Here is a 72,089-nt window from a genome sequence, read left to right as displayed (position 1 = left end):
ATTTGAGTCGAATTCTTTTTTGGTTTGAACATGACATATCTTTTTTATTGCTTAAATCGATTCAGCTTAGAATGCCCACCAAGAAAAGGTATGGTTATGGGGGTCTCTATGTGCAAAATGTTGTATTTATTTTCGCTCAAATTTGTCGCTTTTACATTGAAACATAGAAGGAAACTATTTAGTATATTTTGACCTAAACATTTACTTCAGCAGCATCTTCCCGAATCTTGCAACTATGCTTTCAACACCATCGGCGCTCTCGTTTGTTTCTTTTAGAATATTCGAATTAAGTTGAGTAAAATTCGGATCTCCGACAAGAATGGTTCGACACATATTTGCTTCTCACGGACTTACAGGTCAAGCAAATCTTCATCTTAGTACCGGTACGTCTCATAACGAACAAACCGATGGGTTATCACCCGTTATAACACTAGAAACGTTATGAATAAAGTACTTCACCGCGCTTTGATAATGTCTTACAGTATAGTCACTTGTTTTCACATCTATCTACGTAAAAAGACAAACATTTATTTTCAGTTCACTGCTACCGGGTACTTGAAATTATTTCATTGAAATGCAGATCGTGTGCATATACCGTATAGTAATGTAATATTTTGTTCATAAATAATATTTTTAATATTCATAGAAGTAGTAGTAGAAGAAGTAGTAGTAGTAGTAGTAGTAGTAGTAGTAGGTAGTCGTAGTTAGAGTCGTAGTAGTCATATCAGTCGTAGTAGTAGTAGAAGTATTAGTAGTAGACGTAGTAGTAGAGTATTAGTAGGTAGTTAGTGTCTAGTAGTTGTAATAATAATAGAAGTAGTAGTATGTATGGAAGTTGGTAGTAGTATTAGTAGAGTAAGTAGTAGTAGTGTAGTAGTAGTAGTAGTTAGTAGTTAGTTTTTTTCCCTCCTTCTTCTTTTCCCACAGGAGTAGTAGTAGTAGTAGTTAGTAGAAGTAGTAGTAGAGAGTAGAGTTCGTATTAGTTGTTGTAGTATTAGTAGTAGTTGTAGTAGTAGTGTTGTAGTAGTAGTAAGTAGTAGTTAATAGTCGTAGTAGTAGTAGTATTAGTAGTAGTAGTGTTGAAGTAGTTGTTAGTAGTAGTAGTAGAGTAGTAGTAGTAGTAGTAGTAGTATTGTAGTAGTAGTATAGTAGTAGTAGTAGTAGTAGTAGTAGTAGAAGTAGTAGTAGTAGTAGTAGTATTAGTAGTGGTAGTAGTAGGTAGTCGTAGTAGTAGTAGTAGTAGTAGTAGTAGTCTAGCAGCAGCAGCAGCAGTAAGAGCAGCAGTAGTAATAGTAGTTGTGTGTTGTAGAAGTAGTAGTAGTAGTAGTAGTAGTAGTAGTAGTAGTTGTAGTAGTAGTAGTAGTAGTAGTAGTAGTAGTAGTAGTAGTAGTAGTAGTTGTAGTAGTAGTAGTTGTAGTAGTAGTAGTAGTAGTAGTAGTAGTAGTAGTAGTGTAGTAGTAGTAGTAGTAGTAGTAGTAGAAGTAGTAGTAGTTAGTAGTAGTAGTAGTAGTAGTAGTAGTATAGTAGTAGTAGTAGTAGTAGTAGTAGTAGTAGTAGTAGTAGTAGTAGTAGTAGTAGTAGTAGTATAGTAGTAGTTGTAGTATAGTAGTAGTGTAGTATTAGTAGTAGTAGTAGTAGTAGTAGTAGTAGTAGTAGTAGTAGTAGTAGTAGTAGTAGTAGTAGTAGTAGTAGTAGTAGTAGCCGTCGTCGTCGTTGTCGTCGTCGTAGTAGAAGTAGTAGTAGTAGTAGCAATAGCAGCAGCAAGAGCAGCAGCAGTAGCAGCAGTAGTAGTAGTAGAAGTAGTAGTAGTAGTAGTAGAGTAGTAGTAGTAGTAGTAGTAGTAGTAGTAGTAGTAGTAGTAGTAGTAGTAGTAGTAATAGTTCTACTAGAAGTAGTAGTAGTAGTAGTAGTAGTAGTAGTAGTAGTAGTAGAAGTAGTAGTAGTAGTAGTAGTAGTAGTGGTAGTAGTAGTAGTAGTAGTAGTAGTAGTAGTAGTAGTAGTAGTAGTAGTAGTAGTAGTAGTAGTAGTAGTAGTAGTAGTAGTATTGGTAGCCGTCGTCGCCATTGTCGTCGTCGTCGTCAAGCATTACCAATAGCAGTAGAAGTACCAGAAGCAGTAGTAGTAGTTGTAGTAGTATTGACCTTGTTTTTGAATATTTGTATGCTTTAAAACTTGTATTTCATTCATTTTACGGCATCGCAACTTGATTAATTTGACCGATACATCTAGAAGACCGATCGGCCTTGACTTTCATATTTGCGGCTTTCACAAGACAATTTTTTGTTCGAATTTTACAAGAAATAAGAAAATTAAATCACTTTCAGTAGCCTATTGTTAGTAAATTCTTAACGTTTATGCTTTATTTGCAGATAAATGGGTATTGCAAAGTTTAATCGATGGGTATCGGTGAGGTATCCTTGCCTCTCCGAGGTTGTCAAAGAATTCCAGGTAAATCCACAGGCAGCATTATCATAAATTTGCCCCCCCCCCCCCGGGACCCTCCCCCCCTCCCCCCGAGTTTACCCCAGGGGTTCCAGATTGTTTAATGTACACCTATTGTGTATGGTTTTACATTTCAACATCGAATATTGACAAAAATACATTGTTTAGTTTAAACATATTTATTTCTTTTTGGCAAGTACAATATATCAAAATACACAATACAATAGTTATCAGAAAAGGATTGAAACGGAAGAAATAATTCTTATAGAGTTTCTCTCCTTGCGATTATATTTACACATAATTGGCAGTGTATTAGGAATAATACAGCTTAGTTTATGCTAGACATAGGAAATATTAGTGGTAAGTATACAAAGGTTTTGAAAGAAAACTAAATAAGAGTAGTAAGGGAAAAAAAAGGAAAAACATAAAGAAAACATCAAGGAAAATGAGGACGAAGGATTGTAGATGCGAGGACTTGGAAAGAATAAGGAAATTAGGACGAAGGATTGTAGATGCGAGGACATGGATTTGGAACAACAACAACTAACCATTACCGGATTGTTAGTAGAATCGCCGGGATTCTTTTATAAATTGTTGAACATGTAGAAAAATGTCAGAGTTTTCACTATCGGTAAGATGTGTATTGCCGAAAAGAAGATTATCAAGCTCAACATCGCTGATTAAGCTTGAGATACTGCTCATTAATGTAGTACGTATTGCGTTAAAGTTAGGACATACGAAGAAGAAGTGGTAATTGGATTCAATATCTCCACAGGAACATAGTGGGGATTCGATGATGTTTTTCGCGTAAAGGTGTTCATTAAGCGCACTTGATTTAGTCCTTAACCGCGTATGAATTATTTGGAGGTAACGTTTCCCTATATAAAAGTACGATGGTGTTTTAATAAAACTTCTTTTAAGCTTTGATTTAAATATATTCAACGATTCACTACTTTTTACTTCTTCTGGTAGTATATTCCATTTTCGAATAACTGCTGGTAGAAAGGAATTATAATAAATGGTTGATCTTGATTCGGATGTGCGTAAAGCATTTGCATTACGGAGATTATACCTAGTAGCAGCTCCGACATGTTGAGGTACCAGGTCGGTCAAGTACTGAGGGGTGAGGGAATTTTGCATTTTGTAAAAAAGTATTAGTTGATGTTTGTCGCGTCGATCTTGAAGCGGTTCCCAGTTAATTTATTTTTGCAAATCGTTTAAGGATACTAATTTGGATGCTCCACATGCAATGCGCGCTGCTTCGGTTTGAATTTTGTCGATTTCATGTTTTTTTGCTTGAGTACAATTATCCCATATAACGTCTGAATATTATACCAGCGGTCGGATAAATGACATATAAATTATTTCGAGTGATTTACGGTCAAGTTTAAATCTCAATTTACGCATAATATTGATTCGACGCCATGCTTTATCTGATATATATTTAATATGGTTGTGCCACTTACAATCATTAGAAAGGAAAACTCCTAGATGCTTGTGAGAGCTTACTTCCGGTATTGGCGTTGACAACATTGTGAAATTAAAGGTATTCGGATGTTGCTTTCTGGAGAATGTTAGTGTTTCATATTTGGAGGGATTAAATAAGACATGCCATTTTAAGGCCCAGTCAGATATTCGGTTGATATCGTTATGCAAAATTGCATTTGACGTGTTTGGGTCATCTATGATAATATATAGGGATGTGTCGTCGGCAAATAGAAGAATGTTACTTTGGATATCGTTTACAATATCATTTATGAATATTAGAAATAAAAGGGGCCCTAATATAGAGCCCTGTAGAACACCGGCCTCTAGTGAGGCCCAATTCGAGACTGCGCCTGGAAGTACTACGCGTTGACGTCTTCCATTAAGATAGTTTATAAACCAAGAGTGTAACGGATGCCAATATTATTAAGTTTATGTAAAAGACCCAGGTGCCAGACTTTATCAAACGCTTTACTAATGTCAAAAAAGACAGCTTTTACTTCTAATCCATTGTCGAGGGCTTTGCAAAACGTATCGTTAATATAGGTTAGTTGGTTTGTGGTTGAATCGCCTGGCAGAAAGCCAGATTGAAATGAGGTCAGAATTTTGTTGCTAATAAGGTGATTGTACACGTGTTTAAATATTATTTTTTCAAACACTTTTTCCATTGTATTAAGCAATGATATAGGACGGTAGTTAATCGCTAATTTAGGGTCACCTTTTTTTAGAACTGCACTGACGTTCGCTTCTTTCCAACAGCTTGGCATTATACATTTGTCGAGTGAAAATTAAAAAAAAGTCACATAAAGAGGGGGACAATTCCTGTCTACATTCTTTCAAGATACGGTTACTTATACCATCAGGTCCTGATGCTTTGTCTACCGAGAGAGTTTTTAGAATATCGTGAACATCAGTCGGAGTGATAATGAAAGACTCTAGCAAGTTAGAAATTGGAACATAAGTAAGATCCGGTAAGTTTTCGTTATCAATGTCAATTTTTGACTGACTTTGAAAGAAATTGTTAAGAATGTTCGACTTAACAACGCAATCAGTTAAAATCGAATCGTCAGCGGGATTTATGAGAGCAGACAAAGAGTTATTTTAAGGTTTATTGATAAATGGCTTAAGAGTTCTCCACCAGTCCTTAGCTGTGTGGTTATTCTGTTTGAGTTTTTCGCATAGGCTGTCGTAGTAATGAACTTTCGCTTGTCTAATTAATGATGTGGTCTGGTTTCGTAGCATACGGAATTTCGACCAATAATATATACTTTGTTTACATTTCGCGTGTTTGTAAGCTCGTTTGCGTTTTCTTATCATACAACGTATATGTATATTGAGCCAAGGGGCGTCACGCGGTTTGATCTTTATTAGCCGGTGAGGAATACAAAGTTTAGCATTACGGATAATAGTATCAGTGATATTAGTGCAATATGTGTCAACATAAGAACTTGCAATTGATTCCCAGTTAAATGTAGAGAAAGTTTCGCGTAACAAATCGTAGTTACCGTCCTCATATTTCCATATAAGACGTTCGTATATTTTCGCTTTTGGCTTGTTATATTTGAATAGACCAAAAATAGGACAATGGTAGCTATACTGTTGATCAAGATAAGGATCACCGACACCTGATAATACCAAGCTGTTTGGGTTACTAAGAAGCAACAAGTCAAGAATTGCCGAGGACCTTTCTGTGAAATGCGTTGGTTCGTCAATAACTTGGACAAGGCTGTACTCAAGGCACCAAGAATCAAGTTTTCTTGCTAATGTAGATATATTGTTATTCATGTTAAAATCACTTAGGCCTAGGATCATGAAACTTCATAGGCACATTGATCATGACTCGCAGATGACCCCTATTGATTTTCAGGTCACTAGGTCAAAGGTCAAGGTCATGGTGACCCGAAATAGTAAAATGGTTTCCGGATGATAACTCAAGAATGCTTAGGCCTAGGATCATGAAACTTCATAGGTACATTGATCATGACTCGCAGAAGACCCCTATTGACTTTCAGGTCAAAGGTCAAGGTCACGGTGACTTTACACAGTAAAATAGTTTCCGGATGATAACACGAGAAAGCTTACGCCTAGGATCATGAAACTTCATAGGTACATTGATCATGACTCGCAGATGATCCCTTTTGATTTTCAGGTCACAAGGTCAAAGGTCAATGTCACAGTGCCAAAAAACGTATTCACACAATGGCTGCCACTACAACTAACAGCCCATATGGGGGGCATGCATGTATTACAAACAGCCCTTGTTATTGCAATGACTTTGTGTCACATGTCATTTAATCCTAAACACTCAGTTAAGCTCTGGCTTAGCAAGAAACAATTGAACAAGAAGACTGAACGGCAGGAGTGTTATAACTGGTCGAAACAAAATGTATTATCATCATCCATCTTTTGATAAACTATTCATGGTTACAAACAACACAACCATTGACAATGTGAATTTATGATGACTATTAACTGGAATAAAAAATGCTTATCAATGCCCCAAAAAAGAGCTCATATAGGTAAATGTTGGATCATATTGTCAAAAACTAATTTACAAGTAGTTTTGAGGGAAAATACTAATTGTTACAAAAAGCTTGAAGTGAAAACTAATTGACATGAATCTTATTTGTTGCCCTTCCCATGGTGGATATCAGATTTTAAAAATTAAATATTGAGGCTCTATTCCCTTGAAACTGTTTCAAGAAACTTTGTAAAAATAACAAAATGGTAAATTGCATGGTTTACCCCCCTAATGATTTCATTACAGAACCGTCTTCTAGAAGCCATCAGGATGGTGTCCCACTTGCTGACAGAGGTGGAGAAGTCTTGTAACATACACGGCCCCCACCTGCTGTACACCCATTCTGAGACCCCTGGTGACCCCTACCCGACCTCTACCCGGCACCTTCCCAGACATTGCTGTCAACCATGCCAAGTAGGGCGAGTTTAATTTATATGGTGTCCATGTGGCAATAGTTCATCTCATAAAATGGACATACAAAGAAGTGTATAATCAGTACGGTTTTACCATTGTGGCTCAAAGATAGACATATTGAATTGTATTATTTTGAAGGAAAAAAATGTGTTTTCAGGAATGTGATTCTTTTGGTTGATTTGTTTGCAAATGACATTGTTCTGTCTTACTTTCATCAAATCACAGTCATAGACAAATTAGTGAAAATAACATTTAAACAGGAATGGGGAGAAGCTATTGTTGATGTAAAGTAGAAAGCAACACCAGTTACCGAATGATTAAGGTAGATTGACCATCATGGTATTTGGTGAGGTGAAGTTTCTGCCATGTGTGAAAATAATGCAATACGAGTCACGCATAAAAGTGCTGTTATTGAACACTATATAAGAGCTGAACGTATATTGCATAACAAAAAACAGTGCAAAAATGATGGATTGCTAGCATGTTTCAAAGGGCGATGAACATAACTGAATTAACCCCCAACTAATACTGTTGTAATGTGCATTTTAGTATGATAAGTAAAAAGTTTTTTAGAAGTAAATCTTGTTTCATGTTATGTCTATTCCGAGAGGTTTGTCAGCACATCACGTTTTCCAAAATAATTTAACAGATTTTTCCTCCCCTAAGACTGCTTGTCAATCACACCTCCAGTTTTGTAAAAATATCACATATAAGTTTTTGGTATTTAAAAAGAAAATCCTTTTATCCAGCTTTTTAAACAACACTATACATCATCAAAAGCTAAAGGTCCTGTACCACAGCAACAGCATCATCAGCAACAACAACAGCAGCAACAAGGTGGCTTCCAAGGCAAGAAAGGCCACTCCAGACCGGCCAATCTGAATCCAGCAAGTCATCGGTAGGTTGTGTGGAAGAATTGTTTGAGTATTGGTTTCAAGTATGTATTTCTTGATTATTCCTTGAAATGCTTATGTAATTGCTTGTGCCATGCGGTCTTGTTAATTGCTTGTTACATGTAGTCTTGATAAGTGTCTGTAATCAGTACATGTATTTACTTGTGATTAATGGTATGTTAGAACAGTATTAATTTACTATTTCATATTACAATAATTAGCTTTGATAAATGTAAAATAGAATCATTGAAATATAATCATTCATCTATCATGTCCTCTTGGTCATATGAAGAATCACATACTACTGGTTTATTAAAATACTGCCACGCGCGTAGGATAACTCTTAAAGTGCTGTAACCGAATTTTGAAGGCCTTTGCAAACAGTTTGGATCCAGATTAGACGCCACAGAACGTGGCGTCTCATCAGGATCCAAACTGTTTGCTATTCTGATTGTATTCTTTGAAAAAATCGAAGAAAATGCTAATTTTAGAAATTCTGCAGACGACATTTTAGCAGACAACATATTTCCCAGCATGCAAATGGTTAAGGCTGTTTCAGCTGTGTCTCTTACAGGAACCCTGTAATGGAGCTGTTGACATTGTGCCAGTCTTTGCAGTTGAAGCTGCCACTGTATGACTATATTTCTAAGGTAACCTAGTACTAAAAAACATAATTCATTTTAGAGTGAAGACAATTGCTATGTTTTAACCTTTCAAAGCCTAAAGGGCTACAGTATCAATTTTAATGCTCAGTGGATGTCGTTGTTAGGTATTGATTGTTTTAAAAAGGGGTCATACAGTTAATAAATCTACAAGTATGGGATTATACCCCCACAAATGAAATTTAGGGGGGTATATAGGAGTAAGCTTGTCTGTCTGTAGGTCGGTCGGTCGGTCTGTTGGTCCGTCAGTCCGTCCATAATAAGTGTTCGCTCTCTAATTCAAGTTGTTTTCATCTGATCTTCACCAAACTTGGTCAGATGTTGTATCTAGATGATGTCTAGGTCAAGATCGAATATGGGTCATCCTGGGTCAAAAACTTGGTCACTGGTTCAATAAGTGCGTTTTAAACATTCAGCATGGTTTCAGCTCTCTAATTCAAGAAGTTTTCATCTGAGCTTCACCACATTTGGTCAGAAGTTGTATCTAGATGATGTCTAGGTCAAGTTCGAATATGGGTCATCCTGGGTCAAAAACTTGGTCACTGGTTCACTAAGTGCGTTTTAAACATTCAGCATGGTGTCAGCTGTTTTATGTGAAGACAACATGCAAAATATTCTGTGTCAATTCCGCATGTGGGGGTATTCGTCATGTCTGTGACAAAGCTCTACTTTATTTCTGCTATTTCTGTCTGTCTCATAGGTGCCATTGGGCGAATTTTTCCCTCTTGTTTATGTGTTTAGCTTCTTTGTTATAAAATAAGCCAACACAACTCTTAAATTACTAGTGTGTACTAAAGTGCATCAAAATGAGGTCCAAAATTGTGTGTAGCTTCTGGGTATTTATGTCCACACAAATAAGTTGTTTGAGAGTGGAAAGTTCGTCTTTGTTGTTTCGAATGTCAGGCTCTTCCTTGTTGTTTCAGAATGTGAGGTTCTTCTTTGTTGTTTCAAAATGTGAGGTTCTTCTTTGTTGTTTCAGAATGTGAGGTTCTTCTTTGTTGTTTCAGAATGTGAGGTTCTTGTTTGTTGTTTCAGAATGTGAGGTTTTTCTTTGTTGTTTCAGAATGTGAGGTTCTTGTTTGTTGTTTAAGATTGTGAGGTTCTTTTTTTGTTTCAGAATGTGAGGTTCTTGTTTGTTGTTTCCGAATATGAGGTTCTTGTTTGTTGTTTCAGAATGTGAGGTTTTTGTTTGTTGTTTCAGAATGTGAGATTCTTCTTTGTTATTTCAGAATGTGAGGTTCTTCTTTGTTGTTAATGATGATGAGGTTCTTTTTTTGTTTCAGAATGTGAGGTTCTTGTTTGATGTTTCAGAATGTGATGTTCTCGTTTGTTGTTTCAGAATGCGAGGTTCTTCTTTGTTGTTTAAGCTTGTGAAGTTCTTTTTTTTTGTTTCAAAATGTTAGGTTCTTGTTTGTTTTTCAGAATATGATGTTCTTGTTTGTTGTTTCAGAATGTGAGGTTCTTATTTGTTGTTGAAGAATGTGAGGTCCTTGTTTGTTGTTGAAGAATGTGAGGTCCTTGTTTGTTGTTGAAGAATGTCAGGTCCTTGTTTGTTGTTGAAGAATGTGAGGTCCTTGTTCGTTGTTTAAAAGAGTGAGGTTTTTGTTTGTTGTTGAAGAATGTGAGGTTCTTGTTTGTTTTTGAAGAATGTGAGGTTCTTGTTTTTTGTTGAAGAATGTGAGGTCCTTGTTCGTTGTTTAAAAGAGTGAGGTTCTTGTTTTTTGTTTCAGAATGTAATGTTCTTGTTTGTTGTTTCGGAATGTGAGATTCTTGTTTTTGTTTCAGAATGTGAGGTTCTTGTTTGTTTTTCAGAATGTGAGGTTGTTGTTTGTTGTTTAAGATTGTGAGTTTTTTTTTGTTTCAGAATGTGAGGTTCTTGTTTGCTGTTTCAGAATGTGAGGTTCTTCTTTGTTGTTTCAGAATGTGAGGTTCTTCTTTGTTGTTAAGAATGTGAGGTTCTTGTTTTTGTTTCAGAATGTGAGGTTCTTGTTAACTGTTTCCGAATATGAGGTTCTTGTTTGTTGTTTCAGAATGTGAGGTTCTTGTTTGTTGTTTCAGAATGTGAGATTCTTCTATGTTTTTTCAGAATGTGAGGTTCTTTTTTGTTGTTTACGATTGTGAGGTTCTTTTTTTGTTTCAGAATGTGAGTTTCTTGTTCGTTGTTTCAGAATGTTAGGTTCTCGTTTGTTGTTTTAGAAATTAAGGTTTTTCTTTGTTGTTTAAGCTTGTGAGGTTCTTTTTTTTTGTTTTAAATTGTTAGGTTCTTGTTTGTTTTTCAGAATATGAGGTTCTTGTTTGTTGTTTCAGAATGTGAGGTTCTTATTTGTTGTTGAAGAATGTGAGGTCCTTATTTGTTGTTGAAGAATGTGAGATCCTTGTTTGTTGTTGAAGAATGTGAGGTCCTTGTTTGTTGTTGAAGAATGTGAGGTCCTTGTTTGTTGTTGAAGAATGTGAGGTCCTTCTTTATTGTGTGAAAATGTGAGGTTTTTGTTTCTTGTTTCAGAATGTGAGGTTCTTGTTTGTTGTTTCTGAATGTGAGGTTCTTATTTGTAGTTGAAGAATGTGAGGTCCTTGTTTGTTGTTGAAGATTGTGAGGTCCTTCTTTATTGTTTGAAAATGTGAGGTTTTTGTTTCTTGTTTCAGAATGTGAGGTTCTTGTTTGTTGTTGGAGAATGTGAGGTTCTTATTTGTTGTTGAAGAATGTGAGGTTCTTGTTTGTTGTTGAAGAATGTGAGGTCCTTGTTTGTTTTTTTAAAAATGTGAGGTTCTTGTTTGTTGTTTCAGAATGTGAGGTTCTTGTTTGTTGTTACGGAATGTGAGGTTCTTGTTTGTTGTTTCAGAATGTGAGGTTCTGGTTTGTTTTTTAGAATGTGAGGTTCTTGTTTGTTGATTAAGATTGTGAGTTTTTTTTTTGTTTAAGAATGTGAGGTTCTTGTTTGCTGTTTCAGAATGTGAGGTTCTTCTTTGTTGTTTCAGAATGTTTGGTTCTTCTTTGTTGTTAAGATTGTGAGGTTTATTTTTTGTTTCAGAATGTGAGGTTCTTGTTTGCTGTTTTAGAATGTGAAGTTCTTGTATGTTGTTTCAGAATGTGAGGTTCTTGTTTTTTGTTTTAAAATGTTAGGTTTTTCTTTGTTGTTTCAAAATGTGATGTTTTTCTTTGTTGTTTCAAAATGTGAGGTTCTTCTTTGTTGTTGAAGAATGTGAGGTTATTGTTTGCTGTTTCAGAATGTGAGGTTTTTATGCACCCAAAGGAGGACATATAGTGATCTGACTGTCTGTCCGTCTGTCTGTCTGTTTGTCTGTCCTTCTGTCTGTCTGTCACACTTTGCGTTTAGGTTTCGAAAAATGCTCATAACTTCTATGTCCCTTCAGATAGCAAATTGATATTTGGCATGCATCTGTATCTCATGGAGCTGCATATTTTCAGTGGTGAAAGGTCATTGTCATCCATCAAGGTCAAAGACAAAAAACCAAATCCAAGGGAAGTTATTAGCTTTAAAGGGAGATAATTATCTTAACCTGCCAAATGATAATTTTATTAACCAGGTTTTCCGAAGGAAAAAACTGGTTATTAGATTGGCGAATGCGGGCGGGCTGGCTGGCTGGCGGGCTGGCTGGCTGGCGGGCTGGCGGAATAAGCTTGTCCGGGCCATAACTATGTCGTTCATTGTCAGATTTTAAAATCATGTGGCACATTTGTTCACCATTATTGGACGGTGTGTCGCGCGAAATAATTACGTCGATATCGCCAAGGTCAAGGTCACACTTTGAGTTCAAAGGTCAAAAATGGCCATAAATGAGCTTGTCCTGGCCATAACTATGTCATTCATTGTGAGATTTTAAAATCATTTGGCACATTTGTTCACCATCATGGGACGGTGTGTCCCACGAAAGAATCACGTCAATAACTCCAATGTCAAGGTCGCCACGACTAAAAATAGATTTAAAAAAAAAAAAAAAAACTTACAAAGGGGGTTAATTTTTTTTGGTCATTTCAAAAGTTCAGTTTGAGTTTTCTGCCTTTATCAGATTTTTTTTTCACAATGAAAACCTGGTTTTGTGACAATTTTGTCCCTTGTTTTAAATAAATCAAAGCGGCGCAGTAGGGGGCATTGTGTTTCTGACGAACACATCTTTTGTTCTTTATTGTTTCAGAATGTGAGGTTCCTGTATGCTGTTTCAAAATGTGAGGTTCTTGTTTGCTGTTTCAGAATGTGAGGTTCTTGTTTGCTGTTACATAATGTGAGGTTCTTATTTGTTGTTGAAGAATGTGTGGTTCTTGTTTGCTGTTTCAGAATGTGAGGTTCTTGTTTGTTGTTTCAGAATGTAAGGTTCTTGTTTGTTGTTTCAGAATGTATGGTTCTTGTTTGCTGTTTCCGAATATGAGGTTTGTGTTTTTGTTTCAGAATGTGAGGTTCTTGTTTGTTGTTTCAGAATGTGAGGTTCTTGTTTGCTGTTGAAGAATGTGAGGTTCTTGTTTGTTGTTTCAGAATGTGAGGTTCTTGTTTGCTGTTTCAGAATGTGAGGTTCTTGTTTGATGTTTCAGAATGTGAGGTTCTTGGTTGCTGTTTCCGAATGTGAGGTTTTTGTTTTTTGTTTCAGAATGTGAGGTTCTTGTTTGCTGTTTCTGAATGTTATATTTTTGTTTGTTTTTGAAGAATGTGAGATTCTTGTTTGTTGTTTCAGAATGTGAGGTTCTTGTTTGCTGTTTCTGAATGTGAGGTTCTTGTTTGCTGTTGAAGAATGTAAGGTTCTTGTTTGTTGTTGAAGAATGTGAGGTTCTTGTTTGCTGTTTAAGAATGTGAGTTGTTTGTTTTTAGCTTACCTTGTCCGTCGTCCCCCGTGCGTCGTCCGTTGTGCGCTGTCAACATTTGCCTTGTTAACTCTCTAGAGGCCACATTTATTGTCCAATCTTCATGAAATTTGGTCAGAAGATTGGTCTCAAGTATATCGTGGATGAGTTCGAAAATGGTTATGTTTGCTTGAAAAACATGGCTGCCAAGGGGCGGGGCATTTTTCCTTATATGGCTATAGTAAAATCGTGTTAACACTCTAGAGGCCAAATTTATTATCTGATCTTCATGAAACTTGGTCAGAAGATTCATCCCAGTATGTTTCAGAATGGGAAGTTTTTCTGTGTGGTGTCACTGGTGAACGGCAACCGGTTCCAGGGCTCTCTGTGCAACAGCAGGGAGGAGGCGGCAGAGTCAGCAGCCAGCGTCGCTCTTCTACAGATGGTAGGTGTCAGCATTCTTTGGCTTCAGTTTTTGGCTCACCTGAGCACAACGTGCTTAAGGTTAGCTGTTGTAATCGCCTAATCCCTGTCGTCCATTATCAACATTTATTTTGTAAACACTTTAGAGGCCACATTTAAAGTTTGATCGTCATGAAACTTGGTAATACAATTTGTCCCAATGATATCCTAATGTGTGTTCAAAACAGGGTCATATTAGGTAAAAAACCAGGTCACTGGGTTAAGTTAAAGAAAAAGCTTGTTGACCCTCAACATCAATTTATAGTGAAGTCTTCATGAAACTTTGTCATAACATTTGTTCTTATGATATCTCCACTGAGTTAAAAAATGGTTTTGGTTTGTTGAAAAACATGGCCCTCATATGATGTGGCAGTTTTCCTTATATGGCTAAAATTAAACCTTGTTAACACCCTGGAGGTCACATTTAAAGTCCAATCTTCATGAAACATGGTCATAACCTTTTTTTCTTATTATATCTGGGCAAAGTTCGAAAAATGGTTCCGGTCCGTTGAAAAACATAGCAACCTTATTGTAGTTTTCCTTATATGGCTGTAATAAAATCTTGTTAACACTCTTGAACTCACATGGATAGTCACATCTTTATAAAACTTTGTCAGAAAATGTGTGGAGTTTGCCTGATATTGCTTTAGTAAAACCTTGTCAACATTTTTGAAGTCACGTTTGTACATTGGTCTTCATGAAATGTGGTCAGAACAATTGTTGTACTGATAGCTCGGCTGAGTGCAAAAATGGTTGCTATTCGTCGAAAAACATGGCCGCCAGGGACAAATCAGTTTTCCTCATATGGATTTAGTGAAATAATCTAGGATATTTATATAAAGTCAATTGCCATGAAGATGCTCAGAATTTTTATTACGTGATATTTTGATTGAGGTACATAATAGTTCAAGTCCCTTGAAAAACATAACTGCTTGGGTCTGAACAGTTTTCCTTATATGGCCCTACTAAAATCTTGTGATATGGCCATTGGCCACTTTGCCCTTCTTCTCGAAACTTGGTCAGAAAATTGTTCACCATTAAATCTCAGCTCAGAGTTTCAAACTCGGCATAAGCGCTTAAAAACTAGGTCACACAGTCAAATAAAAAAAGCATGTTAACACTTCAGAAGTCACTTATTTGTCCAATATTTATGAACCTGGGTCAGAACATTTGTTCTTATGATATCTCCACTTAGTTAAAAAATAGTTTTGGTTGGTTGAAAAACATGGCCCTCATAAATTATGGTGTGGCATATTTCCTTATATGGCTAAAATAAAACCTTGCTCTAATGATAAATTAGTCAAGATATAAAAAGATGTGCCTAGAAATTGAATATTATGTTTTTTACAGTACTTTCATGATTATAAACTGCACCTTCTCATAATAGTTAAGTTCTTTTGGGTCTCAGGTGAGCACCTTAGGACCCATTACTCTCTTTCAATGTTTATAGATTCCAGTATAATTATCTTAACTACATGCTTTTGATGTAGGTGATAATTCTATGATCATTACTTTGATATAGGTGGTAGGTCTAATGTCATTGGCTTACCTTTTTAATTAAAATTGTGTGCAATACACTGTACATGTGTTCTAAACTATTTTGGAAGGCCAACAGTCAAGCACAGACTTTTTAAATCCAGTGAAAGCACTCAAATTCTTGGCATAGGCATTTTTGGCAATTTTAATTCAGGAAATATTTGAGCTGTCTTAATTTGCGGGCAAATTTAAAAAAAAGTGTACTGCAAAATTTTTTTTCCTTATTCTTTCCTTTATTCTTAACAGCAACAAAATAATTGACAACTTGTTGGATAAAAGGTCTCTTGGACTTTTAACACGAAACGCTGACCAAGTCATTTTTGCACAAAATCTAGAGGATACTTTTACGTACGATAATACATAGTTTGTTTTGCGTTTACTTGGGAGTAAAGAAAGACAGCCATTTATTTTGACATCAACATTTCAAAGGTCAAGGTCACCAGGGATTGTGTAATGTAATTCATTTCTGCGTAATATCTTCAGTATGCTTTGACCTTAATGCTAACTGATATGATGGTTACTAGAGTTAACAAAGACACCTATTGATTATGATGTCAACAGGTCAAAGGTTAAGGTCACATTGATTTTGACGTTAGCAGGTCGAAGGGATGATTGTTACTCTGGATAAAAGTAAGATGTCTATTGATTTTCAGGTCAAGGTTAAAGGTCGATTTCATAGCTCTTGTAATGTGAAATTGTACAATCATGAGAATGTTGAAATCTTTTATCATATAAACTCTTATGCTGCTTTTTCATGAAAGCTAGAGGACTCAATTTGCAAATCAACTGATCAAAGTTCAAGGTCACAGGGGTATGCAATATTAAAATATCTGTTGTAATTGCACCAATGCACAAACGTGATAAATCTTGCTCATACATAATTAAAGTTAATGCCATTTGTTAATTTGTATGTTTAACTTTTGAAAATTATATTAACATAATGACTGTCAACCCTACATTTTTTATGTGTGCAGTGGCATTTATTGGAGAGTGTGTACACATGATTTTGGTTTGTAAAATATGACTCCGGTACCTGTTGCCAAGTGTAATTTAGAAGTGTTTGTTACAATGTTGATTTACCCCTTAATATTGACCCCCCTCTATTGTGTTTGTCCCCCGCATGGTAGCATACCTGCCATGATGTCTATGCCAGGGTTCAGACAGCCGGGCATCCCACAGCAAGGTCGCCAGTTCTCCTCTGCCTACTCAGCCGTCAGTCCTGTCAGCCAGCCACCTGGTGAGCAAACACCTATTCGGTATAGAAGGGACACATATCCAGTATATGCGAGCTGCATTTGGGGAAAACTGGATTCACTGCATATGCATAAAGTGACTGCACAAACTAATCAGAGACGACTGAATTGGATTTTTCCAATGCGTTGCTCATATTAACATCTTTGTGGCATTATGGTCTCAGTGGCGTAGTGGGTATAGAGTCCTAGCCATAAGGATATCCTAGGTTTTATCAATATCTTCTCTGAAAACATAGTACTGGTTCAAGCCAGAAAACCAGTTAAAGGGTGTCCAAAACTTTGGATGAAATCGATTAATATGTTTAAATGAATGCTATGCATTAACATTTCCAAGCTTATGTTTGTTTGACAGAGTCAAAATAATCATTAAGGTCGACATCACATTTGTATACTGGACATTATTGTTACAAGTTTCATTCATTCTGTGAATTAAATCTGAATAGGTTAATCTAAATATTTACACTTTAAAATTTGTCAAATTTTCAGGAATGTATGGACACCAGTTCCCAAATGGACAGTTTCAAGGATTTCAACAGCGATCAAGTAAAGTGTGATCGCAAGTGTAGCGATCATGGATATTAAGTAGTCAAGCGACTGGTAGAGCTAGGTCTAGCCCAATTAAGTAAATGGTTTTTCCTGGCCCGGTCGCTTGATGATCAAGAGCATTTTTATTTGGGTAGGCGGTGTTGCTACTATAGCGTCGTTACTTCACATCTGTAATTCAACGTGTGCTCTTCCACCCCCGGTAGGCATGGTTTTCTTGCGGCAGACTTCCACGAGTGTATCATCCACTCTTTCGGGGCTCGTGGTTACCAACGGCTGTTTCTGGTTAACGCTGCGGCCATTATATCCCACTCTCTTACTTGCATAATATATTATATAGATCTGTTAGTGAATACTTTATACATGTACATTCGATTTCATTTGTGTGATGTTTATTGGGAGGCAAAATATATTGTAATCATGTCATTAAACTAGTCAACTGAACAAATGTGTTGTTTAATCAATATCGTTGCAGTCATAAAATAAGTGCTTGTTTATTGTTGTTTTTGCAGTAGACGTAGGTATCTTGACATAAATGTAATAGTTTTTAGTTTCTTTATAACATATTATGTATAAATTTAAACATCCCATCTCAGTAGAGTATGCACTTATAATTCAATAAAGTGTTTCATCTTACGTATAAAATATCCGGTATGAAATACGTATATGTATACTGCAACCTATGAAAAATGTATGAATATAAGTATAATATTGCTGTTAATTTTTTTTTCTTAAGGTTCAAGAGGTTTTAGGAATAAAACCTAAACGATTACCCATATAAAGCTTATATTGAGCACAAACTTCTGACAAAATACATTTTGCAACAGACCAAGAGCATAGTAAAGAATTGTCAACATTCTTTTTGCAAAAATATATGTTAGTCTTGTGACACTGAATAATGTTTTTCAACAAAGTTGTCATTCTAATTTGTATCATTTAAAACATGATATTATGCCCACTTGCGTTATAATTCTGCACATCAGAAGTCAAAAACATTGTGTAATAAACAATGGTTATTTTTTCTTTATTTAAAAAAAATACAATTTAGTTCCTACAATTGTATGCACTATGTCAAGATTGTTTTTCTCTTATCATAAATGTGGGACATTTAAGGAACCGAGCTTCAAGTTTTGTATTTGAAGGTCTGACATAATTATGAATTTTTATTGGACCTTGTTCACGATATGTGGATGAGATGTTTTACCTTTCATTTTTAACCAATTTGTTTTTTTTAATAGAATGTGAACAGAAGTATACATGTATCTATGTGAGTTACATAAAAGTTTGTATTGCTGTTTTAAATTTAACATTTGTATCGTGAAACATGTCAGGAACATGATATAAAAGAAGTAAATACACTTGTTATAATTATGGAACTTTGGACTTTGTAATTGCATTTATATATAGAAATTTCTGCTGCATTATGGGTAACAAAAAACATTTGATAGTATTTGTTCAAGTATTTAAGTAAAATAAGATACACACAAAAAAATATATATATATTTAGGAAATGTAAACTTTGTGTCTTTTATGTGCCTCAAGAAGGGCTCTTGTTGCATATTGTTGCTGATTGTGATAATTTTTTGTCAAGCCTTCTTTCAGAAAGATTGATCGGAGCTTTTCCGAACTTTGTAATACATCATAAAACAAGCAATGTGTTTGTGAAACAATATGTCCCCATATATTTGACCTTTGACCTTGAAGGATAACCTTGACCTTGTCATTTCACCACTCCCTATGTGCAGCTCAATGAGATACACATGCATACCAAATATGAAGTTGCTATCTTCAATATTGCAAAAGTGTACATTAAATTAGCGATTTTGACCCATATATTTGAATTTTGACCTTGAGAGATGACCTTGACCTTTCACTACTCAAAATGTGCAGCTCTATGAGATACACATGCATGTCAAATATGAAGTTGCTATCTTCAATAATGCACAAGTTATTGCAAATGTTAAAGTTTGCACAAACAAACACACAAACCGACCAACAAACCAACCAACAAACAGGGCAAAAACAATATGTCCCCCACTATAGTGGTTGGGGACATAAACATTATAGTTTTTAATAATTTGCCACAAATGTTCACCATCATAAGACAACCTGTGGCAAGTAATACCTGTCTCCCTACCTAAGATTTCAAGGTCACACTTGTAGGTCAAATGTCAAACCTGGAGATAAAACAGCTTGCTTAGACTTGAACTTTGTTGTTCAGCTATACAATGTAAAAATCATTACTTATGACCACTAGGAGAAGACTAAGTGTCACAGTGCAACAACTGTCCCCCTACCTCAAAGGTCAAGGTACACTTACAGGTTTTAATTAATGCCCATTAGACAGCTTTCCAGACGCTAATTGGTCATGCAATTTTAACATGAACACTATGAGGAGTTTGCTTGTTGCTGGTAACACCCTTTCCCTTACATCAAATGTGTAACTATCACTTATAGGTCAAAGGTAACATTACCTTAAATGTAAAACTAGTACTTATAGGTCAAAGGTAACATACCTTAAATGTGAAACTAGCACTTTTAGGTCAAAGGTAGCATTACCTCAAATGTGAAACTAGCACTCATAGGTCAAAGGTAACATTCCTTCAAATATGAAACTAGCACTTAAAGGTCAAAGGTAAACTTTTGCCATAAAACGGGTTTTACTATCTGTAATTTGGGCAATCATCATGCTATTTTAAAGTATCTTACCACAAATGCCTCAAAGTCAGGTCAAACTTAAATTTCAAAGGTAAATTGGCCATAAAAACTTGTCAGGACAGTATCTTCATAATACTTCATGCAATTTAAAAACAATTTATCACAAGTTTCCACCATGTTGACTGCATGTCATTTGTAACAACTGTCTCCCTACCTCTAAGGTCAAGGTCACAATAGAAGTCAAAGTTAAATTTTGGGCATAAAATAGCTTGTCAAAACTGTAAAATATACCAATGATATCAATGACATTTGCATTTGATTGAATGAAAGCTTCAAAATAATGCTTTACCTTGCACCTAAACGTGCATACAAAACAATCTCGTACAGCTCAAAACTTGCTAAGTAATTAAATACTTCAAAGATGCGGAAGGAGACAAGATATTTGCAGTCCAGTGTCCTTTCTGTCATTACATCCATTATATGAATAATGTTCTTTAAGTTATTTTAACTGCAAATAAATAACACATAGACAAATGAAACTTTCTTATTAATATTAAAGAACAAACTATCCTGCCATTGTTCCCTGTCCTTATTTTATCCTTAATATCGAGGTGACATGACATAATGATTAGCTGATGTTGTCTGTCCATATTTTTTATCATACCGCTGCATTGATATCTTCTTGATATAACACTGCCTGATATATTTTTTCATATCAGTTCAAAAGGATGTCTTTTTATCAGTCGATGATAGGAGGTAGGTCATATTACTCGGAATCAACTATAAAGTAATCATTTTTAGTAAAATCTTATCAGATTCAACAAAACACAATTTGATACCAAGATGTAATCTATTTTAAACACAAAATGCAACACAAACAGCAAAAAAACATGTTGTACAAATATTAAGCGGAAGTGCTCAGAATGTCATAATTAACACATCAGTCGACAAAAATCATATGCTTTCCCGCTAAAAATTCAACTTTTTAGTGATTATTTTTCATGATTCCTTTAAAATCGGGGACGTAGAGGTATGATAAACAGAAAAACAGAATACTGCCTGATCTTTTTATAATTTCTCTATGTATCTGGCTTAATTATGTACATGATGGGATTTTGAAATAAGTTGGAAAAATAATCCTAACTATGAAGATGAGGTGTTGTTTTTAACAACCGTCTCCCTCTCCATTTGGTCATTGGCACAGTAGACACTAATTGTGTGCACATTCCTTTTATAACAGACAAAGTGAAAGTACAAGTAGGTGTCTTTTCCATAACTTTTGTGCAAGAAACGATGTAGCGCCTGGAAAATCACCGTGCTAAGTATAAGTTCACATTCACTTTGGACAGTGGAAGAGTGTGCATATTCTCTAAGTGTATGAAGTGAAAGTATATGATCATGTTTGGCCATTATTTTATTGTGCATCATGGAATTTTAAAATAAATCACCATTATCTTTCATGTAAAGGGGAGAAATCTTAAACTACCCTTTCACACGCGTTAAGATCAATGCCGCAGTGGACCATTAAGACTGCGCATTTTCTTTATATCAATATATATAGAGAGAAAGTACATGTTTATGTGCAGCCCATGACTTGCTTGTAAATAATTTTATGACAATAAACCCCTGATATTAACTTTTGGTTCATAAACGAAAAACACAGATACGTTTGCTTTGGTTATAATTTATTTCATTTTTGAACAGCACATCAGTTTACATGTATTCATGTATGTCTAGGAAGAGCATCTATAACAAATACAATACATGTACATTATAGATCAGAAACAAAGAAGCTATAACTCAGTATTTACAGACTTATCAATTGAACCATTTATATAATATGATGATTTTAAGATAATTTCATGTGATCTCATCATTGAGTTTATGTCATTATAAAATTGAATATCACTTTAATCAACATACATGTGGTGTCATAACACATATCTTACTAAACTCCACCAATAGGAGAAGGATTAATTCTGCGTGTTCCTGATACTGTAAGTTTACATGCATGTTCATACTGTCATCAACTGATGCTTATGGTATAATTAAATAAGTACATGGTTTTTCATCTTAACATCAATGAAATTGTAATCTTAAAAGAAAACTTAAACATGTTGAATGTATATATTTTCAATAACCCAACTTAATTGTTCATAGTATAATTTCACATTATCTTTATTATTTTTTCTTAAGTAAGACATATTCGGAAATCTGCCCCCAAATAAAGTTAGCACAGCCTCCACTGATTACATCTCATACATTCGTTTCCAAGCCAAATGTCTGCCAACGTATGAGGGCTCAACACTTATAAAGGTACCCGTAGACCCGCCTTAGTTTCTTTTTCTTGCCTCTGTTGTTGTGCTTCTTACACGGTTTGCCTGCTACACTAGTCTGGCTCCCAGCTCCAGATGACGGGGTACCAGGCTTGTCACTGTGGGTTGTTTTTGTATGCACTAGAAAACTCCTGAAAGGGTATATTGTTCACAAAAACTGTACAAACTTATTCTTCCATGGTGTTGAAAAATATTTATCGGTATTCACTAGTATTTGTCATTATTAATATTGTATAAATATATTATATTTTTATGTGCATATTTTATATAATTCCGTTTTTCCAATAAATATTTATTGATCTGAACTTGTTTAAAGATTTGTTATGCCCCTGAAGGAAGGCATATAGTGATCGCACTGTCCGTCTGTCCGTCTGTCTGTCTGTCCGTCACACTTTGCGTTTAGGTTTCAAAAATGCTCATAACTTCTATGTCCCTTCAGATGTAACATTCATATTTGGTATGCATGTGTACATGGACAAGGCCTTTCCATCCGCACACAAATTTTGACCCCTTAGAACTTGACCTTGAACTTAGGGTCCGATTTTAGGTTTCGAAAAATGCGTTTAGGTTTCGAAAAATGCTCATAATTTTAATCAAAGCGTTTATTGGGGACATATTTCATCCTATGGAGTCAGCTCTTGTTATCCCCCGCCATAAGGCGGAGGGATATTGTTTTGGCGTTGTCCGTCCATCCGTCCGTCTTTCCGTCCGTCTGGCACTTTTGTGTCCGGAGCCATATCTTGGCAGTTTTTTGACGGATTTCATTGAAACTTGGTATGAGTATATATATGGATAAGAGGATGATGCACGCCAAATGGCATTGTACACCATCTGTTAATAACGTAGTTATGGCCCTTTGTATCTTGAAAAAATGCTTTTTTGAGTGTCAAATATAACACTTTTGTGTCCAGGAGCATATTGGCGGGGGATATCAATTCAACGAATTTGCTTGTTTTTATCTAAATTTTCACAAGAAGTAAAATCGAAAGAGAGCCCAAGGAACTCAATTGTCTGTGAAGATAGTGCTCATAAGATTTCACAATAGCCTTACATGGAAAACTGCCCTGACAACTTGCTGCCATGTTTTTAACAACAAATATTTCCAAACATAGCTCTAATTTGTGTTTGTTCTGAGCATAAAGCACATCGAGAGGATTAAACATGTGATTTCTTGACTGTAATTACCGGTTAGCCATATAACGAAAACTGCGCCCTCTTGTGGTTGTTATCAATAGACAGGGACCATAAATAACACATCCGGGAAATTATTTCATCAAATGCTTAGAGCAAGTTTTGTGAACATTATGCACACTTATCTGACTTCTTAAGTGTTCAAAATAATTTTTTCTTCGATTTGGCCAAGTGATAAAGATTCTGACGCAATATGACCCAGTTTTAAACTCATTTGAGATATAATAGGGACATATATAACTCAAGTTTCATAAAGATTGGGAAATAAATGTTTCATGTTCAAGTACATTTTCTTTAATCTTACTCTAAATTTGCCAACATATCATGGGGACAAATGTTCTGACCAAGTTTTATGGAGATTTGGCAATAATGGTGTCCTCTTGAGTGTTCACAAGCTTTTTGTGTAGTTTGACATAGTGATTTATTTTTTGATCCCACTAAACAATTTTAAAATCAGCAAAGATTTCATTACGACAAATATTCTTTCAAGCTCAGGTGATAATGCACTACACTATCTTTACTTAAACAATTTAAATTCTTATATTCATAACAGCATAATGGGATTGCTGACTTGCATTAAACGCTAATCATTATATAATACAGGAGTGTTAATTGTCTTAAATTTGAAATCCGGAAAGTAAAGCCGAGAGTTTGGGGCCGTAGGATAAAGGGAATAAAGCGATAGAGGGACAGTAGAGCCCCCCCCCTCCCTGAGCCCTAGCTTATATTTCTTTTGTATAGTCTTTATATTTGCAATTTCTGGCGAGTATAATGCAAATTATCAACCAGACCATCCGTAATATTGCGTTTGTATTCATCATTCTATAAAAAATGTTATAAAGTACGTCGAAAAAAAATTAAAATAGACGAACAATACAGTTTTCGATAACAACTGTCCGAAAACATGTTGAGTTCAGTCTTTTGCACATGAAATAAAATATGCATATCGTTTTACTGCAGAACATGAAAACCAAGAACCAGTTACCCAGCAAATACGCAATCAATGTACAATTTGATTGACATATTCTTTAAAAATCTGATATTTCAGTGCTTTACTTTTCTTATAGATAATTTAAAATTTCAAAATGGCGGACATTTGCAACATTCATAGAAATGTACGGTTTTCGGAAAGTAGCGCAGAGGTTTTGTCAGTTACTGCTCATGTCAGTGCCAGCTGCTTACCATTCAGAAATCAATAATAAAAGACCAGGTGAAATCGTTACTGAGCAAAATTTAAGGAATGCCTACAAGGCTATAACAATATTCTTTCTCAAATGATCGCACACTCAAAGAATTTGTCCCTACCCCACCCACCCCTTAAACAAACTCATCGGATTTACATTCATCTCAAAATAGACCCTGGGCGGCTCAAATCCAGATTTCCGGATATATATCCGGACAATTGACACCCCTGATAAGATTTATCGAATTGATACTCACCTTTCTAAAGATGTCTGCATCAATCTTGCTGGGCGGCAGTGGCTGTGTGTTGTCTGATGACCCCGGCTGGTCCCCACTGCCAGCAGGGCCGGCCTTGACTAGTCTCCTTTCTTCAAACTTGTTGAACGCCTCTGGGTCCACATCGGGAGGTGGGTGGCAGTACAACAGCTTGCCCTGTGGCATTTGAACATCCAAACAACTAATTTCAAAAGTTTTGTTCAAAGATATTAAACGTTTTGATATCATCATGCATTACAAGAGCTGTCAGAGGACAGCGCGCTCGACTTTTCGAGTGCTTCACAGTATAACGTAAGCCATCATGGAGAAATTGTTCATATTCAATAATTTATTAGACGATTTTTCAAAAATAAAAAAGGGAACAAAAATATTTTTTTGGGGGGTGGGGGGAGGGGAGGTAAGGGGGGTTAAAAGGGGGGTATAATGAAGTGTGTGGTCATTTATAAGACGATCTTTCAAAAATTAAACAAATATAAAAAAAAATAAAAAAATTGGGGGGTGGGGGGGTGAGAGGGGTTATAATGTGGGGTGTGGTCATTTATTAGATGATTTTTAAAAAATAAAAAGGGGGGGGGAGAAATTTGGGGAGGGGGGGTGGGGTGGGGGAAGGGCAGGAATTCTGGGTTGGGGTGTGGGGTATTGTTTGGGTGGAAGCCATTGTGGTATTCAGATAAGTGTTGTTTTGTCAAAGTTTTAATAAAATCTTATGATAAATAACGTTATGGCAATGTAAGCAAAATGATCAATGATCTAAGTACAAAGGGGCAATAATTCTATCAAAATGCTTGATACAATTGTCTGCTCTTGTTTATAGGTTGGGGTCATGATGGTAAACAAGTATGCAAAATATGAAAGCAATCTGTCAAGGGACACAGGAAATATTTGGGGTAGTACTCAAACTTTAACATAGATTTATCAATAATATGCATATTCTAAGTATAAAAGGGTCATTAACTCTGTCAAAATGCTTGATACAGTTGTCTGCTCTTGTTTATATGTTGGGGTCATGATGGTTAACAAGTATGCAAAATATGAAAGCAATATGTCAAGGGACATTGAAAATATTCAGGGTAGCACGCAAACTTAAACATTTGCTGCATATTCTAAGTGGAAAAGGGGCCATAATTATATACAATGCTTGATAGAGTTGTCTGATTTTGTTAATAGGTTGGGGTCATGTTGGTTAACAAGTATGCAAAATATGAAAGCAATATATCAAGGGACAATGAAAATAATTGGGGTAGTACGAAAACTTTAACATTTGCACGCTAACGGAAACGCTAACGCCGGGGTGAGTAGGATAGCTCCATTGCATATACTTCATATATAATAGTCAAGCTAGTAATCATGTACAATAGAATTGTCACAGGAAAAATGAGGACATAAAGAAAAGCCTTTCTGTTTACTTTCGTCACATGTTTCACTAAATGTAGTGTTTGTTATGTTTTCAGCCCTATTATTTAATTATAGTAATAACTAGGTCAAGTACTTCAGTAAACAGTTTGGAAGACCTATTGACAAAAGTATTGGATATTTGAAGTCCTAAGCATTTACTTTAAAAGGTGATAATGTGACAAAAATTGTTGAGTATACTACTCCCAAACTTATTTTAATAAAAATCCTCAGTGTTAGTTCCCATATGAAGGATGCATCAATTTTATTCCAAAACGATCTTTCTGTCATAATGTTATGAATGAAAGGTCCAACAACAATGCACACTCTGTTACGCTTTTTAAAATTGTTACTCAGAAAGCTGTGACATACTTTAAAGTCATGAAAATTTGAGTCAAAAACTTTTGCAAATTGTCAAAATTTGAGAGGCAAACTTCTATAATTTGTGAACATTTGCCATTCTCTAAAAAGAACAAAAACTGCTAGATACATTGTACATTTATAATCTCATTACATTAAGTTTTGCACAATGATTCTAGAAAGCCTTTTAATAACATCACCCGATTATGATTTTTTGTGTTATCGCACTAGATGCTAAATGATTATAAGAAAAGTGATGAGTTGTATTAATTAAACTGTGCCAAATTTGTTTGAACTTTGTATTCTAGTGAATCCCCATTAAAATACACGCTTTTAGATGTAAAGGTTTCGTCTTTATATTTTAGTTCAAAATATTTCTTTCATGGTATGATATGATGATATGATGAATTTTATGAAAATCAAAACCAACCGTAGGTCAAATTTTCCATCATAATCTCTTGCTTTTAAAGTTGTACATGGCACTAAAAAATCAGAATTAGGAGCCAAATATTTTTGTATTTTCTAACATTTTGGTAGTCTATGGTGATTTGGGTTACTGTCATTGCTTAAATAGCGTTGAAGCAGCTTACATTGACATAGTCCTTCAGGAGTTACCTTGAAGATCGTGGCATGTCTGGTACTGCCCTATACGTCATGTATACTCGCATGGCTGAAATAGGGACATATTGTTACATGTAACCTCGCATGGCTGAAATGAGGAACATTTAGTGTCATGTTACCTCGCATGGCTGCAATAGAGAGCGTTTAGTGTCATGTAGCCTCACATGGCTACAATAGATAACATTTAGTGTCATGTAACCTCGCATGGCTGCAATAAGAGAACATTTTCTGTCATGCAACCTTGCATGTCATTTATGGGATACAGTTTGTGAGCTACATGTATGAAGTGTAGAGTAGTCTAAAACTACAAAGAGCAGATTTCAAAGTCAATTATGCAGCTACATTGAATTATTGACCAGGTGTTAATGTTTGAATCAGGAGCACACATTATGGAAAAACATGTGATTTGGTTCATCACTTTCATGAAAATGCATTAGAAAACAATGATCACAAATAAATTGGTATGCTCAATGATGACATCTTCCAACAGGATGGCCATGAGGCCCTTAAGCGCTCACCACAGACATTACTTGTTGAAAATTTGACCTAATTATATCATTTTTGACCCCTTTTGACAGAAATTCAAACATGACTTTTACATTGTCAAGATTTACATTCTTTCAATCATCATGTCATGTGCTAGATTTCCATAACTTCAACCCCAAGAGAATAGATAGCAATACTAACATAACAAAAAGAGATTTGAGTCAATACGTGAAAGTTTGCTACCTCCATATGTATTAAGGAGCTCGTACGCTGTGGGGGGTCTGTGGGGGTCCTCCCCCTCCCCAGGGGCTGGCAGGTTGATCCCGTACGTGGTCTCAAGCACCCAGCGGGGCAGCCTCTCACACAGCTGGGGTACAAAAAGGTCAGCATTATAAAAGACAACTGTTGAAATATACCTATATAAGCAAAACGGCAAAGCAGCCTAAAACTGCAAAATGGCCTTTCAACTTTTGTCTCTATCCTATAACACTCAGATACTCACTTTAACGTGTCTGAAGTCCCTTTCAAAATCACATTTAATTTAAGACTTTTCTTACTAAATTCAAGTTTTTAAGGCTTAATTTCAAACCCTTAGATACTGCTGAGCAGCAAACAGCATAAAACATGAACACTCTAAATCATTCCTGGTAGCATATAGCCATGCTATTGTCATTGCTTTATATTTCACAGTCTGTTTGAATTTAATTGAACTTGCAAATACAAATTTGATTAAGGTTAATGAGAGATGGATATAATTTTATGAATTGTTGAAGCTAGGCAAAACAATTAAACTATTAGGAATGGATAAACAAAATATTCAATAAAATCCTATTCAATCAATAGATACAAGGACATTCAATTATTGGCACAAATATTGATAACGTGCTGAATTATTATGTAAAACATAACCTTTAATTTTAATTGAGAAATAAGACAGTAAAAACCAGAAGTGACAGGATAACTTTGTCCATTTTAGAAGACATTTTTGTACCAACATTTTGAAAAAACCTTAAAGAAAGAACTGCTTTAATCTGTAAATTATGAACAGCTTTAATAATGTCCCAAACAATATTGTCACACATGAAATGTGAACTTGTTATACAAAGTGAACAATAAACATCTTAACATCTAAACTAGCTACACCAGTGACAATTACAACATAAACTAACACTACCAGTGACAAATGAAATTCTGATCTAGCTACTGAGTGAACATCAGAACAAAATTTGCTGTGTCAGTGAAAAGTAAAATTCTGAACTAACTGTATAGGTGACACATGAAAATCTGAACAAACTACAACAGTGAAAACAAGAGCTTGTCAGAGAAATGCCAAATCCCCGCCGATATGTGTTTCCTTGTATGACAACATTTGTTTAAAAGAGTAGAATAATATTTGTAAAACATGGCACCTGAAAAGCTACAATATTTACTATGAAATTAAATTAAAATAATAAAATTATAAATAAATAAAATAAAAAATAAAAAAAAGTATAAAATAAAAATAAAGGAAGATACTTCAAAGACTACGGCCGAAAGACTTATGGTTCATGTTCACTGCACTTTTCCTAGTTGCCATCTGTTTATATTTCTAGTTTCAAGTAAATCCCTTCAGTAGATTTAGAGTTATGCTCCGGACAAAAATTAAATTTGAAATTAAATAAAGGGAAATAATTCAAAAAGTAAAGTGGATAGAGTCATGGTTCTTAGTCACTGCACTTCGCCTACTTGCCATCTGTTTATATTTCAAGTTTCAAGTAAATACCTTCAGTAGATTTAGAGTAATGCTCCGGACAAAGTTTCTGACCGACGGACGGACGGAAAGACGGACGGACGGACAGGACCAATTACCAATCCCCTCCAAAAAAAATTTGGCGGGGATAATAAAAATGTATTTAAGCTATACCAGTACAAAATAAAAATCTGAACAGGCAACATAGGTGAAAATGAAAATCTTAATTAGCTACATCAGTGAAAAATGAAAGTCTGAACAAGCAATACCTAGGGAAAACAAGATTGCAAAACTGTCACACGATACGCCCGTTCGAAGGTTTTAGACACCATGCTCAATGCTTGAAATGCACTTAGTGACCTCGAGACCTTGTTATTGACCCGGCATGACCAATATTCGAACTTGACCTACACGCACTAAGTAACCTCGTGACCTAGCTTTTGACCCGGCATGACCCAAATTTAAACTTGACCTACATATCATCTAGACACAATTTCTGACCAAATTTGGTGAAGATCGGGTGAAAACGACTTCAATTAGAGAGCGGACACCATGCTTAATCCTTGAAATGCACTAAGTTACCCCGTGACCTAGTTTTTGACTCGGCATGACCAATATTCGAACTTGACCTAGATATTGTCTAGACACAACTTCTGACCAAGTTTGGGGAAGATCGGATGAAAACTATTTGAATTAGAGAGCGGACACTGCTGTGGACGCTGCCCGCCCGCCGCCCGCCCGCCGCCCGCCTGCCGCCCGCCCGCCGAGGGTGAAACTATAATACGTCCCATTTTTAAAAACGGACGTATAATGACAATCTGACCAAGATATACCAATAATGATGGAGGTATGTAGTCTCTCATCTGGTCTATAGGCAGGATCCCACTGACCACGAGGTCAGCCTTGGTGGTTACAAACGAGGGGAACACCAGGCCTAGGCAGTCACACAGCATCAACTCTGGAACCACGTACAGCGTCTACACGGGAAATGGCATACACCATCAATTGTTAAAAATCCTTTCACCTACACATTTCACTTACAGGATGTGAAAGATTAATGGCATAAACTGTAAGTTATGAGGAATGCATGTACGCATAACGTCTAAAAGAGCAACGCCATAAACCATCAGTTATTATGGATGAATCAGCTTACAAGAAGAAAACGAGAAATGGCATGTACATAAGTTATAAGAAAGCATCCACATACAAATCTTAAAGAGAAATGGCATTATATTCAGTTATTATGAATGCATCCATACAATTACAGAGTATACGAATTTGATTTTTGTGATTTCAGAGAAAAGTAAGTTTCTTTTAAAAAAGGGGGAAAGAGCTAAAACTATTGGTGGCAACATTTTAAACCAGAAATGCACCATGAAGGCTTTCTCAGTGTTTGTTCAGTCATATCTTTGGGAGAGTTCTTCAGCAAAAGCTGAAAACTTACAAACAATATAACCATGAGAATTGGAAACAATCTGCATACCAATAGAGTAAAGGTTGGTTTCCACTTGTATGTGGTGCAGCCCTCATTTTTTAGGAGAGATAATAATGTAAGTTTGGGACTTTGGCGAAATAAATTGATTGCAAGCAAAAGGAGTAATCCTGAGTTAGGATCAGTTCTGGAGAAAAGAGCAAGATTAAAAACAGAATAGATTATGCCTTATATTGTCTTGTTCAATATATAACATGAAAAATCTGCCAGTATTATTTGCAAGCTCACCTGAAAGTGTTTGGTTCTTCCAGGAGTTGCCGACACTGGAACCTTCTTCATCTTCAAGATGGCATTGATTGTGGAGCTCTTGCCAACATTGGGGTAGCCAACCTTAAGAAAGTAGCATGGGAAACAATTTTGTGATCATAACCTCTTAGGTTCTCAACTGTGTTTCATTGATGGGCATATACATTCAGACTTCAATTTACAACGTAGTGTTTACAAACTGAACAAAGTTACAGTCATCTGTTGATAACAATCAGTTACCATATCTGATCAATAAGTTCACTAACAAGAAATTCACAGTGGAGTAGACTTTTAAGTACGCTGTTTCTAAAAACACCATATTTTTTATGGTGGTGTATTGCAAACAGTAGCTCGCAGTCTGTCTGGGTTCAATACTGTTTGCTGCAGTATCAGTATCTCAGGATTGGAAATGAAGCGATTAAAACATGAATCTTGTAAGAAAGGTCTTAAATTTAATTTGATTTTCTAAGGAAAAACAAATGTGTCAAAATGCGTATCTGACTCGTAAAGGGTAAATTACCATTCCGACAGTGACTAGTCCCTTGTGAGCCTTTCTTCCAGTGTGCAATCCCTTCAACATGTGTATCGTCCTGACATATGCCCTGTATCTGTATCACAGTCACTGTCCCTCCCCGACCCCTCTTCCTCAGTCTGAGAGTCATATTTCTCCTGTTTCTCCTCCTGCTCCTGACGTAGTGACTCCTTCACTGCAGACCAGAACGCAAACCTGATACCTTCTCTGTGAAATAGTAGGCCCATAACTGCCTGCAATAGAAAAAGAATACTTTGCAGAAGTTTTTTTATTTATTTTTTATTCAAAGATTGATCCTTATATATCCTGAAACATTCCTGTGTTTACCAACTTTAAGTTTAACTGAGAAGTATTTTCATTTTTTTTGAATTGGGGAAAGGACCTTTTTTGGCAAAATAATTCATCAACAAAACCGAGAATGGATAAGAAATTTTTAAAGGCAAAATTGAAAATGAAGGAAAATTGCAATATTTTAATGTACTTTACATTTTTAGGAAAGAACCCTCTAAAAAAACTTGAAAGGCCTCATTTAAAGCCACTGCTAAAGAAGGAAAACAAGCCCTGTCTGCTATGATTTTTTTTGGTCATAAATAGTACAAATTTCCCCTAAAAATTATAGCAAAAGGCCCCATCCACAAGAGGTGAAACAAGAGGGCCAAGATGGCCCTAGTTTGCTCACCTGAGAGGAGTCGGTGTATTCAATCTTTACCAAATGTCAAACTTGACCTAGATATTGTCCAGACAAACATCCTGGTCAAGTTTCATCATTATTTTATCTGCGAGTCATGATCATTGTACCTATGAAGTTTCATGATCCTAGGCGTAAGCATTCTTGAGTTATCATCCGAAAACCATTTTTCTAAGTTGAGTCACCGTGACCTTGACAGCCATTGTGTGAATACGTTTTTTGGCACTGTGACCTTGACCTTTGACCTAGTGACCTGATAAACAATAGAAGTCATCTGCGAGTCACTATCAATATACCTATGAAATTTCATGAACCTAGGCATAAGCGTTCTTGAGTTATCATCCAGAAACCATTTTACTATTTCAGGTCACCGTGACCTTGATCTTTGACCTAGTGACCTGAAAATCAATAGGGGTCATCTTCGAGTCATGATCAATGTACCTATGAAGTTTCATGATCCTAGGCATACGCGTTCTAGAGTTATCATCTGGAAACCATTTTACTATTTCGGGTCACCGTGTCCTTGACCTTTGACCTAGTGACCTGAAAATCAATAGGGATCATCTGCGAGTTATGATCAATGTCCCTATTTAGTTTAATGATTCTAGGCCTAAGCGTTTTTGAGTTATCATCCGGAAACCATTTTACTATTTCGGGTCATCGTGACCTTGACCTTTGACCTAGTGACCTGAAAATCAACTAGGGTTTATTTGCGAGTCATGATCGATGTATTTATGAAGTTTCATGATCCTAGGCATAAGCGTTCTTGAGTTATCATCCGGAAACCATTTTACTGCTTAGGGTAACCGTTACCTTGACCTTTGACCTAGTGACCTGAAAATCAATAGGGGTCATCTGCGAGTCATGATCAATGTATCTATGAAGTTTCATGATCTTAGGCATAAGCGTTCTTGAGTTATCATCCGGAAACCATTTTACTATTTCGGGTCATCGCGACCTTGACCTTTGAACTAGTGACCTGAAAATCAATAGGGGTCATCTGCGAGTCATGATCAATGTACCTATGAAGTTTCATGATCCTTTGCATAAGCGCTCTTGAGTTATCATCCGGAAACCATCTAGTGGACAGACGGACAGACATGAGCAAAACAATATAACCCCTCTTCTTCGAAAGGGGGGGGGGGGGCATAATGAGAAAACTGCCCCCCTCCCAGCAGCCATGTTATTCAACTGACTGGAACCTTTTTTGAACTCAACTCTCGTATCAAGGAAACAAATGTTCTGAGCAAATTTCATGAAAATTGGGCCAAAAATGTGACTTTTACTGTGTTCATATGTTTTCACTGTATACATATAGAGAAAAATGCCCCGCCCACTGGCGGCCATGTTTTTTCACCGATCACGACCATTTTCAAACTCGTCCGAGATATCATTAAACCAATATTTTCACCAACTTTCATGATGAATTGGGCAAACATTGTGACTTCTAGAGTGTTTACAAGGTTTCTCTATAGCCAAATAGGGAAAACTGCCACTATATACATATAGAGAAAAAATGCCCCGCCCACTGGCGGCCATGTTTTTTCACCGATCTCGGCCATTTTCAAACACGTCCGAGACATTAATTGAACCAATGTTTTGACCAAATTTCATGATGCTTGGGCAAAAATTATGACTTCTAGAGTGTTATCAAGGTTTCTCTATAGCCAAATTAGGAAAACTGCCCCGCCCACTGGGGGCCATGTTTTTCAACGAATCGGAACCACTTTTGAACTCAACCAATATATCATTAAGACAAACATTTTGACAAAGTTACATGAAGATTGGACATGAAATGTGACTTTTACAGTGTTTACAAGGTTTTACTTTTTTTGACCTAGTGACCTAGTTGTTGACCTGGCACCACCCACTTTCGAACTCGGCCGAGATTTCATTGGGACAAAGCCTCTGACCAAGTTTCATGAAGATGGGACAAGGAATGTGGCATATAGAGTGTTTACGAGTAAATGTTTACGGACGGACGGACGGACGGACGGACATACGACGGACAAAGACCGGTCACAAAAGCTCACCTGAGCAATCAGGTGAGCTAAAAAGCCAATATACTGGATAACTCTTGAACAACATGGAAACAAATTTCTTCCATTGTTTAAAAAGATGTTTGACATTGTTCTCTATAGAAATTTCAGTAACCAGTTAGAATTTGAAAGTAGCCAACACAAGCACTAAGCCGTTTCAAATTAATATTTTGGGTAAAAGTAGACGGCGCCTGGATTGTTAGGAACTGGTGAAATCGTCGGCTGCTGGTGCTTCCAGAGGACATTTTTGCATTTACGTGTTATAAATTATCATTATGATGTACATGTACATGTATTATATTATATGGTTTAATGATGATATTCTTCTTCTTCTTCTGGCTCATGAACAAAAGTGAGATATGACACCCTGCAATTTAAGTAAATGACTGATCACATTTGGTAAATATCCGATGAAATCTTTCAGAATTGCCAAATGCAATGTCATTTATCTAGCTTGGCCTTTCAGTTTGTCATAGAATTGGACAAGGATCAAGAACTTTCCAAACTCAGCCAAGCTGTCCCCGATGTGTCCCAGATGTGTTACCTCTGCTCCTTAGTCAGGTGATCAGCCTTGTTGGCCAGCAGCAGGCAGACCTTGCCGGGCTCCACCTCTCCTACATAGGTCTCCATGTCAGGGCAGTATAACAAGAGATGGTTACGGGCATCTACAATCTGTACCACAATGTCACTGGAACAGTAGGCACCATATTTAAACATTAAAGATTTAAAAAGAACACCAACGGGTTAAGAGCCTAACAACTGCGTTACAATGTCACTGTAACTACAGGCAGCATATTAGAAACCCAACAGGTTACCTGCATCAAATATCTGCACTAAAATGTCACAGAAACCATAGGAGGCATATTAGAACAACGGGTTACAAGCATAAACGATCTGCTCTACAATGTCACTGAAACAATAGGGGACATATTAAGACATAAAATGTTAACAAGCAGCAAGTGTGTGTACTAATTGTGTCACTGCAACCATAGGCTGAATATAATGTTTAAAACCATAGACAACATAAAAGAACATTAAGGGCATTACAAGATTATGACAATGAACAATCTGCACTGCAATCTCAACAAAACATAAGCAGAATATTAGATCAACTAGTAACAAGTGTTGACAGCACCAACACCAACATCAATCATTTCTTAATTTCAGTAAGATTTCTCACTGCCTATCTCAAACTGTCACCAAATTAGACATTCCTTAAAGTGGTAATAACATTTAGGTTGGCAACAGTGAGTGGGGACAACCTTTTTTACAATTCTTCTAACAAAAACACTATGTCAACACTTGTTGTGATACAATATTTTAAGTCAGTAAATAACGTGTCTTAAATATCGTAAACATGAAGATCACAATCATCAATTCAATCAAAATAAAATAAAACAAGGCTGGCATGGCTCAGTGGAAGATATATCGGCTTAACAAATGGTCCCTTGGTTCGACCCCAACCACAAAAAGTACTGTTTTTTTCAAGAAAAAGCTTCAAATTTGTCTTGGAAATTTGATGAAATCTTATTAAAAAGCAGGTTCAAACAAACCAACTTTGATATATACAGTCCACTCTCGTTATCTCCACATCGGATATCTCTATTTTCTCACTATGTCGAAGAAAGCTCAATGCCCCAACTTTTTTCCTATATTATCTATATTAATAATTATCGCATATCTCGATTTTCGTAATGTTGAATAATTCGATATCTTGATATAAAAATTTGTCCCGAGTCCCAATTTTACATGTATTTCCTGTGGTTTATCTCGAAGTGTCCCAGTGTTGGCAAGGTGAGAATTTGTTTCTTTTATCCTTAACCGTCTCCGGTTGCTCCCGATACTGTGCGATAAATAATTGATCCGTTAATTGCATCAATGACCACACGTGTGTAATGTCGTTAGCCATTAACACTTGAGTAAGGCCTGTCACTTTATAACCTGTGGGTTTATTTTATCCTGTACTAATAATCGATTGAACTTTGCATTTCAAACTACAAAAATGCACATGTACAGTTCAGTATTCTTGAACGTGATAAACGCATGTTCAGATGAACTAGAGCTTTGTCACAGACGTGACGAATACCACATGCCGTATTGACACATAATATTTTGCATGTCGTCTTCACAAAAAACAGCGGACACCATGCTCAATTTTTAAAACGCACTAAGTGACCCCGTGACCTAGTTTTTGAACCAGAAAGGACCATGTTCTAACTTTGCCTTAAGATCATCTCCATAAAACTTCTGACCAAGTTTGGTGAAGATCGGATGTAAACTACTTGAATTAGAGATCGGACACCATGCTGAATGTTAACAAACGCACTAAGTGACCCCGTGACCTAGTTTTAGGCCCGGAATGGCCCATGTTCAAACTTGACCTTGACATTATCTAGATACAACTTCTTACCAAGTTTGGTGAAGATTGGATGAAAACTACTTGAATTAGAGAGCGGACAACATTGTGATGTTTAAAACTCACTAAGTGACCCCGTGACCTTGTTTTAACCCGGCATGACCCATATTCAAACTTGCCCTTGACATTATCAAGATACAACTTCTGACCAATTTTGGTGAAGATTGGATAAAAACTACTTAAATTAGAGAGGGGACAACATGGTGTGGTTTAAAGTAACCCTGTGACCTAGTTTTTGACCCTGCATGGCCCATGTTCGAACTTGACCTACACATAATCTAGTTACAACTTCTGACAAAGTGTGGTGAAGATCGGATTTAAACTACATGAAATAGAGAGCGGACACCAAGCTCAATGTGTAAAACGTACTAAGTGACCCTGTGACCTAGTTTTTTATCTGGCATGGCCCATGTTAGAACTTGGCCTTCAGATCATCTAGATAAAACTTCTGACCAAGTTTGGTGAAGATCGGATAAAAACTACTTGAAAAATAGAGAGGACACCATGCTGGATGTTAAAAAACGTACTAAGTGACCCCGTGACCTAGTTTTTGACCCAGCAAGGCCAATGTTCGAACTTGGCCTTAAGATCATCTAGATTCAACTTCCGACCAAGTTTGGTGAAGCTCGGATAAAAACTACTTGAATTAAAGAGAGGACAACATGCTGAATGTTTAAAATGCACCAAGTGACCCCGTGACCTAGTTTTTGACCCGGCAAGGCCCATGTTCGAACTTGGCCTAGACATCATGTAGATACAACTTCTGACCAAATTTGGTGAAGATCGGATGAAATCTACTTGAATTAGAGAGCGGACAACATGCTGAATGTTTAAAACGCACTAAGTGACCCCGTGACCTAGTTTTTGACCCGGCAAGGCCCATGTTCGAACTTGGCCTAGACATCATTTAGATACAACTTCTGACCAAGTTTGGTGAAGATCGGATGAAAACTACTTGAATTAGAGAGCGGACAACATGCTGAATGTTTAAAACGCACTAAGTGACCCCGTGACCTAGTTTTTGACCCAGCAAGGCCCATGTTCAAACTTGGCCTAGACATCATTTAGATACAACTTCTGACTAAGTTTGGTGAAGATCGGATGAAAACTACTTGAATTAGAGAGCGGACACTTAAAACGGACCGCCAGACAGACCGACAGACCAACCGACAGACAAGTTCACTCCTATATAACCCCCAAACTTCGTTTGTGGGGGTATAAAAACCTTCGTCTTGATTGGACGTCAATTGCTTCATAACTTTAAATAGCAACATTACTGGATGCTTACGTCGACAGTTTAGAAAATGATAACCGCATGTGTGCTTGCAAAATTCAGTAACACTTAAACGTAATTTTAATGCATTTAAATAGCAAATTTAATCGTGCCTCGTTAAAACGCGTATATATCAAGTAATATATTGGGTAGTAGAGAGTATTATGCCACACGGTGACGGCTTTAGACCACTTAGCAGGTATATAGATGTTAAAAGCAAGGTAAATTTTCGTTTCATTTTTTCTTTGAAAACGCCTAATCGGATATCTCGAGCTTTCGTTATCTCGATATTTTTTCTTGTTCCTGCCGACTTCGAGATAACGAGAGTAGACTGTAGTAAGATGCTTGCTAAAACGAAGACCCCACAGCAGGCACTGACCTTCTTTCAATGACCCTCCACAGCTGTCTCCAGAAGTCCAGGTTTTTCTCGTAGGGTGTCATCACTATCCTCTCATCCTCCTGCAGCCTGTCAACACACAGAGACAAACAGCATTGTTATACATCCCTACATGTTACACTCTTGTGGAATTAGCACAGATTTTCGTTTACAATACTAATTGCTGATTGGTTTAGCTGGGTAACCGGCTGAATTCATATTTTTCCATATTAGGCAAATTGAGTGTCCATGCAGAATCATTGTCCTCACCATGTAATATCCTGGAAGGATAACCAAAGAAATTCTAGTTACTCCTACATTTTAACAATGATGTAAAATCATATCAATAGATTAACAGAACTATAATTATGTTTCAAACGCCCCTAAATTGTGAGTCAAAAACCCTTCTAAGACAGTACAGCCAACGCAGAAAAAAAACATAATCCTCGGTCACGCCATGGCAAAAACGTTAGTACTCGGCGGCCACGTCGTGTGTTCACGCCGCGTGACGCCGAGGCACGCAGCAGTGACGCCGAGGCACGCAGCATGGATCCGCGCAACGACGCTGTATTAACCTAGCGTACGTTCGCGGCATAAATACGCCACATACATACGCGGCGGATTGAGTGCAAAGATATACACCTACATGTACATTTGTGTAGTGTCGAAACCTAGATTTACGCTACTTTCATAGTTATTATTTTCATGTTTTAATAAGCTGATATGATTTTATATGATGCTTTATAGACTTTTTATATAATATCACGTCTTCAAATATATTCGACACGTAATGCTCCTTAACGAATTATCGTTGAATTGATTACACACAACTGTAAATGTTTCGTTCGATTCTCGAATGAGCATTATTTAATTTGTAATCTGAAACACGCTTTTAAATTTTAATGCTAACGCGAAATTAACAATTAAGTTCTAGCGTCAAATAAACAGTGCTTTATCATTTGTCTAAATAAAAAGTGCGCGAAAATTATGCAGACATGTAGAACGTCGCATGGGAAGTGTTGCTGTTTTTTGTGTTGTATAAAAACATGAACATCACGTCAGGCGATTTACGCGTGTTCAGTGGGAAAAAAACGCCCCAATTAGACATTATTTCATCACATCTTTAAATAGAAACAAATGCTATAATTTATTTGACACTTAAGAAAATTGGCGAATGTTTGTATTTCTTGAAATTCATGAGAACTTTAATGTAAATATTAACAAGAATTTGCTTTAAAACTGGAATATACAGGATTATTGGGTAATGAGTATGCAGTAATAAATACATTAAATAAATTATGATTTTAAATATCATAATGATTGTTTTTTTTTAATTAATTGACTAACTTATCATTTTTAAAAGGTTTTTATTTTATGAAGCGCATCAACTCGGCGTCATTTCGCGGATCGCGGCTTGCGTCGGCGGACAGATGCAAAGCATCGCAGCGAAATGCGACATGCCGCCGCATACTGACACGGCTTCAACAGCAAATCTCAAAATATGTGTTCCCACGTTGGCTGTACTGTATTTAATTTACATTAATTGTTCTGATAAGCTTTACACTAAAAAATTTTACATAATACATGTATATGTTTTATTAATATACACAGTTATTACTTATTTTAATACATGTATATGTTATATGTACAGTTATTAATTATTAGTAAATGACAACTTCATTTTGATCTTCTAGATACAAAAAAATACAAAGCTGCACCAAGATAATGCACTCCACTATTTTAATGCTTTATTCAGTTATAAAGTATGTAAACTTAAAGATGAAAATGTGTACATTAGAGATAAATATATATTCATTAAATAAAAAAAAATGAAGAAGCCACAAAACTAGATTTTCAAGTTAATTAATGATCCTGAACAGATGTATTAAGTTTCAATAGAATTACTGTAGTAGAAACAGTGATACCGAAAGTGCATAGATCTGCTAAATTGGAGGTCAGTTTTGGAACTGGGTCAGTGACCACAAACATGTGTGAAGTTTCAATTGAATACCCATAGCAATTTGTCTTCGTAATTGTTTATTGAGATGTTGCATGATTACCTAAACAAGAGCATTACAAGGACCCCAAAGCAAACGGCAACATTTTGGTGAGTAGTATAGCTCTAACTATACTGAAAATAGTCCAGTTAAAACTGAATGGCACTCCCATTTTTATAGGAGGGACCCTAAACATCAACTGCATGAGTCCTGTAAACATACAGACATATGAGTCGTGCTCTGGGAAAAAGGGGTTTAATGAATGTGCGTAAAGTGTAGTCTCAGGCTAATCAGGGACGACACTTTCCGCTTTAATGGTATTTTTAGTTTCAAAGAAGTCCATCCTTACCGAAAATCAAGTTTAGGCGGAAAGTGTCGTCCCTGATTAGCCTGTGCGGACTGCACAGGCTTATCTGGGATGTCACTTTACGCACACGCATTAAGCCCAGTTTTCTCAGAACGGGACACATTGAATGGTGTATAATAAGCCCGCCTGCTTTACAATGCCAGGGATCTCCTCCATTCCAGGAAGGCCTGTCTTTCCTTTTTGTCCAGCTCAGAGGCGGACATCTCTGTGCTCCACTGAGGTCTGAAACAAAAACCCACACACTATGACATCTCTGGGCTCCGTTGAGGTCTGAAACAGAAACCCACACACTATGACATCTCTGGGCTCCAATGCGGTCTGAAACAGAAACCCACACACCATGGGATAAACAACTCACACATGCATTAATATCAATTATTACGGTGTTGAAATTATTACTTGACAAATCCCACATAAATCACATCTGTTGCCCTTCATCATTAGTTGTATTCCTCACATTGCTTTTCATAAGATCACCATTTTCATCCAAGTAACAAGAGACAAACAAGAAGACGGAGGGTGAACAATGTCCCCTCTGGTGGAATGCAGGAAGACAAATTATCTGAAGCAAGTGTTGCATGTTTACATTAAACTTCAAAAATTTGAGTGTGATTCATTCAATCTTCACTGTGAATACCATGGTGAAATCATTTTAAACTGCATTCCATAATTTGGGAATAAACACCGTAAATCTGACTACATAAAAAACATCTCATAATTAGGGGATAAACACCGTAAATCTGACTACAAAAACCCATTCCATAATTGGGGATAAACACTGTAAATCTGACTACAAACAAGAGATGGGCTCGTCAGAAACACAATGCCCCCTATTGCGCCGCTTTGAAATAAAACTAGAGCTTTGTCACAGACGTGACGAATACCGCCACATGCCGCATTGGCACATACTATTTTGCATGTTGTCTTCACAAAAAACAGCGGACACCATGCTCAATTTTTAAAACGCACTAAGCGACCACTTGACCTAGTTTTTGACCCAGAAAGGCCCATGTTCTAACTTGGCCTTGAGATAATCTCCATAAAACTTCTGACCAAGTTTGGTGAAGATCGGATGTAAACTACTTGAATTAGAGAGCGGACATAATGCTGAATGTTAAAAAACGCACTAAATGACCCTGTGACCTAGTTTTAGGCACGGAATGGCCCATGTTCAAACTTGTCCTAGAGATCATTTAGATAAAACTTGTGACCAAGTTTGGTGAGGATTGGATGAAAACTACTTTAATTAGAGAGCGGACAACATGGTGAGGTTTAAAACGCACTAAGATACCCCATGACCTAGTTTTTGACCCGGCATGACCCATATTCAAACTTGACCTAGACATCATCTAAATACAACTTCTGACCAAGTTTAGTGCGAATTGGATGAAAACTACTTAAATTAGAGAGCGGACAACATTGTGATGTTTAAAACGCACTAAGTGACCATGTGACCTTGTTTTTGACCCGGAATGACCCATATTCAAACTTGCCCTAGAAATTATCAAGATAAAATTTTGACCAATTTTGGTGAAGATTGGATAAAAACTACTTGAATTAGAGAGCGGACAACATGGTGAGGTTTAAAACACACTAAGTGACCCCGTGACTTAGTTTTTGACCCGGCATGGCCCATTTTCAAACTTGACCTACACATCATCTAGTTACAACTTCTGACCAAGTGTGGTGAAGATCGGATTTAAACTAATTAAATAGAGAGCGGACACCATGCTCAATGTGTAAAACGTACTAAGTTACCCTGTGACCTAGTTTTTTTATCTGGCATGGCCCATGTTCGAACTTGGCCTTCAGATCATCTACATAAAACTTCTGACCAAGTTTGGTGAAGATCGGATGAAAACTACTTGAATAATAGAGAGGACACCATGCTGATTGTTAAAAAACGCACTAAGTGACCCCGTAACCTAGTTTTGACCCGGCAAGGCCCGTGTTCGAACTTGGCCTTAAGATCATCTAGATACAACTTCTGACCAAGTTCGGTGAAGATCGGATGAAAACTACTTGAATTAGAGAGCAGACAACATGCTGAATGTTTAAAACGCACTAATTGAACCCATGACCTAGATTTTGACCCGACAAGGCCCATGTTCGAACTTGGCCTTAACATCATGTAGATAAACTTCTGACCAAGTTTAGTGAAGATCGGATGAAAACTACTTGAATTAGAGAGCGGTCACTTAATACGGGCCGACAGACAGACCGACCGACCGACAGACAAGTTCACTCCTATATACCCCCCTAAACTTCGTTTGTAGGGGAATAAAAAAAAATTACCTTTGACCTTGAAGTATGACCTTGACCTTGAACTATCACCACGCAAAATGTGCAGCTTCATGAGAATGTCGCTTTGAAAAAAAACAAACTTTTTTTGGACCTTTGACCTTGAAGGATGACCTTGACCTTGAACTTCCACCACTCAAAAATGTGCAGCTTCATGAGAACGCCGCTTTGAAAACCTTTTTTTTTTAGACCTTTGACCTTGAAGGATAACCTTGACCTAGAAATTGCACCACAAAAAATGTGCAGCTTCATGAGATACACATGCATGCCGAATATCAAGTTTGTATCTTCAATAATGCAAAAGTTATGGCCAACGCTTTGATAGAAGTTATGAGCATTTTACCATGCTAAATCCTTGAAATGCACAAAGTGACCCCGTGTCCTAGTTTTTGACCTGGCATGATCCATATTCGAACTCGACCTAGATGTTGTCTAGATACAACTTGTGACCAAGTTTGGTAAAGATCGGATGACAAGTATTTGAAACAGAGAGCGGACACGAAAAGTGTGACAGACAGACAGACAGACTGACAGTGCGAAAAATATATACCCCCTTTTCTTTGAAAGGGGGCATAAAAACAAACTGTCAATCTCAATTATTCTTTGTAAACACAGAAAAATGCCCAGCTGATTTGTGATTGTGTAATTTAATTGATTCTAAAGCTAAAATTAAAAGGACAGTCCAGGCAGGCTTGCATGTGCTAGTGATTGTAAAACCCTGGGTTATCAAGTATTATGATAATGGATTTGATAATTTAAGCACCTGGAAAAAGATCCGAGTCATATTCAAACATATTTAATAAGAAGAACAAGCGCGCTGGTACCATATATAGGCGTCTAACAAGAATGACTGGTATGCAGGTACTATAGGTAGGCCGCCAATAGCAAGCCTAGGTAAGCTGGTACCTGCGTGGTATTCTCAGCAGATTCTCGTGTTGCTTGTGCAGACCCTGTATGGCCAACAGGTCTTCACCCCTGGGTAAGCCACCAGAATCACGGGGTACAAACTTCACATTCAACTTCTCTGCAAGCATATCAAGATAGAGGTCATTACTGAGAACGCCAATTAAACATTCAACTTGTCTGGAATCACAGTATTAAGTGTACTTGATGGTCCGCATTTCTGGTATCTTTAAGAATGTCCAATAAATATGGAACAGTGTTTGAGATTTTGCTTCTGTAACATACTCAGTCTAATCTGGGTCAAATAAATTATGTATGCTAATTCCTGTCACCATATAAATTGAGTTCAAATGACTGCATAACTTTAAGATACATTAAAATGAATCAAATCAACTCTAAAAAAAATGTTTTACATTTATTTTGACTTCATGTGTAACACATATATTAAAGTAAAAATCACACCCAATATTAACCCACTGCCAATATATATTAAGGTGTAATGTTAGGACCACCTCAGGCAAGGAAAATACATTTACAGGATTCAACCAAACTCTCCACTTGAAAACAAATAACCAGCAAATTTAAGAATTAATTGTTCAATAGTTTGGCATCAAAAGGGGAGGAAATCAGTTTAAAACAAGAGCTGTGAGGAAATGCCAACTACTGAACATTAAAGCCACACAGCAGCTACATGTATATCCCAATAAAAAATATTATGGCAAAATTACAGGTCATTCATATTTGACAAAGTTACGTGCCTTGGACAGTATTTTAAAGTGTTTGGAAAAAAATTCTGGAAGTGTTATTTTAAAGAAAATCCCAAGTCAGAGGCCCATAGCGTCGTCAAAAATCAATGGACCGGAACAAAACTCAAACTTGATCAGTAAGTCATTTAGGTAGACTCACACACCAAAATCGGGTCAATTCCTGCAAGAGTTGAATAAAAAAGTCTGGACAACTATTCACCAAAAATCAATGGACGAGAACAAAACTCACACTTCATCTGTTAGTCATGTATGTAGACTCACATACCAAAAATAAGCTACACATCTGAAAGCGTTTTGTTAAAGAACACCTGCAAACAGTTATTATAGTGAACATTTGTCTTATGCCCAAAACCTGCCAAAAATCAATGGACTGGAACAACAAATATCTGGTCAATATCTGAAAGCGTTAAGGAAAAAAGACCGAACAATGTAATGACAGAAGAAAATAAGGAAAACAGGGGCGTCAAAAGTTGTTCCAGATTAGCCAATGCAGCCTTCATAAGGTAATAATAGAGAAAACTTTCCCCTTTTATAAAATGCTTCATTTGAAAAGAAGTATCTTCTCAGTGAAAATTCAGTTTACTGTTAAGCAGACTGCACAGGCTTATCTGGGACTTTGCGCACAAGCCAAGATTTCCAAGAGTAACTCAGTTTACTGTTAAGCAGACTGCACAGGCTAATCTGGGACTTTGCGCACAAGCCAAGATTTCCCAAAGTAACTCAGTTTACTGTTAAGCAGACTGCACAGGCTAATCTGAAACTTTGCGAACAAGCCAAGATTTTCCAGAGCAAGGCTCAAATTTACTTTCTTATAGGTGAGATCCCTACCTGCAGTAAATTCAGTGCCAGCTATAAGCTATGAGATCCCTACCTGCAGTATATTCAGTACCAGCTATGAGCTATGAGATCCCTACCTGCAGTACATTCAGTGCCAGCTATGAGATTCCTACCTGCAGTAAATTCAGTGCCAGCTATTAGATCCCTACCTGCAGTAAATTCAGTGCCAGCTATGAGATCCCTACCTGCAGTACATTCAGTGCCAGCTATGAGATCCCTACCTGCAGTAAATTCAGTGCCAGCTATGAGATCCCTACCTGCAGTAAGTTCAGTGCCGGCTATGAGCTATGAGATCCCTACCTGCAGTACATTCAGTGCCAGCTATGAGATCCCTACCTGCATTAAATTCAGTGCCGGCTATGAGCTCCCTAACTACAGTAAATTCAGTGCCAGCTATGAGATCCCTACCTGCAGTAAATTCAGTGCCCGCTATGAGATCCCTACCTGCAGTAAATTCAGTGCCAGCTATGAGATCCCTACCTGCAGTTAATTCAGTGCCAGCTATGAGATCCCTACCTGCATTTAATTCAGTGCCAGCTCAGAGCTATGAGATCCCTACCTGCAGTAAACTCAGTGCCAGCTCAGAGCTATGAATTCCCTACCTGCAGTAAATTCAGTGCCAGCTATGAGCTACGAGATCCCTATCTGCAGTAAATTCAGTGCCAGCTATGAGATCCCTACCTGCAGTAAATTCAGTGCCAGCTATGAGATCCCTACCTGCAGTAAATTCAGTGCCAGCTATGAGATCCCTACCTGCAGTAAATTCAGTGCCAGCTATGAGATCCCTACCTGCAGTAAATTCAGTGCCAACTATGAGATCCCTACCTGCAGTAAGTTCAGTGCCGGCTATGAGCTATGAGATCCCTACCTGCAGTAAATTCAGTGCCAGCTATGAGCTATGAGATCCCTACCTGCAGTAAATTCAGTGCCAGCTATGAGATCCCTACCTGCAGTAAATTCAGTGCCAGCTATGAGATCCCAACCTGCAGTAAATTCAGTGCCAGCTATGAGATCCCTACCTGCAGTAAATTCAGGGCCAGCTATGAGATCCCTACCTGCAGTAAGTTCAGTGCCAGCTATCAGCTATGAGATCCCTACCTGCAGTACATTCAGTGCCAGCTATGAGATCCCTACCTGCAGTAAATTCAGTGCCGGCTATGAGGTCCTTAACTGCAGTAAATTCAGTGCCAGCTATGAGATCCCTACATGCAGTAAATTCAGTGCCAGCTATGGGATCCCTACCTGCAGTAAATTCAGTGCCAGCTATGAGATCCCTACCTGCAGTAAATTCAGTGCCAGCTATGAGATCCCTACCTGCAGTAAATTCAGTGCCAGCTCAGAGCTATGAGATCCCTACCTGCAGTAAATTCAGTGCCAGCTATGAGCTATGAGATCCCTACCTGCAGTAAATTCAGTACCAGCTATGAGCTATGAGATCCCTACCTGCAGTAAATTCAGTGCCAGCTATGAGATCTCTACCTGCAGTAAATTCAGTGCCAGCTATGAGATCTCTACCTGCAGTAAATTCAGTGCCAGCTATGAGATCCCTACCTGCAGTAAATTCAGTGCCAGCTATGAGCTATGAGATCTCTACCTGCAGTAAATTCAGTGCCAGCTATGAGCTATGAGATCCCTACCTGCAGTAAATTCAGTGCTAGCTATGAGCTATGAGATCCCTACCTGCAGTAAATTTAGTGCCAGCTATGAGCTATGAGATCCCTACCTGCAGTAAATTCAGTGCCAGCTATGAGATCCCTACCTTCAGTAAATTCAGTGCCAGCTATGAGATCCCTACCTGCAGTAAATTCAGTGCCAGCTATGAGATCCCTTCCTGCAGTTAATTCAGTGCCAGCTATGAGATCCCTACCTGCAGTAAATTCAGTGCCAGCTATGAGATCCCTACCTGCAGTAAATTCAGTGCCAGCTATAAGATCCCTACCTGCAGTAAATTCAGTGCCAGCTATAAGATCCCTACCTGCAGTAAATTCAGTGCCAGCTATGAGATCCCTACCTGCAGTAAATTCAGTGCCAGCTAGTTCTGCGGTGGCCAGAAAGTCATCCAGGTTGTTCTGTTCAGTGACAGACTGCAAGTTGAGCCTACCCCACTCAAAGCCATCCGACAGCTCAGATGTGTGCAACTGCAATGGGAATATGCAATATGGGAGTGAACACACAGTGCATCATTTTCTTAATCAGAACAGGAATTTTATTGTCACTCATCGATGGACAATTTCACAATTACTGTGTTAATTAAATTTGGGTGTTGTTACAAGTTATCTTAATTGGTCGTCAGTTTTATTGCTTCAGAGATGACAACCAAGACAATCAAAAAAGGAAAATTTCGATTCTTTTTAGCAAAATCGGAGTAATTATAGAAAATAATGTATTGGTTCTATGTGTGACATGATATCTCTGTTTCATTCGTCAAAATGGCAAGTTCATAGTGTATAACGCCTTGTAACAAGAGAAGTGTTCGTCAGAAACACAATGCCCCTACTGCACCGCTTTGAAATAAAATTTATATTTATCATTTTGCAGGTATTGAAATCATCTCCATTTAAAGCTTATTAAAACTTTGATTAATCAATTATTTAGGTTATAAATAACCGAAATAAAAAATCTGTACAGTAACTGTGAAAAGAACTTTAATTCTTGGTTAGAAAATATATAATCCGAGATTTATAATGATATAAATTACTTCCCTTGAAAATAATTGTCTCTTACAAATCTCTATTTTTAGTAGCAAATAATTGAAAGCCACTACCGTGCCTGTAGATTCACCACTCAAAATGTGCAGCTCTATGAGATACACATGCATACCAAATATCAAGTTGCTATGTTCTCTATTGAATAATTATCTCTCTTTAAAGCTTATTACTTCCCTTGGATTTGTTTTTTTGACCTTAGACCTTGAAGGATGACCTTGACCTTGACCTTTTACCATGATGTGTTTGTCAGAAACACAATGCCGCCTACTGCGCCGCTTTGATTTATTTAACACAAATGTATAATTTGGCAGGTCAGATAATTATGTCCATTTAAAGCTTATTACTTCCCTTGGTTTTGTTTTTCGACCCCGTGACCTAGTTTTTGACCCGGCATGACCCATATTCGAACTTGACCTTGATATTGTCTAGATACAACTTCTGACCAAGTTTCGTAAAGATCGGATGAAAACTATTTGAATTAGAGAGCGGACACGAAACGTGTGACAGACTGACAGACAGTGCGAAAACTATATACCCCCTTTTCTTCGAAAGGGGGCATAAAAAGTGAACGTTTGATTCTTATAATGCTGAGACTCCTTCAAAAATGCAAACCAATTTACATTCATCAGCAACATGTAACAAAAAAAACAACAAAGACAGTTGTTAATCAGATTTCTTTCCTTAAATATCATATGCTTTCCAACACAAAATCTATGCTGTGTGAACTCTGTATATCCTCAAAACTAATCAATTCATTCAATACAAGATGTACTGTTTTAAAAAAGGAGAACAGTGCTAAGCACATGAAAATCAATTTGACATTTGACATTTGATGAATACAAATGCTTATTTTATTTGACTGTGTTGTGTTATGGGCTCTATGTAGTAGCCTAGGACAAATGCTAGAATACATTTATATTATTTATATGCGACACATAAATTGATTTCTATTAGTATTATATTAATATTAATAATTTCCATTTTTGTATTTTCAGATTACCAGAAAGCTGCTGAAGCACCCAAACTGTGGCAACATATACAGGCTTCTAAGAAGGTGTCAATCAACAAGACTTACAACTTATTGAATGTGCCTTTATTAAACTGGTTAAATATGCAGTTACATGTATGATTAATAATACTATGAATAAATCAATTTAGTAAACATACTGTAAAATGCTCAGTTTTTGATTGTTTTTTTATAACATGATCTTCATTGCCCCAATGTACAATGTATCCCCAGTGTGGCAACAACTTTTTGAATTTGGCAAAAGTACATGTAAGTAACTACAACTTTTAAAGCCGAGAGGGAACCCTGAAATAACTACACAAACAACAATACTTTTAAATTTGAATAGCAACAAGCTATGATATGTTTTTATTCAGGATCAGTACATATGGTGGTCACCTCAACATTTATAATTTAACAAATATATTAGGTTGAAAAAAAATTTGGACAATTATTTGGGAACATAAAGACATTATTAACAATTAAAAAAAAGACCTTTTGAAACCTTTTTGTTTGTCAAAAAAAAACATTTTTAGACATGATATTAATAAAAAAAGTCCTGAGATTAGCGATTCCACATGATTTTTTTCAGTTTATTTATAACATTTAACAGTATTTTTAGTCAAAGGTTTATATTTGCTGAGCACAAAACTGAAACTAAAACTTAACATGACAGGGCACTCGTCTGGCCGTTTTTTGGGCCCAAATTCGGCCCCATTCCTCCCTTAAATTAGAACACTTTGCTACCCTATTTCACCCTATTGTAGCTGAAAATTTCCCGTCCATTTTTTACTTTTATACTTATGTTGCCAGCTGGTATCGTGCTATTAACCTTTGATTAAATGTGTATTTATGTAAATTACATTTAAATATAGCAATTTTAAGTGTTGAATGGGCGGTGAAAAGATCTTCTTAAATTCCCCAATCCCCCAAAGTGAAGCAAGGGCTCTGCAAAACACATACACAAGAGAGGTTACATCTTTTGTTAACCCACAGATAATTGATGAAGCATCAAAAGTCAACCTAAATAAATAAGTTGTGAACGTTTTATGTAAATGTTTAATAATCAACACTTACCATGTTTGAAACATAAGGTGCATTAAAAAATGTATAATGTAAAAAATAGATATATCTCTAGTAAGGTCACTGTGCTGACAAGGTGCCCCACAGACGTCTTTCAACAAAGTTACACCATTATGGTGTACGGGGCAAGACTCTGGCAGAGCTCCAGATAAAGGTCGTATTTTCGTAATTACGAATTATTTTCAAGTCCGTTACGTATTTATTTTAAAATCTTGTCGTACTATTACGAATTACAAAATCAAGTTACGAATATTATTTTTACATCAGTTCGTATCGATTTTTATTGAGTTCTTTTTGTGTATTAAAGATTTTTTCTGTGCTTATATAGAATGGTTATCGTGTTTGTTTATCAAAGCGATTTTTTCCAATAATAGCGGCGTGTACAGTCTATCTGTCAAAAAAACAATGGCGGCGCCCAGAGAGCGTCCAAAAAAACTGCAAAGCGTGCAAAAACATGCTTTTAACATATTGTACGCAAAGTGAGCCGAAGTTGAATGTTAAGACATTATAGAAAAGATCTTATACGATGTTGTATGTTCAGTTGCCAACACAGTCGGAAAAGCTTAGAATAACGCGACACGACGGGTCCAAACTTAAACAAAAAAACGCATTGAAAGAGTGGAAGAGGACAATTCCTGTGGCTAATCGTTAAAAAGACTGAATGGGAGACCCGTTTTTATTGTGAAATATGTTAAAATTCATCGAAGGCATGCAATCTAAGCACAGTTTGGGCATATGAAGGTATTTGAAAAATAAAATTATATAATACTGAATAGATACTGTTGAACTCGTATAAATAAAGTTGCTAGTATGTTTATTTTAATTTTTTGCATGAAAATAACAATTATTGTTTATTATTAGGTCATTTAGAAAAGTTAAGAATTATTTTTCAAATCTTAGTAGTAACGTTAAGAATAAAATTTCAGAGTTAAGAATTCTTTTTGAAAATCAGGTAGTAACGTTAAGAATTTCACAAAACCTTATCTGGAGCTCTGCTCTGGGGTTGATAACAGCTTCCTCTCAGACAGACAGAATCACGTTGTACTTGACGGAGCCCCTGTTACATCTGGAGTCCCTCAGGGTATACTCCTGGGGCCCCTCATGTTCATGGTCTATATAAATGACCTTCCAGCTAGAGTCTCATAAACTGCACGCCTCTTCGCAGATGATTGTCTACTATACAGGACCATAAGATCGGCAGATGTCATCAAGGCACTTCAAGATGACCTCGACAAGTTGCAATTGTGGGGGCAGGAGTGGTTAATGAACTTTAATCCGGACAAGTGCGAAATGATCCGTATCACCAACAAGCGGAATATCACACCTTGCTCATACAACATCCATGGCAAAACACTTTAACAGACCGATAAAGCAAAATACCTAGGTGTGCCCATAGACAGCTTACGAGGAACAGCAACACAGACATCACCGCTAAAAAGGCAAACTCAACATCAGCTTTAGCGTAGAAATCTGGCAAACTGTCCTACTGACATCAAGGCAAAGGCATGCAAATCTCTTGTAAGACCCCATCTTGAGTATGCGGCATTTGCTTGGGATCCGAAACCCGATCCAACATCAACAAATTAGAGTATGTCCAACGAAGAAATGCCCGCTTCTGCACAGGTGACTACAGATACACAAGCAGTGTTACTGCAATGATGAACAAGCTCAGGCCTTGAAGAATCCACTCGACCGCTCGCATATGCCAGTGAAGTTGACGGTCGGGCAAGTAAAGATTGTTAAATACTCGACCTACCGGGCGAGTGCTGTTTTTCAAGTTGAGAAATATCAATTCAGTTCTAGAACTCCTGCTGCCACATCAATACAAATTGCGAACAATTTTTCGAACGAACAAAAAATAGGTTTAGTACACAAAGAAACTGCACTTTCGTTTTGACAATGAAAAATGACGCCACAGGCACACGTGAAATAAAAATAATTCTCGAAATCGGCTGCGCTCTTTTCATAGGTGTCAGTGCTCTTAGCTAATCGATTAAAAGTGAAAATAAAAACAGTTAAATATATTGGTCATTCCGTGAAGAATAAAATTTCATTTTAATGTAAATATCAATAAAAAAATAATACATAAGTGGTTAATTATAATACTTCTTATATTTAATTAAAAATAAACAGAAACAATAATTATAAATAAACAGAATACTTTGTGATCAGAAGCCTTAGCCAAAATTTACCATATTGTAACCATTTGTCAATCAAGCGTGTTTTTCAGTAAAAGTTCGTCTGAAATATTAAAACTCAGCATGGGTTCTATTTATAAATATCTGCAAGATGGTGGAGACAGGGAACAGGAAGAACGATCATCAAAACGAGAAGCGGTGTAACAGGCCATTTTTTGCCCAATGGCCTCTTTTTCCCCGGGGAAAAATGGACTAGTGCAATTTTTCCCTGGGGGAATAAGCGGCCTAGGCCAATTCTTCCCCCCTTCCTAGTCCAATTCTTCACCCCCCCCCTCTGATTTTTCATTTAATATATCTTAACGTCTACACATTTCGGCCAGTTTTTCCCCCCTGGCCAGTTCCCCCCCCCCTACCTTGTAAAAGTAGTTTTAACAATAGAATTTGTCAGAGAGTTGCTTAAACTGCCTCCACACTCTTATCTTTTATTTTAGTTATCTTCTACATTTATTCTTCACTTTTCGGCCATTTTTCCCCCCCTGGCCAGTTTTTCCCCCCTACCATGTAAAAGAAGTTTTAACAACAGAATTTTATTGAGAGTTGCTAAAACTGCCTCCACCCCCTTTTCGTTTATTTTAATTATCTTTTACATTTATTATTCACCTTTTGGCCAGTTTTTCCTCCTGGCCTGTTCCCCTGCCCCCCTACCTTGTAAAAGTAGTTTAAACAACAGAATTTTAATGGAGAGTTGCTAAAACTACCTCTATCTCCTTATATGTTATTTTACTTCTGTTTTAAATTTATTCTTCACTTTTCGTCCAGTTTCCCCCCCCCCTGGCCAGTTTTCCCCCCTACCATGAAAAAGTAGTTTTAACAACAGAACTTGATGGAGAGTTGCTAAAACTGCCTCCACCCCCTTATCTTTTATTTTACTTATATTTTACATTTATTCTTCTCTTTTCGGCCAGTTTGTTCCCCCCCCCCCTTGCAAGTTTTCCCCCATACCTTGTAAAAGTAGTTTTAACAACAGAACTAAATGGAGAGTTGCTAAAACTGCCTCCAGGACCTTATCTTTTATTTTACTTATCTTTTACATTTATTCTTCAATTTTCGGCCAGTTTGTCCCCCCTGGCAAGTTTTTCCCTCCTACCTTGTAAAAGAAGTTTTAACAACAAAATTTGATGGAGAGTCGCTTAAACTGTCTCCACCCCCTTATCTTTTATTTTACTTATCTTTTACATTTATTCTTCACTTTTCGGCCAGTTTTTCACCCCTGGCCAGTTTTTCACCCTACCATGTAAAAGTAGTTTAACAACAGAATTTGAATGAGAGTTGCTAAAAAAAGTACTACTATTTGACCTTGATAACCCTTTTATAAACTTGATACTTGTATTATTCTATCAAGCACATCTGTACAGAAGGGGTGAATTGCTCAAGGAGAGAAAAAAGGCAGACAGTCGCGATCATGTTAAAATCAATAATTAAGGTGGGGAAAAAATTGGATGAGGGGTGAAAAATGGCTGAGAGTCATGTAAAATAAATTATTAAGTAGATGGGGGTGGGGGTGGGAATTGGCTGAGGGAGAAAAAATGGCAGAGAGTCATGTTGCAATAAATTCTTAAGTAGGGGGGGGGGAGAATTGGCCGAGGGGAGAAAAAATGGCCAAGAGTCATGTTGCAATAAATTCTTAAGTGGGGGGGGTGGAGGATAGATTGGCAGAGGGGAATAAAAATGGCAGAGAGTCATGTTAAAATAAATTCTTAAGTAGAGGGGACAATTGGTCAAGGGGAGAAAAAATGACCAAGAGTCATGATGCAATTAATTCTTTAAGCTGGGGGGTAGGGGGGGGGGAATTGGCAAAGGGGAGAAAAAAATGACCGAGAGTCATTTTGCAATAAATTCTTGAGTAGGGAGGGAAAAGATTTGCCGAGGGGAGAAAAAATGGTCAAGAGTCATGTTTAAATAAATTCTTAATTATGGGGGGGGGGAATTGGCATAGGGGAGAAAAATATGGCCAAGAGTCATTTTGCAATACTTTTTTCAGTAGAGAGGGGGGGAATTGGCAGAGGGGGAAAAAAATGGCCGAGAGTCATGTTAAAATAAATTCTTGCAATAAATTCTTAAGTAGGGAGGGGGGAAAGATTGGCTGAGGGGAGAAGAAATGGCTGAGAGTCATGTTAAAATAAATAAATTCTTGTACAGGGCGTAAAATTGGCAGAGGGGAGAAAAAATGGCCAAGAGTCATGTAACAATTAATTCTTGAAGTAGGGGGGGGGCTTTGGCCTATGGGGGAAGAATGGCCTGGGCCAAACTTTGCCTGGTGAAAAACTGGCCGAGGGAAAAAATGGACCGCTACACCGGAAAGTATTGAGAAAAGGAAACAGGTGCATAAAACGTAAGGAAAGCAAATAAAATCCATCAGATAATGTAGTTAATTTGTTTGCAGTTTAGTGTCACTATGTTACGTAGGTTAAAAAGGTTCTTGTTGATTTAAACTATAAATATAGATATCTATTTTTTAATGCAGGGCGAGTAGATTAAAGTGAAGGGCGAGTGGATTGTCAGGCCTACTCTCCCTGCAGGGCGAGTGGCTCTGGAAAAATTCTTCAAGGCCTGTAAGCTCGGTTGGACAACGCTTGAATCCAGATGTCTAACGGCCAAAGTTGTCATGATGTACACGATATTTCACAACATGGTGGACATCAACGCCAGAATAGTACTTATACTAGCAGGATTGCACACCAGAGGCCATGAATACCGCTACATAGTGCAATTTACCACTGTCGATGCCTACCATTTTTCCTTTTTCCCAACTGGAATACGCCTATTAAATGGTCTTCCAGAACAGGTGGTCACTTCCCCGTCCATATATGTCTTCAAGACTAGGATAGGGAAGCTGTACCCATAACTCTGTAGCAAAATGTTTTATCATGCTTTTAACCTTTGTTCTTCCCTTCACAAGTGTACATAGTTCAAAATTGTGCAACAATGCCCCAGAGGGGCCCAGCACATTAACCAAGAGATAGTCATTTTACAAGTCCTGTACCACGTGACTTTTTCGGCTATGTGTAGGCCAATCGGATGTCAACAAACCATAGCTTCAGGTAACGTTTTTGATAATTTCTTCATTAATTCAAAACCATTGAAAAAAACAAAGACGAGAGCACGGTCATTGTCAAAATACACAACTGTGTTAAGTTTTCGCAAAAATAATTTAGTATTTTTTTCCAAAAAGTACAACCGCGCGTTTGAAAAGACACGAATTGAAATGCTATGTGTGGTATATTTTTTATTCAATCAACAAAGACGCTCATTATAATTTTGTCGAAGGTTTAAAAATAGGGCGGACATTGTAATTCTTCATAGAGAAGCTACATACATTGTTTTTTTGAACAAATACTTCTGATTCGAAGTGTGTGCTTAAAAATGCAATAATGCTATGTGTGGGACACGTTTTTGAAATGTTATGTGTGGTATACAAACTAAACATCAATAATATTTACAGTCTGTCTCAATAACAAAAGTTGGTCAATAAAACATTGTTGGTACTGTTTTGCGTGCTTAAATATGATAATCATGACGTTCGTGTTACTCAAAACTATCATGATTGTCGATAATTTATATTCATATTTTTTACTTGTAGAATGCTATTTGTTTGGGAACAGTGTGGTAGAGAGGTCAAAACACAGTCGGGAATCTCCAAAAACAAAGCCACCCACGCACGGGAAGGAAAATATTTCTGTTGCGGCAAACCTTTTCTTGTGAGTTTCTATAAAATTGATTGTTACAAAATGTTAAATTTTCAGTGAATTTCCAACTAAGGCACTTGTTAAATACGCAAAATCGTAAGGATTGTTTGTGCAAGGTGTCATGTGAATATAATTGTAACACAATAACAAAAAGTGTTATTGAACTTATGGTTGTGCGCTTTTTATCAAGAATGTGTAAGCATATTAGACCGTAACGAGAGTTATTAAATAAGCATAAAGAGATAATACAGCATTATTTAAACAAATAGACCAAAGGATCAATAACTTATTTTTCTGTAAAATCATGTATTAGTATCTAAATCCTTTTGAGCTATCATATATATATCACGCATGACAATTATTTATTTATTTTTTTAAGTTTTACAGTTAATTTCATGTGTATTTTGTTCTTTTCAAGGAGATTAAAGTATTTTTGGAAGCACCTTCAAGAAACGTACTGATATCTTGATCAATGAAAAGTTGTCATATATAATTAATGTTCAAAAGTTTAAAAGACTGTTTGTTTTGTTACCAGATGGTGCAAGTATTGCAGTAAAAGAAATAAATCAAAGTAAACATTTAATACACATTTGACAATTCAACAAATTGAACAACATGTATTGTTTATTACTTGGTGCGGTGGTAACAAGATCTTGCAGCCCCTTTCATGACCGGGTCGAATGAGTATTTTCATTAAACGTCTTACACTATTTTCAGTTATTCAGGTTTCATTTGAAATTGAGTTCATGAAGTTTTAATACAATTATATATGTTTGTTGGTATAATAAACCCCCAAAGCCAAGAATTTTTTGCGATGATCATTTGTTACGTGGTAATAAGATCATTTATATGTTTGTATAGCAAGATTTGTTACTTTGCGAATACTGCTGTACTTCTTTATGTACTTAGTGCTTTAATTTCTATTGTAACATGTGCATGCTGGTTAGAAAGCAATGTTATTATTAATGAAGTGTTTATTTTGATATACTTAAGATATTCATATGGAGATGATATTGGAAACTAAATGAACTTAATAGACCACAAACAATCATCATTGGATTTATAGTGTTATTTGTTATGAAACAATTGTTTTATTAACATATATACTCAGATTTTATATTCAACTTATCAATTTCATTAATAACATAGATACAAAACACATAAATATACACAAATATCAATACATACACTTCGTTTTGATTATGCCAAAATACATATTAAATGGTAATTTTGCATAGTTAGTTGAAATAGCTTTCCGTAAACATCACAGAATGAAGCTGGGTCCGTCTCTGTCACTGTGGTTTTGATAATTAACTTGCCGCATAACACCTTCCGTGTGGTTTCATGGTGTTCATCTAATTCTAACACAGCTTCGCGCCATTAAGCGTTACAAATCCTTCTACTAATCCTTGTCAAGTCTGAAAAACAACAGAAGTAAAACCAATTTTAAAGCAAGTGCTTTTACTTTTTTTGTCTTTCATTAATAAAAAAGGACCGACTCTAATAATCAGGCAGAAATATCAATCATGATATTTATTAAAAGACAATAAGTAAAAAAAAGAAAATGTTATAGTTCAACATAACGTGTTTGTTAAAAAAGACCACTGGTTGGATAACAATTACGCAGTGTATTTTATTTAAAATGTATGTTCAATTAAACATAAATTGTTTAAACATTACACAATTACTTCAGTTATCCATCATGTAACATTTGGTTAATTTGATATATTTTCAGTACAGACTGAAGTATATGTTTTAGATTCTTACAAAACTGTGTTCAGATTAAATGCAGAACTGACGGGAAAATTCTTGCATACCACACATAGCATTTCAAATATGCGTCGCACACATAGCATTATTGCATTTTTATACACAGACTCCGAATCAGATGTATATGCGCAAACATACAATATATGTAGCTTCTCTATGAAGAATTACAATGTTTGCCCTATTTTTTTAAACCTTCAACAATATTATAATGAACGTTGTTGTTGATTGAATAACAAATATACCACACATAGCATTTCACTTTGTGTGTTTTCAAACACGCGGTTGCAATTTTTGGAAAAAAATACTTAATTAATTTTGCGCAAACTTAACACAGTTGTGTATTTTGACAATGACCGGGCTCTCGTCTTTGTTGTTTTTTTTCAATGGTTTTGAATTAATGAAGAAATTATCAGAAACGTACCTGAAGCGATGGTTTGTTGACATCCGATTGTCCCACACATAGCCGAAAAAGTCACGTGGTAAAGACACCTTGTTTTAATACGGAGTATGGCAATTAACACTTCTGGGTGAAGACTGAATGAGGATTTGGTACAGTCGGTCGGGTAGTTCCGGATCGCTAGCGTAAATAATGGTGTTAATATTTTTAAAAGAAAGCAATTGCTTTCAAAATACTTAGATTGTTGAGGCAAAATATTTCATCTTTCAGGCCATATTAATTTATTAATACTTACCAATACATTTCTGATGCCAATTTGAACTTATTCATTTGCATAAAGTCGGCTAGTTCTGAATCGAGTGTGGTCATTTCGGATAACTCGGACTATTGGGAAGATGTAGGTCAGGGATCATCTTAAAACTTATTTTGACTGTCAACAATTATTTTGACTGTCAAAACAAATGATGCATGTATTAAATAAAACATCAGATAGGTTCCTTTGTTTCAGTTTAATAACTGTCTGACAATTTAACTGTCTGACAATTTAAAAACATCATAGAGTGTGTGGATGTACACAGGAGAATAAAGCTGTTGGAAAGTATTTATGTTTGGATTTGAAATGGATTCCTCTGTATTATTGGTTATTTAAAACAAACACAAATACTCAATACAAGCAATTTATTGATAAACTCAAGATACCTTCTTGGGAAATAACAATATGATAACATTTAACAAAAATAGAATCACAATAATGTACAAACTGTATAAAAATATGACATATATGCTTATGACTAGAACATTTTATGTATGGCTAGAAAATATTTTTATAACTAAGGTCCTAAAAAAACAGAACTTTATATAAATGTATTTATAACAAGAGATGTGTCTGTCATAAACAATGCCCCCTATTGCGCTGCTTTGATTTTTTTATCATTTGGCAGGTACATATAATTATCTCCCTTTAAAGCTTATTACTTCCTTGGATTAGCTTTTCTGACCTTGAATGATGACCTTGACCTTTCATCACTCAAAATGTGCAGCTCCATGAGATACACATGCATGCCAAATATCAAGTTTCTATCTTAAATATTGCAAAAGTTATCAAAAAACTTTAACTAAGGTTAAAGTTTTGGGACAGAATGACAGACAGGCCAAAAACAATATGCCCCGATCATTCGATCCGGGGGCATTAAAATGACAACTGAACATAAACAAGTACCTCCGGAATGCATTTGCTAATAATAGGATCACAATAATGTCAAATAAATAAAAGCATCCATAAAAAGTATAACATAAACCATGCCTCTGGAATAAATTTGCTAAAGAAATGGAAAACAATACTAGATATCAAGTTACTTTTTGGTAAATAACATAGTATGATAACATGTAACAATAATAGGATCACAATAATGTAAAAATAATGTAATAAAAGTATCCAAAAAACACAACATAAACCAGTACCTCTGGGATAAAAATGGTAAAGAAATGGAAGACAATACTAGATATCAAGTTAAATTTTTGGTAAATAACATATTATGGCAACATTTAACAATAATAGGATAACAATAATTTAAAAATATATAAAAGTATCCGCTTCAGCCTCTTTGCCAATGACTGTGCAGAGCACCCGTGCTTTTTAGGACCCATCAGTCCAACTTGACAATTATCTGGAAAGCAAAATCACAGCATTAATACACATTCAAAATAGGATAAATATTTAAAATATTACCAATCTCCTTACAGCACTAGTAACATCTTACCATTATTTATTAATCCATATATTTTTCTATAGTACAATTTTTAGCACTCCGCTGGTTTTTATTATTCCGCTTAAATGTTATAACTTATAACTAAACACATAAACATACAAACAAACCAAGATGCATTCAACAAATGCTTACTGTATGTGTTAGCCTTGACCTTGTGACTTAGACCTAATGCCTCATAACTGGTTTGCATAATAGATCTCAATCAGATGCAAGAACATGTAAAGTTTGGAGAACCAGGTCCATAAAGTTTCATTTTATGAGCAATGTTAAAGTTTAAGGGCAGAAAGACAGACAGAATAAACAAAATTCAATCTTATTCTCTGTATTTCTCGACAATAAAGTCACAAAATAGTATTATAATTAAATAATTCCAATGAAACATTATATCAAATTTATGAGAAACTAGGCACTTTTCCTGTAATTGTATTGGCGATTTGGACCATGGTTTACTTTGTTTGAATCCTTGCCAAAGTAGTTGATATATAGATTCGTAAATCAATAATAATTCTGTATATATATATACAGAATAAAATTACATATAATCAAAGCGCCCTAGGCGCTGAAGGCCTGGGGCTAGATTTAGGGTGCTTGGTAAGAAGTGTAGTGACTAAACTGAAGTAAATGAGTTTTGGACAAAAATAAAGTAAATCCAATCATGAACCACAAAGTTAGATGGTCCAGCCTTGTCAGTATGGACTAAACAGGCGAAATTGAGCAAGTATTGTAAGTTTGAAGAGGATATCTTTGATAGTCTTTGCGGAAATTGACATTACAGACAACTAAACAAACGCGGACGCCGTCTACCTTTGTTCTATAAGTCGAGCTAAAAAGGGAGATATTAATTAAGTTGTGTGACTGGTAGACTATTTTCAGTCAATATAATGACAATGATGGCATTTTGAAAGGTAAGTGCTAATGATAATGAAATGTTTGAAAATGGTTTTGAGATCAATCTGAAGGCAGGGCAAAGTTACCAATACCATCGTAATAAATGAACAAGTACTTAGTGCTGAGATCAATTTAATGAACACAATGTTTCAACAACCTGTAGAACATGGAAGATAATTGTTTTTAGCATCAAAGCTTAATATAACTTGACATAATGAACTAACTAATAATCTAGCTCTACAAAATGATTTTAAAATGTTTGGAACAAGAATGGTATCATGCAATTTTCGTTCTTTTGTGTGAGTATTAACATATGTACTGTAAATGTACAAGGGCTAAAAAACAAAGATAACTGCACAAAAAGTTTCAAATGGTTGGACAAAAAAAGGTTATATAAGTCTTTTTTATACAGGAAAGTCACCTAAAACATACCTAAGAAAAAACATTGAAAAGTGGTTGGGACGGAGATATTTATCTTAGCGGACAACATACCAATAAACAATGCATCGCTTGTCTGAGTAAAAGTCATAGAGGAATAACAGTGGATTACTTGAACGTAATAATGATTTGCAGACAAGCAAGTATAGATATAACAAGGGCTGTTTGTAAAACATGCATGCCCCCCATATGGGCTGTCCGTTCTAGTGGCAGCCATTGTGTGAATACGTTTTTTGTCACTGTTACCTTGACCTTTGACCTAGTTACCTGAAAATCAATAGGGGTCATCTGCGAGTCGCGATCAATGTACCTATGAAGTGTCATGATCCTGACAAAAGCGTTCTTGAGTTATCATTCGAAAATCATTTTACTATTTCGGGTCACCGTGACCTTGACCTTGTGACCTCAAAATCAATAGGGGTCATCTGGGAGTCATGATCAATCTACCTGTGAAGTTTCATGATCCTAGGCATATGCGTTCTTGAGTTATCATCCAAAAACCATTTTAGTATTTCGGGTGACCTTGACCTAGTGACCTCAAAATCAATAGGGGTCGTCTGCAAGTCATGATCAATCTACCCATGAAGTTTCATGATCCTAGGCATATGCATTCTTGAGTTATCATTCAAAAACCATTTTACTCTTTCGGGTCACCGTGACCTTTGACCTAGTGACCTCAAAATCAATAGGGGTCATCTGCGAGTCATGATCTATGTACCTATGAAGTTTCATGATCCTAGGCCCAAGCGTTTTTGAGTTATCGTCTAAGACAACCACCTGGTGGACGGACGGACTGACCGACATGAGGAAAGCAATATACCCTCTCTTCTTCGAAGAGGGGAATAAAAATACACGGAACACAATTAACATTAATGAACGTTTATGGTCCGAACATAGATAGTCGGAGAGGATTTCAATATTGTTTTTAACCCATTATTAGAGATAAAAGAAATGGAAATCTTTAAAGTACCTTGGGCTATTTCAGGTTGTATTTCATGCAGTTAAAGTTCAACTACAGAGTGATCAGTCATAAATCCTGGTTTTATGTTGCATGTGTCGATAATGTTGCAAATAGACTCGCATATTAAAAAAAATCTTACTCCAAAATATTGCTGGTTTTGTGTTTGAGTGGCAGGTGAATTTTCTTTCATTATGATTAACTGTATGCCATATGTTTATGAAATTGTAATTTTCAATTATGCTATTCAAAATGTTCCTTTTTTTATAAAAGTAAATAATAGCTTTTGAAAAATACACAATATGAAACACAAATATAACAGGTAATAACCAATACAATTTAAGATAACAAAGACGCAAATCCAAACACCTTATAGGAAATAATTAAAGGCAAGATACTTAACACAACAATAAGATGCACGTCATTTAAAACAAGAGGGCCGTTAGGCCCTAAGGCATAGTACTTCGAGCACGGGCACAGCATGTTGAACACAATGAAAACAATACAAAATACTGTGCAAACATTTTAAAACGTAGAAACAAACACAAAACTATACACTGACTAGTAGTTAATGGCAAAGACGTAACAAATCAAAGTCAAATGATAGAAGAAGCTTATTTTTCGAAACACTAAACGAAAGAAACTGCCACGACCAATGGCGGCCATGTTTTTTATTCAACTGGAACCATTTTCGAACTCATTTAAGATTTTATAGGGAAACATGTTGTGAGGATCTTAAAATGTGACTTCTAGAGTGTTATGAAGGTTTTACTGTAGCCATTTAAGGAAAAACTGCCACGCCACCTGGCAGCCATGTTTTTCAACCAATTAGTCCATATTCGAACTCGATCAAAATATCATTAGAACAAATGTTATGACTAAGTCATGAAGATTGGACAATAAATTTGACTTCTACAGTGTGAACAAGTTTTACTATAGCCTTAATAGGAAAACTGCCCCGCCCCCTGGCGGCCATGTTTTTCCTCCAACGGAATCATTTTTGAAATTGTCAAAGATTTTATTGGAACACATGTTCTGACCAAGTTTCATGATGATTGGACAAAAAATGTAACTTCCACAGTCTTAAACAATAATACAATAGCCATATTAGAAAAACTGCCACGCCCCTTGGCACCCAGGTTTTTCAACAATAAGAAGCATTTTCGAACTTGTCCAAGATATTAATGGGACACATGTTCTGACCAAGTTTCACGAAGATTGGACAATAAATATGACCTCTTAAGTGTTAAAAAGGTAAATGTTGACGCTGCACGACAGACGACACACAAAAGGCAATCACAAAAGCTCACCATGAGCACGTTGTGCTCAGGTAAGCTAAAAAAAAAAAGAAACACACAAACTTGAAAATGAAGCCATAAAAATAATTGAAGCACTTGAAAAACAGATGCATAAAAGAAACACAAATTATACCACCTCCATTGAAGATGGAAATTTTCACACACCAAAAAAATAATGGAAGGAATTTATCACACACACCTAAACGGCATATTAATTTGAGCATGGGCACAGCATGTTGAACACAATGAAAACAATACAAAATACTGTGCAAACATTTTAAAACGTAGTAGCAAACTCAAAACTATACACAGACTAGTAGTTAATGGCAAAGACATAACAAATAAAAGTCAAATTATAGGAGAAGCCTATTTTGCGGAAAACTATAAACGAAAGAATGTTGAAAAAAACAACCTGTTTAATATAACACATTACGCTTTAAAGGAAAAGATAACAATGATGTGAAGGATTACAAACTGAATATGAATATTGACAAGCTCGTTTAAAAATGCCAAATAACAAAAGTCCGGAATCTGATGGCATCACTATTGAGTGTTATAAAATATTTTGGAACAATATTTAAACACATTTAACATTTTCACTAAATTATTCATATAACAACGGAGGAGTAACCACTCAAAAAGCAAAGTGCTATTGATAATGAAATGTTTATAAATTGTACCGAGATCAATCTAAATAAAGGCAGGGCAGAGTTACCAATACCATCGAAAAAAATGAACAAGTATTTAGTGCTGAGATCAATTTAATGAATACAATGCATTAACAACTTGTAGAACATGGAAGTTGATGGTTTTAAACATCAAAGCTTAATATAACTTTGCATAATGAAGTATTAACTAACAAGGGCTGTTTGTAAAACATGCATCCCCCCCATACGGGCTTTCCGTTGTAGTGGCAGCCATTGTGTGAATACGATTTTTGTCACTGTGACCTTGACCTTTGACCTGAAAATCAATAGGGGTCATCTGCGGGTCACGATTAATGTACCTATGAAGTGTCATGATTCTAGGCAAAAGCGTTCTCGAGTTATCATACGAAAATCATTTTCCTATTTCGGGTGACCGTGACCTTGGACCTTGTGACCTCAAAATCAATAGGGGTCATCTGCAAGTCATGATCAATCTACCTATGAAGTTTCATGATCCTAGGCGTAAACGTTCTTGAGTTATCATCCTAAACCATTTTACTATTTCGGGTCACCGTGACCTTGACCTTTGACCTAGTGACCTCAAAATCAATAGGGGTCATCTGCGAGTCATGATCAATCTACCCATGAAGTTTCATGATCCTAGGCGTATGCGTTCTTGAGTTATCATCCGGAAACCGTTTTACTATTTCGGGTCACCGTGACCTTGACCTTCGACCTAGTGACCTCAAAATCAATAGGGGTCATCTGCAAGTCATGACCAATCTACCCATGAAGTTTCATGATCCTAGGCGTATGCGTTCTTGAGTTATCATTCAAAAACCATTTTACTATTTCTGGTCACCGTGACCTTGACCTTTGACCTAGTGACCTCAAAATCAATAGGGGTCATCTACAAGTCATGATCAATGTACCTATGAAGTTTCATGATCCTAGGCCCAAGGGTTCTCGAGTTATCGTCTGACAACCACGTGGTGGACAGACAGACCGACCGACCGACATGAGCAAAGCAATATACCCCCTCTTCTTCGAAGGGGGTCATAATAATCTAGTTCTACAAAATGATTTTTAAATGTTTGGAACAAGAATAGCATCATGTAATTCTCTGTCTTTTGTATGAGTATTAACATATGTACTGTAAATGTAATAGGGCTAAATAACAAAGGAAAACGCACTTAAATTTTCGAATGGTTAAGATGTAAAATAGTCTTTTATAGGAAAATCACCTTTTACATATTAGCAGTTGAAAATAACACCCTCTTAATAAATAGACATCATGCTTTAATTGAAGAGGAACACAAATTAATTTGATGTGCCTGCACTTCAAGCTTGTTAAGTGAACAATCAATCGTGTCACATGTTATCTCACATGATGACTCGAATAAAAAGCCTCAGACAATGAACAGGAGCAAAATACAAGTGTACAATTTCGAGTATTTATAGTCTCATTCTTTAATCAACCATAATCTAATCGAGTAGTAAAAGTGCACTTTTGCTTTTCATAGATAAACTTTCAACAGGACTTTTCGGCACTACAACAATGGATCATGTAAATTTTCTTGCTGATCACATGAATAAACTAACCATTTATAAGAATGGACAACTGTATGTCAGGTATTAAATATAACATGCTACCAAACAAATTTATTGACTGTGGATTGCAGTCAACATCCTCAAATATGCACCAAGTCATTTATTATGTTACAAGTATTCTTATAGATCATATAAGAGAAACCAATAGCATACATGATGAATTAGAAGAATTTAAGTTAGGAGTTCCTGATTTAATCAATGGAAAGTCGTGTACTCAATGAATGATTTTCTGTTTACAAGATCAAGCTTGTTTTTAATTTTAAAACTTCTAATTTTATAACTGAAAGATCCTTTGCATTTATACAAGGTCGAGTCTTTTCCTGTACCTATAAATGCTACATCTCATGATCTGTAGATGAAACTCAAATATTAAATCTCCCTGCTTTCTTATTGATAACTAATGAGTGGCTAGACCCAATTAAACTGAATGTGTAGGGTTCAGCCTCAAGTATTGTAAAAATAATTTTGCCTAATTACTTCTTCATGTTGTATGTTGGCAATCTTTGCAAATGACAAAATCAAGCAAGTATATGCGTAATTTCAGGTATGTTAAAAATGCCATTATACCTACAGCAAACACAAGTTCACTATATTTAAAACACTATGAATACATGTATACATATTCAGGTGACATTAAATTAACAAAACCAAATTATTTTTTGGCCCATTAAAAGTTTTTAAGACTGGTTACTTGAAAAAGAACAAGGGCTGTTTGTAAAAATGCATGCCCCCCATATGGGCTGTCAGTTGTAACGGCAGCCATTGTGTGAATACGTTTTTTGTCATTGTGGTGGTGGTGGAGGTGGTGATGGTTTCATGATACCAGGCGTAAGCCTTCTTGAGTTATCATCTGGAAAGCATTTTCCTATTTCCAGTAAACCACTTTACTGCCTCGTTTCACTGTGACCTTTGACCTAGTGACCTGAAAATCAATGAGTCATCTGCCAGTTATGATCAATGCCCCTATGAAGTTTCATGATCCCAGGGGTAAGCGTTCTTGAGTTATCATTCGGAAAACATTTTGCTATTTCCAGTTAACCATTTTACTGTTTCAGGTCACTGTAACCTTGACCTTTGACCTATTGACCTGAAAATCAGTAGGGGTCAGATGCTGGTCATGATCAATGTCTCTATTAAGTTTCATGATCCTAGTGTAAGCATTCTGGAGTCACATTTAGAAACCATTTTCTTATTTCAAGTCACTATGACCTTCACCTGTGTCCATTGACCTCAAAATCAATAGTTGGTCATCTGCCAGTCATGATCAATGTACGTATGAAGTTTCATGATCCTAGGCCTAAGCGTTCTTGAGTTATCATCAGACAATCATGTGGTGGACGGACAGACAGACCAACACACTAACATGTGCAAAGCAATATCCCCCTTCTTCGAAGAGGGGCATAACTAGGAAAAGTAGGAGCTTGTTGTAAAATGTATGAAAAAGTAGTAGATTTATATAAAAAAAAACACTATGAAAAACAAGGTAAACTAGGAATGCTGAATAATGTCTTGTATATGTATAACAGTTTACTGAAGTATCACTGAAAGTACTTCTGATCCTTTTAATTGCAGCCTTAAGTTTGTTTTTCTCTCTGCAAAGAAAGATTCTGGATCCAAGTCTTCATCAAGTTCTTGTTGAAGGGCAGCCATTAATAATTGTGAAGGTATTGCCCTCACAGAGTCATCACTGAGGAGAAGTTCTGTAACGTCATCTTGTACACAGGCACCTATTACTGTAACCGTCACATGTACAGTTGGTTGTTCGACTTTCTGGAAAAATAAGGAAATACTTCATATGGCAATACAAACATTACCTTTCAGGGATAAGGCAGCATCAGACATTAATCCTAACCATAAGCGTTCTTGAGTTATCATTCGGAAACAATTTTACTATTTCGGGTCACCTTGACCTTTGAACTAGTGACCTAAAAATCAATAGGGGTCATCTGCAAGTCATGATCTATCTACCTATGAAGTTTCATGATCCTACGAATAAGCGTTCTTCAGTTATCATTTGGAAACCATTTTACTATTCGGGTCACCGTGACCTTGACCTTTGACCTAGTGACCTGAAAATCAATAAGGGTCATCTGCGAGTCATGATCAATGTACCTATGAAGTTTCATGATCCTAGGCATAAGCGTTCTTGAGATATCATTTGAAAATCATTTTACTATTTCAGGTCATCGTGACCTTTGACCTAGTGACCTGAAAATCAATAAGGGTCATCTGCCAGCCATTATCAATCTACCTACGAAGTTTCATGATTCTATGCATAAGCGTTCTTGAGTTATCATCTGGAAAGCATTTTACTATTTTGGGTCACCGGACCTTGACCTTTGACCTGGTGACCTGAAAATCAATAGGGGTCATCTGCGAGTCATGATCAATCTACCTTTCAAGTTTCATGATCCTAGGCCTACGCGTTTTTGAGTTATCATCCGGAAACCATTTTACTATTTCGGGTCACCGTGACCTTGACCTTTGACCTAGTGACCTCAAAATCAATAGGGGTCATCTGCGAGTCATGATCAATGTACCTATGAAGTTTCATGATCCTAGGCCCAAGCGTTCTTGAGTTATCGTCTGACAACCACCTGGTGGACGGACCGACAGACCGACCGACATGAGCAAAGCAATATACCCCCTCTTCTTCGAAGGGGGGCATAAAAAAAACTCAGATGCACAACTTCACATAGTGAGCAATAATGCTAAAAAGATTCAAGACAGTGACTGTAGGTCTTTTCTTTCTTGAAGTGTCAAGACTGTAGGTCTTATACTTTAATAGATATGCGCAAACTTTTTTAAAGTATAATTTTACTAAGTTGAGAGCCATTACTCTGCTTTAAGATATTGAAAGCAAATGGAAAACCACAGGTGCACAAATTTACGTGTTAAGCAATAATCTTATTAAGTTTCAAGGGTGAAGGTCTTATACTTGTGTAGATATGCATATCACAAACTTTACTCAGACGCACATGAGAACAGCAAACAGACGGACAAGGGTTTTTCTTTTGGGGGGGGCACAAAAATAGGCAACTTGTCATGGTGTTCTGCCCACCATAAGTGCATCTTAGCTAAATTATTTGAAAAATCCTTCAAGTATGCAGTCACAATATTTACTTACAGTAACTGAAGTTGTGTAGGTAGAATTGAAGCTGGTTTCAGTTGTGTACTTTGTTTGGTAAGTGTGTATTGTCAAATCAGTGATTTTGACGTAATCCCCAGTTCTGACGTCTTTGTTGGTGTTTCTCCACAAAGCCACTTTTACTCTGTCCACCGTTGCATCCTGTATGTAAATTGATCTCATCTTTGTCGGACTTTTCGACTTTCCTACCAGGATGTCACGCTCTTCTTCATCCTGTATAACATGATTACATACATATTGAGTTAATGGCAAAATGACAACAGCTGTCAGTAATGGTGTGCATTACTTGAAGGATATACAACATGCTGACCAATATTCCTGTTAAGTTGCATGTCTTTAGCTCAAGCATTTTGGAGGTTCACGCGACGCAGCATATTCGGACAGACACACCCACAGACAAGTTTCATTAAGAATGGACAATAAATGTAGCCACTAGAGTGTAAACAAGGTAAATGTTGACGCTGCATGATGCACGACAAACAAATGGCGATCACAATAGCTCACCATGAGTATGTTGTGCTCAGATGAGCTAAAAATGGAGTGTAAAAGGGTTAAGATTAGTCATTACGAGCTGTTTTAATGGAGAGTTAATTGTATAAGGCCTAACAAAAATGATGTTTATTTCCTGTTACCGATCGACCGTCAGAGTTTACCCGTGACTGCAATTCTTTTATAAAAAAATCGCGAGTGGACAACAACGATATTGTTTGACACTATTTGGTCCCTATGTAGATCTTAAAAGGCCTGAAGTTTAAACCACGCCGCTATCTTTGAAAATGGCCGTCTGCTCAAGCGTAGTGGCTTAACAAGAAGGCAGAGCTGCCATTATCTTCCACCATTTTGGAATTAAGGGTAGGGGAAAAAATCCAATGACAAGGCAGATTCATGTTTATATCTAATACAACCAGACTTGTTATAAAATGTTAATACATTTTAAACATTATTTCAAATTATTGTGATTTAATTTCCTGTAGTTTTTTTATTATTTAATTATAAAAACCAATCGTTCCCTCGATGCGAAGCTTGACAGCTCTGCATTCATTTAAATGTAAATGTTTCTGTGTTTTATTAAATGAAATCGTAACCTCCAGTGTGAAACAGTACTTTATTATCACAAGAAGGTCAGTATGTGTTATATCTTGATTTGTTTTGTGCGGTAACCTCCAGTGTGAAACAGTACTTGATTATCACAAGATGGTCAGTATCTGTAATATCTGTAATATCTTGATTTGTTTTGTTTGTAACTTTCATTTAAATTATTTGAATCGTGTTGGTACAATATGAGTACGAACATCAAAAAATTCCGAACATTTTCGAACCAAATATAAAAAATATCCAAACTTACTGATCCTCATTGTTTTAAGCGTGTAACCGGAAACATACATGTTTTTGTGTTCGGTGTAAGGTTAATGTGCTAGTTACAAATGCATAAAATCACCATCCAAAATATGGCAGATGACTATTTTGTAACCATGTTTGAACAGGTTTAACATGTTGGTGCATATTCCAGAAAACTTTTCAGCAGGTGCACGTTTCGTTGCTAAGAAAATGATAAACAAAATTCGTCCGCTATGTTTATTCATTTAGTCCATCAAAACGCGGGGTTTTTGGGGGCGGAAGCCCCCGATACCAAGGAAATCGGAAAGAAAGGATTTTACTTACTTCTCACCAAAATGATCAAGATACAAGAGGTTTTACGCCTTTGTACAGCTGATCAACCGTGTCTTTGATTGTCGCAGTCGGCAGTCCATCGAGCCAGTGTCAACTTCTTATAAAATTATAATCGAAAAGTGGACACTAGTCACACTCTTTTTACACATTTCGCCGTAATCCAATACATTCAAATTACACAACCAAAAACCCCAACCGTCGTCACGTTTGCAGACATTTAAAAGAAAAAGAATACAAAAATTGCTAACAGTTGTATGTTGTTTTGCGTTTCATTAAAAGTAAACCAATCAAATGCCACTAATTGGTCACGTGATTAGAAACGTAGAACATCGTCATCAAAATGGAATTTCATTCATAAAACGGAAGTGAGATTCTCGCATGAATATGCAAACAATAATAAAAACTATGCCGTATCCAATGCTTAGGAATTTTGCTTCAATAATATTTTTTACACGTTTTATGACACTGTCATGTTATATAGTGATGTTATGTATTCATAATGCGAGTAATTGAGAACTTCTTTGCAGGGACCTATTTGTTTGTATAGGTCCCTCTTCTTTGATTGCGTATGAATGACCGCCAAGTGGTAAATCGGACTTTTCCAAATTCATTCATTCGCGGTTGTTTTGGCAGCCAGCCAAGTCAGCTCACTTCAAAAAACGGTTTAACTACTTTGGCCTAGGGGCTTCGCCCCAGGCCAAAAATTGCTGACAATGTAAAACGGCTTAAAGTGTGCGTACCGACCATACATGTATACCGCGTTAAATTCGTATATCGGTTGATACCGGTTGGTATCTTGACAACAGAAGTTCTACACGAGGACAAACTACAAAATTAGAAACACATGATAAGAGCAAATGTGCGCGAATATGTTTGCACACTCTCTGACGTCATGACCACGTTCTTGTGTTATAAACCGTGAACGTAATGTTATATGCACATTTGTTTCCTGAACATCATTTGACATAAAACCACCGTCGGATCGCATCGACGGAAGGTACATTTTGAATCAATACACAAAATATAAACTTCATATAAATGAAAGAGTATAAGGATGTTATAGCATCACATCAACATGTTTGGACAATTGTATCATTTTACGAAAATAGATATAGCTAGTTAGGTTGATGGTATATCTTTTAATTCTTTTAAAATTTGTACAGTCCCATAACACGCACCTTAAGACGAGCAGAGGATATCAATTAACCCGAGGTCTCATGAGCATTGAGTAATTATAAATAGTGACTACCCGGTAGATACGTGGCGGAGGAAAGGGGACGGCGTATTTTATCAACAGTGTTATCATTTTATCATTTTCTGAAAAGAGATGTGGCTATGTCGATGT

At 36.4% G+C, this 72,089-nt stretch overlaps 1 protein-coding gene across 1 annotated transcript; it reads right to left on the bottom strand.

Moving 5' to 3' along the window:
• Window positions 1-21,962: 21,962 nt before the first annotated feature.
• On the bottom strand, window positions 21,963-69,564 carry LOC127831261 (large subunit GTPase 1 homolog). Its single transcript, XM_052356242.1, is given in 18 exon segments — window positions 21,963-22,128; window positions 23,533-23,567; window positions 24,629-24,802; window positions 26,989-27,068; window positions 27,749-27,872; window positions 30,068-30,211; window positions 30,955-31,056; window positions 31,493-31,562; window positions 31,610-31,715; window positions 31,718-31,737; window positions 34,776-34,919; window positions 38,300-38,386; window positions 40,796-40,882; window positions 43,868-43,985; window positions 47,480-47,606; window positions 67,477-67,695; window positions 69,053-69,286; window positions 69,384-69,564. Coding segments are annotated over 18 exon segments (2,076 nt in total). The 5' UTR covers window positions 69,423-69,564.
• Between the last annotated feature and the right edge of the window lie 2,525 nt (window positions 69,565-72,089).

Source organism: Dreissena polymorpha, chromosome 5, assembly GCF_020536995.1.
Source record: "Dreissena polymorpha isolate Duluth1 chromosome 5, UMN_Dpol_1.0, whole genome shotgun sequence".
Classification (NCBI taxonomy): Eukaryota; Metazoa; Mollusca; class Bivalvia; order Myida; family Dreissenidae; genus Dreissena; species Dreissena polymorpha.
Note: the sequence above shows the minus strand (reverse complement) of the source record. Positions and strands in the feature narration are given on the sequence as shown.